The 60948-nt window shown below is 53.6% G+C and overlaps 5 protein-coding genes, 1 long non-coding RNA gene and 1 other non-coding gene across 17 annotated transcripts in view; 3 read left to right on the top strand and 4 right to left on the bottom strand.

Moving 5' to 3' along the window:
* Nucleotides 1-2763: 2763 nt before the first annotated feature.
* On the top strand, nt 2764-10551 carry LOC101272684 (optic atrophy 3 protein homolog). Its single transcript, XM_004271354.3, has 2 exons — nt 2764-5856; nt 6229-10551. Exon 2 carries the CDS (start codon nt 6246-6248, stop codon nt 6627-6629), a length of 384 nt encoding a protein of 127 aa, XP_004271402.1. The 5' UTR covers nt 2764-5856; nt 6229-6245; the 3' UTR covers nt 6630-10551.
* VASP (vasodilator stimulated phosphoprotein) lies at nt 8052-21139 on the bottom strand. 7 transcript variants are annotated; one of them, XM_033430709.2, is made up of 14 exons: nt 20818-21137; nt 17221-17307; nt 13845-14016; nt 13606-13771; nt 12438-12534; nt 11895-11944; nt 11534-11775; nt 11287-11387; nt 10710-10761; nt 10123-10159; nt 9860-9905; nt 9619-9706; nt 9026-9083; nt 8052-8901 (listed from the first exon to the last, which is right to left on the bottom strand). In XM_033430709.2, the coding sequence occupies exons 3-14, from the start codon at nt 13980-13982 to the stop codon at nt 8864-8866; spliced, it is 1113 nt and encodes a 370-aa protein (XP_033286600.1). In that variant the 5' UTR covers nt 13983-14016; nt 17221-17307; nt 20818-21137; the 3' UTR covers nt 8052-8863. The 7 variants fall into 7 exon arrangements, with proteins under 7 accessions (XP_033286600.1, XP_033286599.1, XP_033286597.1 ...); XM_033430708.2 differs by lacking the exon at nt 17221-17307 and having other exon boundaries at nt 8052-8912; nt 20818-21139; XM_033430706.2 differs by lacking the exon at nt 17221-17307 and having other exon boundaries at nt 11287-11384.
* Nucleotides 21140-23860: 2721 nt separating this feature from the next.
* Nucleotides 23861-27478, bottom strand: PPM1N (protein phosphatase, Mg2+/Mn2+ dependent 1N (putative)). 3 transcript variants are annotated; one of them, XM_004271355.4, is made up of 5 exons: nt 26545-27478; nt 25825-25942; nt 25643-25748; nt 25498-25558; nt 23861-24327 (listed from the first exon to the last, which is right to left on the bottom strand). In XM_004271355.4, the coding sequence occupies exons 1-5, from the start codon at nt 27457-27459 to the stop codon at nt 24259-24261; spliced, it is 1269 nt and encodes a 422-aa protein (XP_004271403.2). In that variant the 5' UTR covers nt 27460-27478; the 3' UTR covers nt 23861-24258. The 3 variants fall into 3 exon arrangements, with proteins under 3 accessions (XP_004271403.2, XP_033286592.2, XP_033286593.2); XM_033430701.2 differs by lacking the exon at nt 25498-25558; XM_033430702.2 differs by lacking the exon at nt 25498-25558 and having other exon boundaries at nt 23861-24241.
* A 1069-nt stretch (nt 27479-28547) lies between these two features.
* Nucleotides 28548-36802, top strand: RTN2 (reticulon 2). 2 transcript variants are annotated; one of them, XM_004271162.4, is made up of 10 exons: nt 28548-28828; nt 30493-30537; nt 30661-31131; nt 31237-31497; nt 33707-33914; nt 34286-34424; nt 34571-34640; nt 34767-34813; nt 35973-36031; nt 36304-36802. In XM_004271162.4, exons 1-10 carry the CDS (start codon nt 28795-28797, stop codon nt 36383-36385), a joined length of 1416 nt encoding a protein of 471 aa, XP_004271210.1. In that variant the 5' UTR covers nt 28548-28794; the 3' UTR covers nt 36386-36802. The 2 variants fall into 2 exon arrangements, with proteins under 2 accessions (XP_004271210.1, XP_049559554.1); XM_049703597.1 differs by lacking the exons at nt 28548-28828; nt 30493-30537; nt 30661-31131; nt 31237-31497 and adding an exon at nt 32078-32200.
* A 3195-nt stretch (nt 36803-39997) lies between these two features.
* Nucleotides 39998-40084, top strand: TRNASTOP-UCA (transfer RNA opal suppressor (anticodon UCA)). The gene has a single exon. It is a non-coding gene; the product is annotated as a tRNA-Sec (tRNA).
* A 2995-nt stretch (nt 40085-43079) lies between these two features.
* Nucleotides 43080-50061, bottom strand: FOSB (FosB proto-oncogene, AP-1 transcription factor subunit). Of its 2 annotated transcripts, XM_033430710.2 has the most exons (5): nt 49324-50059; nt 47073-47402; nt 46698-46805; nt 45544-45699; nt 43080-45403 (listed from the first exon to the last, which is right to left on the bottom strand). In XM_033430710.2, the coding sequence occupies exons 1-5, from the start codon at nt 49447-49449 to the stop codon at nt 45401-45403; spliced, it is 723 nt and encodes a 240-aa protein (XP_033286601.1). In that variant the 5' UTR covers nt 49450-50059; the 3' UTR covers nt 43080-45400. The 2 variants fall into 2 exon arrangements, with proteins under 2 accessions (XP_033286601.1, XP_004271211.1); XM_004271163.4 differs by having other exon boundaries at nt 43080-45699; nt 49324-50061.
* A 9602-nt stretch (nt 50062-59663) lies between these two features.
* Nucleotides 59664-60948, bottom strand: part of LOC117201793 (uncharacterized) — a 5024-nt gene continuing 3739 nt past the window's right edge. Inside the window, exon 3 of the long non-coding RNA XR_004483911.2 lies at nt 59664-60948. This exon is cut by the window's right edge and continues 128 nt beyond it. This is a non-coding gene — a long non-coding RNA (uncharacterized LOC117201793).

Genomic DNA, 60948 nt, shown 5'->3' with positions numbered 1-60948 from the left:
CTATTGTGAATAGTGCTATGTGAAAATGGGTGTAACTGGCAGTCATGTCTAGGCTTAGAGCATCTGTCTGGAGGGCCGTGGAGCATCGTGGAGGAGAGTGTGAGCTCTGACACTGAAATTCCTGGACTCAAGCCCTAGATCCACCTCATACTATCTGGACGAGCTGGAGTTCACCGGATGTCTTCGTGCTTGACAACAGAACTTCCTCTGTGGGATTATTACGACATCGAAACAGTTAATACATGTAAAACACTTAGGGAGGTGCCTAGCTCAGAGGAAATACTAGCAAAGCATTGAATTTTTGTCGTCATCAGTGAACACTCTGCATTGCCAGCAACAGAAACCATCCTGGGCCAACGGAAGCAGAAAAAGAATATACTGGAAGGATATATTGGAGACCAAGGCTAGGAAAATCAGCAGGAATCTTGGAGGTCTATAGTTCAGGACACCAGTGTTGTCACCAAGAGACCCAAAATGTGTAATGGCACCTAGAACAGGGGTTTATTTCTTGCTTGTATAGCAGTTCTTGCAGGGGAGTCATGTGGAAGGACAGCCCTCTTCCTCTGCTCAGTCATTCAAGGACCCAGGCTGATGCAGTCCCACCATCTTCAGCTTGCGCCTTTCAAGGTCACCCTGGGGGTCACGTCCACTCCAGCCAGAGGTCAGTAAAGAGCATGAAGGAAGAGAGCGCAGGTTTTATGGACCAGGTCTGGAAGTGGCACTCTATTCACTTCACCTCAATTCCCCTTGCCGGGACTTAATGCCCTGGCCACACCTAACCCCAAGGGGCACTGGGAAATGTAGTCCCTGGCTGGACCAACACCTGGCAGCAAGGCATCTACCCCAGGTTGCCATGAGCACGAGACACTGGTGGACTCCTGAGGTCAGAGGACTGACAGCGCCGTGGGTACCACCCCACATCCGCCCTTCACCTGCCATCCTCCCTCCTGCATGACTCCTAGGCACTTCTGGCATCCTTGATACCTTGCTCAAGATTTCAGGTCCAGGGACTTCCCTCGTGGCACAGTGGTTAAGAAGCCGCCTGCCAATTCAGGGGACACGGGTTCGAGCCCTGGTCTGGGAAGATCCCGCAGGCCGTGGAGCAACTAAGCCCTTGCGCCACAGCTACTGAGCAGGTGCTCTAGGGCCCATGTGCCACAACTACTGAAGCCCACATGCCTAGAGCCTGTGCTCTGCAACAAGAGAAGCCACCACAATGAGAAGCCCGCGCATCTGCACAGCAGCATTTGCTAATTTCAGCGGGAGAGGCTCTACTTTTGCTTGCTTGTTTGTTTGTTTAAACAGCTTTATTGAGGTATAATCTACATGCCATAAAATTCACCTGTCTTGAGTGGACAATTTATTTTTAGTAAATTTACATAGTCGTGCAATTGTTACCACAGTCACTTTAGAACATTTCCATCACTGGAAAGATCCCTCAAGTCCATTAGCAGTTCTCTCCCCACTCTCCCCTCCCCCAGCCCCTGGCAAACACTAACCTGCTTTCTGTCTCTGTGAATTTACCTATTCTGGACATTTCATAGAAAAGAATCATACACTACGTGGCCTTCTGTGTCTGGCTTCCTTCACTGCGCATAATGTTTTCAAGATTCGTCCCTGTCGTAACATGTATCAGTACTTGATTCCTTTTTATGTATTAATAATACTCCATTGTATAAATATACCAGATTTTGTTATCCATTCACAAATTGATGGACTTTGGGGTTGTTCCCCCTTTTTGGCTGTTGTGGACGTGTGTGCAACTGGCCGTTGTTTTGAATACAGTTATTCCAGTGGGTGTGAAATGGAATCTCATTGTGGTTTTGACTGGTATTTCTCTGCTGACTTTTTTTTTTTTTTGGTCTGCGCCATGTGGCTTGTGGGGATCTTAGTTCCCCGACCAAGGATTGAACCGGGTCCCCCTGCAGTGGAAGCACTGAGTCCTAACTACTGGACTGCCAGGGAATTCCCAGCTATTGTTGAGGTTTTTTTTGTTGTTGTTTGTTTTTGCGATACGCTGGCCTCTCACTGTCGTGGCCTCTCCCGTTGCGGAGCACAGGCTCCGGACGCGCAGGCTCAGCGGCCATGGCTCACGGGCCCAGCCGCTCCGCAGCATGTGGGATCTTCCCAGACCGGGGCACAAACCCGTGTCCCCTGCATCGGCAGGCAGACTCTCAACCACTGCACCACGAGGGAAGCCCCTATTGTTGAGTTTTAAGAGCTCTTTATATGTTCTGCAACAAGTCCTTTATCAGATATATGATTTGCAAATATTTTCTCCTAGTCTGTGGCTTCTCACTTTCTTAATCTTATAAAATTCCTTTTTATTTAACAACTTTTTTTGAGGTATGACTTACATGCAATAAACTGTACTTATTTTAAGGGTTCACTTTGATGGGTTTTATCACAGGTATTTGCCATGAAACCACCACCATAGTTAAAAATATTTCCTTGGGCTTCCCTGGTGGCGCAGTGGTTGAGAGTCCGCCTGCCGATGCAGGGGACACGGGTTCGTGCCCTGGTCCGGGAAGATCCCACATGCCGCAGAGTAGCTGGGCCCGTGAGCCATGGCTGCTGAGCCTGTGCATCCGGAGCCTGTGCTCCGCAACGGGAGAGGCCACAACAGTGAGAGGCCCGCGTACAGCAAAAAAAAAAAAAAAAATATTTCCTTCACCCCCCAAATTTCCTTGTGTTCGTTTGCAGTCCATCTCTCCCGCCATACCTGACCTCAGGGAAGCACTGACCTGATTTCTATCACTGTGCATTCATCAAAATCCTTTTTTCTCCAAATGGCCAAAAAATATAATTGTTATTCTTTTTGAACTAATTTTTTCCTTTTAATTGTGAAATATTGCAGACATAGAGGAAATACTATAACCAACACCCGTGGACCTACCACTTAGAATTAATAGATATTAACACTTTGCCCTATTTGCTTTGAGTTTTATTCCCTTGTTTAGGGACTAAAGCTAAAAAGCCTCACCCTGTTCTCACTCCTTCCTCCTTCATCTGTCCTGAAGTTGCTGAGTATTAGTCCCTGTGAGACTTTATACTTTTCCTGAATATATATGTGTGTCCATAGTGCACGTTCTTGTTCACGCTGTTTGTATCTTTTGGACCTAGTATTTCTTCTCGTTATGTTTGGGAGATTTTTCTGTGTTGAAGTATATAAAGCTCATTCGTTCTTTTAATTTTTTCCGTTGCAAATCGTGAGATTGATTAGTAGCGAAATATTTCAGAAGCGTTGGTAAGTTGGCAAAAGCATGCCTGGGGATGTAAGACACTGCTAGGGAAGCAAACGAGTAATTTCACCATTTTTGCTTTGTTTTGTTTTAACTACTGTGCTCGGCAAGCATAGCTTCATTTCTAGGTTGTGACAAAATCCTCCTCGATTTCAGGCTGAGATTCCCTTTTGAGCCTTTGCCTTTAAGAAACTGTCTGGATTTACGGAGGTCATTGACAGATGGATTCAAATTTTGGTTTTTAAACAAAAAGGAATGTGAGGAATTCCCTGACCGTCCATTGGTTTAGACTCCACGCTTCCACTGCAGGTGGCGTGGGTTCAATCCCTGGTTGGGGAACCAAGAGCTCGCAGGCCCCGCAGCGCAGCCAAAATATATATATATACATTTTAAAAAATTTAAAAAAAGAAAGGAATGTGCTGTCATCCTGTCTTTGAGTCCCTTTAACACAGGCCATAGTCGTGCCCGTCCCCCTCCCATTTTGAGTGGGGGCCTGGACTTTCTCAGTCCTGGATTCTGAATCCATTTTGCCTTTTAACAGACCCTCAGGGAGAATAGAGAGTTCAAGGTTCCATCACAACCCTGCTTCCTGCACCCAGGCAGGAGCCTGGGGGACATCATAAGACTGGGGCTCCTTTTGGGAGGGGCCAGTGTACTTTCCCAACAGGAAGAGTGTTAAATAGGCAGTCAGGACACCTTGAAGTTAGATGTCTCAGGCTCATCTGACAGGTGGCCAAGGCCAAGTCTGGCTGCCCATGGGCAACAGGGAGGAAACAGACTGACCAAGGGCGTGGCACCAGACAGTGGCATTTCTCTGGGCCTCACCAGAGGCTGCAAGTGAAAGTCACTTGGAAGAGATCAGGAAGGTGGCTGGACAACTCCCGTTCATTTGGGTCATGAAAACTTTTTTTTTTTTTTTGGCTGCGTTGGGTCTTTGTTGCTGCGCGCGGGCTTTCTCTAGTTGAGGCGAGCAGGGGGTATTCTTCGTTGAGGTGCGTGGGCTTCTCATTGTGGTGGCTTCTTTTGTTGCAGAGCATGTGCTCTAGGGCACAGGCTCAGTAGTTGTGGCGCTCGGGCTTAGTTGCTGTGCGGCATGTGGGATCTTCCCGGACCAGGGCTCGAACCCGTGTCCGCTGCATTGGCAGGCGGATGCTTAACCACTGCACCACCAGGGAGGCCCTGGGTTATGAAAACTTTTAACTTCTTTACAGTATACCTAAAGCAAAGTGTACAAATCCTAAGTATATAGTTTGATAAACTCACAGAAAGAACAGGAAACAGAATATAACCAGACCCCCAGAAACCCTACCATGCCCCCCTTCTAGTCACTATGCCTCCCAAGGGTAACCACCATCCTGACTTGTAACCCTGTGGATTGAATTTGCCTCTTTGGGGACTTTATATAAATGGAATCACACAGCATGTATGCTTGTGTGGCCTCTTTCACTCAACATTGTCTGTGAGATTTATTCAGCTTTTTGTGTGTCGCTGTGGTTCATTTGTTCTCATTGCTGTTGAGTGTTTCACTGTGTGCATCCTTTTTTACCAATCCTTCTATGGTGGGCATTTGGGTGGTCTAGAGTCTTTTTTTTCATAGCACTGAGGTGAACATGCAGGGACATGTCTTTCAGAGAACATGTGACAGGTTTCTGTGGGTGTCCACCCAGGAGCGGAATTGCTGGCTCATAGAGCACTGAATGCTAAATTTAGGAGTCACTGCCAACCAGCTGCCAGAGTGGGTGTCCTCAATTACCTCCTCCGAGTCTGAGTGTGATACATCTTTGGCAGCACTTAGGATGTGTGGGTGTTTCATTTCAGCCATTCTGGGGTGTGTAGAGTGCTTTCTCTTTGTGATTTTAATTAATATTTTCCTGACATGTAATGAAAAGACTGCATCTTTTCACATGTCTCGTGGCCATTTAGATTTTATCCTCTTAGGTGATTCAAGTCCTTCTCTATTGGCTGGTCTGCCAATAGAAGTGGTTAACCTCTTAGCGGTTAGGATTCCAGGCTTTCCATGCTGTGGCCGGGGTTCAATCCCTGGTGTGGGAATTGAGATCCCACAAGCCACGCTGTGCAGCCCCCAAAAAATAGTCCTCCTATTCCTTTGAGGAATAGGAGAACTAAAGTTGGAGGTGGAAAGATGGACTTCTGTCTTGCAATTTACCCCCTTCTATGTAGTCTAAATGATTCCCCCCATGTGCATGTTATTCTTCTAACTTAAAGGAAGAAAACCTAATTAGGTCAGCCTGGTTGCTGTGGAGGATGGTTGGAAGGGGTCAAGTATAAATGTTTTCAGAAATTCATCCCTTAATGAGCCCAAGGAACCTTATTTTTCCCATCAATTCACGTATCAGTGGATGAATATTAATTCTTACTGCAGTGAATCAGGTTTCAACATCAACTCTAGGCTTACGTTGCATTTACAAGTGACCACAATGCTGATAATCCTTGTTCACATGAGTAAGTGATTAGAGAAGGAAGGAGTTGGCGTTGGAGCAGGCGCTGCAGCCCTGAGCTCCGTCCAAAGCCCCAAACCCCACAGTGAACACACGTCAGGACGGAGCGCAGCACCGTCGGCCCCACCTTCGGGGAGAGGGAAGGAGCCTGGCAGGTGGGTTGTGGGAGGGGCAGAAGGAGCGAGCTTTACACCCGCCCTGGACTTCTGACCGCTCCCACCCCCTCCCAGAGATTGCGGCCTCCACTCTGGACCTCCCCTCCAGGGCAGCAATTCTCATCCCCAGCCGATCACCAGAATCTTCTGGACGTTTCCAAAAGATGCCGTCAGGGCCACCCCTGGCCAGATAACTAACTGGGCATTCCGCGTGCGAGGCCCGGCGCGGGTCTTGGTTAAGGGGCCCATTCCCCGCTGGCGCCCGCGGTTCTGGCTGCCGTGTCGCCATTGCTCCGACCCGGACACCGAGGCGACGAGGGGCGGGGTTTTGCATTCCCAGCAAAGATCCCTGACCCCTGTCTTCCCCCGCAGTGTACCACTGGGCCGAGATGCGAGCCAAGATGCGCCTCATGGGCTTCAATGCTGAAGCCGTCAAGCCGCTGAACGAGGCGGCGGCCGCCGAGCTGGGCGCCGAGCTGCTGGGCGAGGCCACCGTCTTCATCGTGGGCGGCGGCTGCCTGGTGCTGGAGTACTGGCGCCACCAGGCGTATCAGCGTCGCAAGGAGGGGGAGCAGCGCGCCGCCTGGGACGCGATGCGGGACGAGGGGGGCCGCCTGGCGCTGGCGTTGGAGGCCCTGCAGGCGCAGGTACAGGCGGCGCCGCCGCGGGGCGCCCTGGAGGAGCTGCAGGCACAGATGCAAGAGTTGCGCGCCCAGCTCTGCGCCCTGGACCCGCCGCCCGCGCCCCAGGCAGAGCCCACGCCCGAGGAGTAGGGGGCCGCAGGGCCCTGGTCTCAGACGTGACTGATGCCTGGGCTGCCATGTCTGTCCCCACTGTCCCTTCCTGAACCGGCCCAGCTAATAGCACCAGGTCCCTTTAGAGTCAGAAGGGATCTTGGACTGGGGCTGATCCAACCAGGCTTCTGGTCACCTCCCTACTAACCTGCCCAGTGAGGGGTACCTTCCACTGGGACACCCCCATCCACCGGTGGAACGTTCCAGCCCGACCCCCATCGCCCCACCGCATCCACTGGTTTAGCACTTTGGAATGGAAAAGCAGTGTCTTCCACTGGAGCCCACCCACGCACCAACAGGAGGGCCAGCAGGGCACATGGACCATTTAATTTTGTCACTCATACCTCCAACTTACCTGAGGAGTGGTCCTTTCCCTGGGATCCTCATCCATTACACCAGGACACCTCATCCCACTTCTTCACTGGTACCGACCATTGTAGTGAAAATATAGAAACCTCTGATGGACTTCCCTACCCCTTGACCTTCCATCTACCTCACTCTTCTGGGGGGGCAGGGAATAGGATGGATCTTGGTGGGCATTAGCTCCAGTGGGTCTCCCTGTGGCTCTTCTAGTCCACCACTGGTGCCTTGACTGGGGTCCTCCCCTCTTTAAGTGGATCATTCCAACAGATCCCTCCACCCTTTCCTCCATCCAAATCTCCTCTTCAGAGTACTCAGGGATTCCCCCTTACTTCTTGCCTTTGAACTGGACACCCAGTGTCCACCCCCGTCCTTCATGCAAAGGCTTCCTCCACCTGCCCCCTCAGCCCTGAAGTTCACCACCTCCAACCAAATGGAATAATTCCACCAGGTAGTGTTAAGTGTTACCTACCTCACCTATCCCCTGCCAACCCATTGAACCATTAAAGGGGATGTGTTATGAGCTCTGTTATTTCTGAATTCTATTTTTTTTTAGACTGTAAATGTTGTATAATTTAAGGAGCTCTGGGGGAAAGTCATCTTGAGAATGTGTCTGAGAACCACGATGTACGTCTGCAAAATGGGTGGCCAGGCTCACTAAAATTAGAGGCTGGGAGGGATCTGGTGGGAAGGGGCCAGTGTCATCCTTTGAGCCCTTTCCCAGATGGGGAAACTGAGGCCCAGGGGAAGCAAAGGGTCTTGTCCAAGGGCACGCGGTCAATGAGGGACTGCCCCTGGCTTTCTCTAGGGTGGTGAAGTGGTTGGGGCAGGGTGGGAAGGAGTGAGGAAGCTGCCTGGTGAGGGGCACAGAGAGGAAGGGAGGCAGGAAGGCCGAGAGGGGCCAGAGGCCACCCTAGCTGCAGGAGTCTGAGGGCAGGTTCGGGTGGGAAGAAGGAAGGTGAGGGGAAGGCAGATTACTGGGGGAGGAAGGGACACGCCCCCATCCTCATGAGAGCAGCCCTTCAAATCACTCCAGAAATCTTAGCATTTATAAAAACTGGCAGATTTATTCCACAGGGGCCCATTTTCAAGAAGCTAAAGGTGAAGGTGGGAGAGGGGAGGTTTCCTCCCCTTTTCCTTTCCCCCTCATCTTTTTTTCCCCAGGGGGTAAAAATGGCCTGGACCCCAAAACCTACCAAAATAAAAAACCAAAAAACTGAGGTTCTAAAAAGTTACAGCATCTTAATTCCTCATAGAAAAGGGGAAGGAGCCAGAGGGAAGGGAGGTCCCTGGGGTGGGGGGAGCTGCCCCCAGCCTGATGGGACAACCCCCCTTAAATAGCTGTCCCAAGTGGGACAAGCCAGGGGCACAGCATTTAAAAACTCCCCACATCCCATTTTATCAAAACCAAAGAGAAAAAACATTTCCTCCCCCCCAAACCTAAATATATATATATACTTTTTTTTCTTAAAAAACAAAACTTCAAAGGCATTAAGCGTTAAAGTGAATCTAGAACAAGGGAATGTGAAATTCCCTCCTTCCTTCCCCCTTACTGTGGGGTTAATTGGTACATCCCCAGCAGAGGAACCAGCCCCAAGAGGATGGCAGAGGGGAAGGACCAAAGGGAGCAAAGGGTGGGGGCCTCCCCAGCCAATCAGCAGCCAGTATGGGTGTGGGCATGGTGCCAGGGAAGCCACACCCCCTTGGAATTTTCCAAGTGAGATAGGGAGTGGGGAAGACGCATTCCTGTGTAGTCTTCAGCCAATTCCAAGTCAAGTTGAGGCAGGGAAAGCAGGGTGACAGGCGGAGGGCGTGTGCGGAAAGGAGAAACTGGATCTTCTGGGGCCCTGTGGTCAGGGGGAGCCCCGCTTCCTCAGCTCCTGGACAAAGGCTGGAAGGAAACTGGGCAGAGGTCAGGGGCACAGCTTCTTCCCCCTTCCCTTCCAAAACAGGGCTTTCCAAGGGACATGATGCCTCCAAAATAAATAAATGTTTAAAATAAAAAACCACCTCACCTTCAATTATTTCCTCTTTCATTTTCTGCAGTTCCTTCCTCACCTCTTCCAGAAGCTCCTGAAAATGATGGGGTACCAATCAGGAAGGGTACTTGGACTTGCAAAAGTGAATCCCCCCTTTCTTAATGACTGAGGGGCCAGAAGGAGGAGGTTCAAGACCCCTATTACACACACACCATGACATCACTGGCAAGGCCACAAAGTGAGAATTCTAGGGGAGAATTCTGGATCCTTGGAGCCAGAAGGAAAGTACTGGAGAACATCCAGTACCAAGGCTGGCAAATACATTGCAGTCTCCTGCCACCTCCAGTTGGTGATAAATGTCTGGGGCCAGTGTACTGAGAAGGATTCTGGGTACTCAACAGAAGTGAGTCCAGTGATAAGATTAGTAAGGTCTGTCATGGGCACTGGATAAGGTGGTTATGGTGTCTGTGTCATCCCTGACATGATCCAATCTCTCTCCATTTCTCAGACTGGAAAACTGAGGTTCCCAAGGCCTTTTCTAGAATCACATGGCAGGTCAGTGGCAGAGTCTGGACCCAGATCTCCTTTCTATCCCCCGGACCTCACTCCCAGTCCTTTCCCCAAGCTACCTGTTTCACCCTCTCCAGGTCTGACTCATCACTGGAGCTGGGCGTAGAGGGTTGGGCCTCGGAAGTGGTCACTGAAGATGACTTCATCCTGGGAGAGTTGGTGTGGTTTGGGGCGGAAATGAGGTTAGAGAGAGGGTCTGCCTCCCCTGCCTCCCATTCCAGGGGTCACACAGTGTTCCTCCCTACAAATTTGGCAAATTCAACTATTTTGGGGGGTGGGGCCCCAGTATTGATGGCCCACCTTGGCAAGGTTGTGCTGTTCTTCTCCCAGGGTCTCCGCACAGATTCTAGGGGACAGGCAATAAATCAAAAACATCAGGGACAAGGAATGCCCTGCCTCAATCTTTCTCCCCGAGCCTCATCAGCCCCTGTTCAAAGAACCATCTCAGGAGACTACAATCCCCAGCACTGTTTGTACAGACTCTCCCATCGAGGTGCGTTATATGTGAGAAGCGGGCATCCTGGGACTTGTAGTTCCTGTGACTAGACTGGGCTCTCACTCACCACTGTGGGCTGGGACTCTGGCCTCTGGCTCCTCCTGCTGGTGGGAAATAAAACTGTCATGAGCCAAGGGCTTCCCTGGTGGCGCAGTGGTTAAGAATCCACCTGCCAATGCAGGGGACACGGGTTTGAGCCCTGGTCCGGGAAGATCCCACGTGCCACGGAGCAACTAGGCCAGTGTGCCCCAACTACTGAGCCTGCACTCTAGAGCCCGCGAGCCACAGCTACTGAGCCCATGACCCACAACTACTGAAGCCCGCGCGCCTAGAGCCCGTTCTCCACAACAAGAGAAGCCACGGCAATGAGAAGCCTGCACACCGCAACCAAGAGTAGCCCCCGCTCGGCACAACTAGAGAAAGCCCGCGCGCAGCAACGAAGACCCAATGCAGCCAAACATAAATAAATTTAATAAATTAAAAAAAAAAAAAGAAACTGTCATGAGCCAGCCCCCCACCCCCGACGCCGCACCTCTGCTCATTTTCCTCCTCCACCTTCAAACCTAGCCCATCCCTGTCACAGCCCCCTCCCCGATATTCCTACACAAACGGTACATCCTAAGGGGTATATGGCAGGAAGAGCCCCTGACCCACATTGGCAGATTCATCCTTGGCGGTTTTCTCCCCAACTTGTGTGGCTTTCCTTCTGTAAGAGAGAAAGGCAAAAACAGATGGCTTCAGCCCTCCCTCAGCCACTCAACAATTCCCTTCCCCGGAGCTCTAGAAAGGTGGATTCTAGCGTGCAGACTTCTGGAATTTGTCAGGGCTAAGAAGATTTTAGTTTTAGAAGTTAAAGAGAGTACTGCTCTCGAACTGGGGTGGGGCTCTCCGATTCCCACGTTTGGGAGTAACACAATTCTAAGGGCGGAGTTCCCAGGTTCTGAGGCAGGATCTCCTAAGGTCGTGGAATTCTGGGGTTTAGAACATTCCAGAGGCTACCTGGGTGGTTGCAAACCTCAGCCATCTCAGGAGAATGCAATCCCCATCATTATATCCCAAACCTGGCTATCAAAGGGCGAACTTTCACCCAAAGAAACCAACTAACTGGGAATCTGAGCCCTGCCCCCCACCCGGCCCTACTGAACAGGAATCTCCAGGTGATAACTGCTGGTCTGAGGGGTGTGCTGCAAGGGCTTTCTGCGGCTCTTGAGGGCTCCAGGCTCAGGCTCACCTCCGGGCCAGCATGGCATTCATCTCTTCCATGAGCCCCCCGCCCGTGCTTCGACTGCTCTCAACTTTGGGGGCCAAGGGCCCCCCTGAGGCCTCCTCCTGCTGGAGAAATTACAAAGAGGTGGGGGCTTTATAGGCGGGCCTCCTGGCCTTCCAGCCCTCCTGTGAGGCTCCCAGGAAACTCTGGCCTCAACCCATTATAATATCAGGCCCCGTCAACCCACACCCGCCTTGCCTGCCCCCCTCACCTTGCTGACTTTCCTGAGTTTGGCTCCGGCAATGGCTGCGGCCAGGCCGGGGGCCCCAGTCCCTCCACCACTGGGGCCTTGTGCTGTGGGGAGAGGGGGCGCAGGGGGTGGGCCTCCCCCTGCTCCATGCCCCCCAGCCGAGATCCCCGAGGAGGAGAGACCAGGGGGTGGGGGGGGACCCGGAGGAGGGGGAGGTCCTGGAGGCGGGGGTGGTCCCCCAGCTGTGGGAGCAGCTGGGCCTCCTGTAAGAAACACGAAAAAGGAGGGGTGCTGAGAGAGAAGCCTTATTCTCTGTTGTCCGGCTGGCCCACCCCCTCCTCTGGGGTGGTCACCCGAGCCCCGAGGCCATTCGAGCAATCACCTGCGTTGGAGACCCTGCGTTCCCGTTCCATGAGCTCCGACTGCTGCTGCCTGGGGAGGGAAGGCGAGCTGCCATCACTCAGAGCCCCAGGCTGGCCAGCAACTTCCCGGATCGCCCCTCAGAGGTCTCCAGCAAGGCTGGCTCCTAAGCCCCACTCATGTCCTCCATTCCCCAGGGGCCAGGAAAGGGTTGCAGGGGGAGGACAGGGACAGAGCGAGAGCAAGAGGCGAGCAATCTAGTCATCAGACTGTCAAGAACACCAGAATACAGAACACCCAGGATCCTCTAGACAACCAAATTCTGGACTCTGGGAATCTGGGGGACCAGGATTTGAAGGGTCAGAAGGTTCTGCAACTCTGGGTGTCAGGAGTTTTTCAAACTCCAGGAGGTGGGTTTCTGAAAGAGGTCCGTTTCTAGTCCCCTGGGAGTTGGAACATTCTGAAAACTGCAAGTTGGAGAGGCCTGAACTCTAGGAGTCAGGGGTTCTGGAACAATCTACAACTCGGGCAGCAGTAAGGTTCCCCACCCAGGGACTGGCCCCACCTTTTCTGTTGCTCCATCTCCTCTGGGGAGGGGCCGTTCTGGACAGACCAAGTGGGCGGTGCCATAGGCGGTGTCGGCGGGGGCGGAGGCCCACCTCCTGGAAGGTGAGAGTAAAGGCTGCTGAGTCACCCAGGAAGCGGGCGCCACCCCTCAGCACGTTCCCTCGGCTCTCCCGGGCCTCCCAGGGACTCTGCGATGAGGGGTCGGCACAAGCTTCCCCTGACTGAGCTGATGTAAGGTGGGTGCTGGGAGGATGCCCAGGTCACAGGCGGAACAGCAAAGGCCCAGAGAGGGGAGCCGCTTGCCCCAAGTCCTGCAGACCCGAATTTGCAGGAACAAGGCTTGAAATCAGGCCCACTCTGGCATCCAGGCTCTTAGGGCACCTGTCACAGCCGCTCAGACTGCCCTACCTGAAGATCCAGGCTCTTAGGGCACCTGTCACAGCCGCTCAGACCGCCCCACCCGAAGACCCAGGAAAGGCTGACAGCCTCTTCCTCACCCCCCCTCAGGCCTCTGGCTCCCATGTATTTTTCTGTGCCTCGGACAAGCAGGCCCCTCCCCACTAGCCCTGAAGCCGCTCCAGGAAGCAAACACCTCCGCCATTTGGTGATTTGTGACCCCACATGCATAGCCGTCACTTTGCTCCTCAAAGTGTACTGTTTATGGACCGGTAGCCTTGGCGTCACCAGGGAGCTTGTTAGAAGTACAGAGGCTCAGGCCCCGGCCAACCCAACTGAATCGGAATCTGCGTTTCTCCTAGATGATTCGTGGGCACATTCCAGTTTAAGAAATACCAACTGAAGGTTTTTTCTTAATACTGTTGCCTGAAAACTAACCGATGATGACATAAGTCAGTATAATGGTTACCTGGGGAAAGGGCACAAGGAACTTTCTGGAGGCTGGAAATATCTATATCTTGATCTGGGAGGTCACACAGGAGTGTGCATGTGTAAAAATTCCTGGAGCAAAATGTACTCTTAGGAACCATGCGTTTTATACGTGGGTGCACTCGGGGCACACAGGAACCCACAAAACCCTCATAATAATTCTCCACAGAAGTTGTCAATTGGCCTCATTTTCAGATGAGTAAACTGAGGCCAAGTGGTGAAGTGGCGGCCCCAGGCCACACGGCAGGGCTCGGTGGTCCCCTCTGCCCGCTCTCTCTAACCTTCCAATGCCTCTAGGGCGCTGGCCATGCCGGCGGCAAACTGTGTTGCATCCTCCTTGCTGCCGAAGTTGAGGCCCCAGACCTGGCGGGCGTCACGCCACTGGTGGAAGTTGGGGGTGGCCTGGTTATACTTGACACCCCGGACGATGGCGCAGTTGATGACCACCTGGCGGGGGGGGGAAAGTGGGTGAGGAGTGGTGGGGCGCAGCGGTTAGAGGGGGCGGGGAGGGAAGCCTCACCTGCTGGTCTGGCTGCATCTTCCGGCCGACCACCCGGAAGGAGTTGGCAGTGGGGTTATGATAGATCTGGACGCGGCTGAAGGCCTGGGGGCCCGTGCCAGCAGGCAGCCATCGCTTGTTGCTGTCATCATAGAGCATCACAGTGGCCCGGCTGGAGCAGACAACCGTCTCACTGCCCGGAGGGAGGAAAGGGGAGAGAGGCCAGTTAGCTGAGGGGAGCCCGGCACCCTCCCTCCAGGGGCCGGTCACCTTCTCCATCTGGGCCCCCCTGGGAGAGTAGGAGACACAAAGACAGTGTGAGAGGAAGAGGGACCCATGGAGAGGCAGAGGAAGACAGGCAGACGGGGAGAGAGGGCTGGGGACAGACCCTCGAAGAGACCCAGACAGGGAGACTGGGAGAGAAAAGACAGACGGGATAGAGAGACAGACAGACTGGGAGAGTCAGACAAAGAGACAAACAGGGGATGGGAGACAGACAAGGAAAGAGACAGACAGTCAGATGGGGGGAAAGAAGACAGGAAGAGGAAGAGTCAGACAGACTGGAAGAGACAAACATACAGACTGATGCAGAGAGAGCGCTGAGAAAGGAATCAGACTGACATAGCGGAGACAGACTGAAAGACAGACAGACAGAGGAGTAGTGGGGGAAAACAGATGGAAAGGCAGGGAGCAGAGAAAGATACAGAAATGGAGAGACAGGCAGATGGAGAAAGACAGAGAGATGGACAGAGAGACTGAGGCAGTCTGAGAGATGCAGAGTGAGCTGGAGGAGGGGGCCCGGGAGAAGCGGATGGCAGGGGCGGGGCAGGAGCTCTGGGCAGTGCTGGGAACCAGCCCCTGCCTGGTGCCCTTGGAGCCTCAGTTTCCCCATCTCTGCTGGGGTGCTCGGAGCCCCCCCTTCCCCCAACCACCTCTCCCCACTCAGGAGGAGGAAGCTGAGGCTCAGGGAGGGGAAGGGTGAGGCTTGCAGCAAGTTGGGGACCAAGGCTAGATTCCTGCTGCCAACCCCGTCCCTCCGGCCCCCCTGGCGCCAACGGCCATCAGTGGACACTCACTGCTCCGTGTCAGGCAGGGACCCAGACAGACCCGGCCCCACCCTCCAGGGCAGGAGAGCATTACAGTGGTCTGTCCTGTCCGCAGATCCAAGACCAGGCCTGGGGTGCCCAGAAGGAGTGCCTGCCCCAGCCCGGGGATCAGAGACTTCCTGGAGGAGGTGACATCTGACTTAGCCTTGTGGGGAGGGGGTCAGTAAACTGGTTCAGGGTTCAGGATCTGATATCCACAGATGTAGGTTCAAATCCCCGTTGGGCCACCTACTCCGTATGACTCAGGCAAGCAGCCTTCCCACATGAGAGAAGGCATCTTCCTTGCCTGCAGACTGGGGAAATGACAGACCCCACCTCCCCCAGGGCAGTGGGAGAAGTAGATGAGTCTGGACATGTAAAGTGCTTGGCACAGTGCCTGGCATGTACTGAGTGCTGAGTAACTGTCAGCATCCTTTCCACGGGCACCCTGAACAGGTACCACTGGGTCCCTGGACAGCCACATCCCTCCCACCCCCTACCAGTCCTTCTGGGGAGGTTCAATGCCCTCCTCCCCCAGTGGGGAAACTCAGGCTCCCAGACAGGAAGTGACTTGCCCAAGGTCACACACAAACCAGGGGGAAGCAATGGTCCCCACCCCCACCGGACTTTTTCCTGAAAAGAAGAAGTTGGTGGTCAGAGGTTTCCGGGGAGAGAAATTATACCCCACAATGGCTCTGTCTCTACCAGGGCTGGGGGCTGGTGCATAACACTGACGCTGTAAAAGACAAGGCAGGGAAAGCCCCTCAGCAGACCCAGATCCGGGTTCCTAGGCCAGGAAGCTGAGGCCCCAGACCCTCCCCCCAGGTTTACATAATTGGGGCACCTCCCTCTTATCAGGCACTTCAGCTGCTCAGATGCCCTAAGCCCTTTCCTCAGAGTCTCTCGTTTTATTCTCACTGCAGCCCTTCTAGATGGGCTATTTCATCCTCATTCTGCAAGGACTACAAACAGAGGCCCAGAAAGGTTGCGTGACTTGCCTGTGGTCACACAGCTAGTAAGTAGCACAGCAAGGGTTTGAACCCAAGCCACCTGGCTCCCAAGTCCACAATCTTAACCACCGGGGACTGTGTGGGCCCTACCCAAACACCAGGTGCTGTTTCCAGACAAGTGCAGCCTCAGGGGCTCTTTCTGGCTTCCACTGCCCCTGGCAGGGCAGGGTTAAGGCCTCGCCCACACCTGCCACCCACACCCAGGGCAGACTCTGCCCAGGTGCCCGGGGCCTTCGTTGCTACCCAACCCTGGCTGCACTTTGCTCTCCCAAGCGACCCTGCCCTGCTGAGTCTCTGGACTGGCCAGAGAGCTGGATGTCTGCAGAATGACCCCAGACTGGTCTTGTCCCTCTCCAGGCTGTGGTGTCCCCATTACAGCAAAAGGATCCTGTTAAAACACAAGTCAGATCGTGCCCCTCCTCTTCTTGGAAGCTCCCGTGGCAGCTCCCACAGAATTTTTATTCTGGCCAAGTTCTCTCCAGGGCCTTCGTGATCTGTGTGATCTCTGATCTCATCCCTTCCTTTCCCCCAGCTTGCTGTTCCAGCCCCACTGGCCTCCGCGCTGCTCCTTCAACGTGCCAGACACATTCCTACCGCAGGCTGGTGCTCTTGTTCTCCCTCATCCTGGATTTTCACCTCCTTCGGGTCGCCACTTAGCCGACACCTCTTCCAAGAAGCCCTCCCTGACTACACTATCTGGAAAAGCTCCTCTCCCTCTCATTGCACGTCCCACGTTTCATAGCACCTGATCCCTGCCTGACAGATCCCTGTCTCCCCTACCAAAAGGTCAGGACCATGAGGGCAGGGATTTTTGTCCTTTCTGTTTTGTCCTTTCTGCCGTGTCCTCGGAACCTAGAATCACGCCTAGGACATAGTAGGTACCCAAGAGTTGTTAAATTAGCCATGTATAAAAAAGGAAAAGTTTTTAACAATGGCAGCTGGTATTTATTGGTTAGCCTGTGTACCAGACATTGTTCTAGGTACTGAGCTGCAAGTTCCACAGTGAACCTTGCAATGACCTCATGAGATGGACTCTGGTGCTCACCCTTTTTACAGATGAGGAACTGTGGCCACAGAGAGGTGAAGACAGTTATCCCAGGTCGCGCAGCAAACAAGCAGAGGGGCTCATATCTGAACCCAAGTTCCCCACCACCACCACCCCCCCCGGCAATGTTCTTAACCTCATTTAAAGATGAGAAAACAGCTAAGCTGATTTTTTTTTTTTTTAAGGCAAGGTATAAAGTGGTGTGTATCAGAAGTATTTTTTTTTAAAAAAAGAAAAGGTGGGGAGGATATAAATACCTCTGCACACAGAGTGGTGATATATGCAGAAGCTGCTTCTCAGGTGACTAACCGTGGCTGCCTCTGAGGCACTGGGGACCTGGGGGCCTGAGGAGGCAGGAAGTGGACATTTTGTACCGTTTACCTTCTTGAATTGCTTGATTATGACTTTTCTTTTCATTTTGTTTTAGCATGGGCTGGTATTACCTATAAAAAATGAATTCATTACTTAAGTTCAAAAAATAAAACTATAAACTAGGCAAAAAGCTAGAATGGAAAAATCCCACAGCCAGGAAGCAGGGAGTGAGATAGAAATGGGGTCTGCCTAATTCCAGTGGTCTCTGGGGTCTCATACCCTCAATTTGACATGAGAGCCTTAATCCCCAACCAGCCCAGAACTCTCCCACAAGTCCTCCCATTCTGGTAAACTCTAGCATGTGGTAGATAAAAGAAGGTTCAAGTCACCCCCTCGCTGTATGTCTTCCCGTCTCTGAACCTCAGTTTCCAGCCCTGGAAACCATAACTCACTGGGGTTTGGTAAGGATTGAAAGAGATTAAAAAAAGCCCTAAGCACAGGACTTGGAATTTGGCAAGGATTCATATGAGGGAGCTGAGAGGCAATATAGGAGGGAGAGAGCTTCTCATCACGGGAGGCAATCAAACATAGTCACTCTAGTTTACTCAAACCTTCCATATTAGAGGCTTGCCCTTCCTTTCACCCCTTCATCCTATAGCCCCTTAAACCGCAAAACTTGTGATCTACCCCCCAAAGCCCCAGGCACACACAACCTTTCCAAACTACAAATCTTTGAAGAAACCCTGGATAGAAACTCAGATGTAGGGTCTGCAGGGCTTGTATGGGTTCACTCTAGTCCTTCCTCCCTGACAGGCCTCAGTTCCCCATAAGTGATTAGGAAGGTAACTGGGTTCCTTTTTGTTTATCAGCATTATCTTAAGTGTTGGTACAGTGAAAGCACATTACTTGTATTATTATTTTTTTTTGAAAGGCCACTAAAGGTTTGATTTTCCTTTTTCTCTAATAGTATAATACTCTGGAAAGAGGCCTGGGTTCAAATTCAGGCTTGCCCACTTCCAATCTGACTTTAATAGGCAATTTGCTTAATTTCTCTGTGCCTCAGTTTTCCCATCTGGGGAAGGGGGACGGTTCTAATAGTATCAATCTCTTAGAATTGTTGTGAGGATTAAATTGAATCAGGCACCTAGTACAGTGCCTGGCACAAAGTAGATGCTTGATCAGATGGTCTCTCATTATTTAAAAAAAAAAACAACAACAATAATAATTACTATTATTGGAAGAGGAAAGAAATGAACCAAACACTTCTTGAGTCCCTTCTGCCCTGAGATTCTCAGACCTCTGCCCCACTTCCCAGAATTCCAGCTCAGAGTCCCGGACACAGCAGACACTCAACAAATATTTGTCAAACTGGGAGAAAAGGAACTGTATCTTGTAATTTTCCATCTTAACATCCTCTCTTCCAACTGCCCCCAAGACTGTCCCCAGCCAAATCAGCCAGAAATCTGAGGATCCCAGCCCCCTCCCCTCCCTCAATACTGCTTAGGAATTTCTGAGGGATCTTGGGCCAGGCCTTTCTCTCTTTGAGCCTCAGTTTCCCCAGCTGCCCCCAGACAAGGCCATGGGTCTTTCTGAATCCTTCCTAGCTGTCCCGGGAGAAGGGGCACAGCCCAGTAAGTCGGGTGTGGCCATCAGAAGGGAAGACCCCTCAGGAGGTGGGAGTAACTCTCTGGTGAGACAGGCATCAGCTCGACTTCTGCCCACCTCCCAGGAGGTGGGAGGTTTGGTCGTGGCCAGCAGTAGGGGGGCCTTGCGGGAGGGCCTGGGCCTCGGGGACTGGGGGCGGGGAGGCTGGCCCAGACATTGCTCCTGCCCTTTTACGGTCTCAGTGAGTGAGGCAGCACTAACTCGGACATCCGCCATCCGCCTTCCACCGTGCCTGGGACCGGAAACGCGGCGGGGTGGGGGGGTGGGGGGGAGGCAAGGGGCGGGGCTGGGGGGCAGTGGGAGAGGAGAGCCCCCCAGGAAGAAGGTGAAGGAAGAGAGCCTGACTCCCGAAAACCGCCCCCTCTCCCGGGCCAGACCTTGAAGGGATGTTGCTATAATGGGGGAAAGGGTAGGCAGGAAGTCTTGTGGGTGTCTGTGGGTGCCCCCTTGCTCCAAATTTTCCAGCAATCCCTTTACAGCAGAAGGAACAAGTGTACGAGGGGGATTCTCTACTGACCGTAAAAACGAATGCCACCCTATGTCAGAGGGCAGGGGTATGGGGAATGTGGGAGGATGTGGGCGCCAGGGGGTTAATCCCCAGCCGCCCCCAGGGGCCTCCCCCTCGAGCTGGGGGCTTTGGGGCAGGAAGTCCCTGACAGCGTAGAGGAAGGGAGATAGTATTGTCAGGCTCAGGCCTCAAGGGAGAGATTATGGGGGGCCAGGGGAAAGGAAGAATAAGGGGGGGCTAGTCGGGTCCCCCAGCCGCACGGGCCCCGCCCTCAGGTAAGCCCAGGAGTTTTGAGGGAGGCCCGGGAAAGACAAAATCCCTGGGTCCCTTCGGCCCCCAGCCCCCAGGATTAAATTCCTGGGAAGATTGCTGGAACTCTCTGGGAAGCCTGGGTCCCTTGGGGAGAGGGCTATGACCTTGACGCTTTGCAACGCCCCCTCCTCCAACCGCACAACTCGGGACTGCTGGGGAAGGGGGGGCGGTGTTGAGAGAAGGGGGAGGCGCCGTGGTGGGGAAAGCAGCCGGCCCACGGCGCTCTTTGCCGGCCCCTCCCCACACCAGCTGTCTCGACAGGTGAGTCAGGAAGACAAAGGCCCCCCTTCCCCCAGCTGCCGCGCCCCCTCCCTCCCCAGGGCCGTGCAGGTTGGGGAGAGGGGCCGCCCTTCTGGCCCGGGGCCGGGGAGCCGCCCTCGGCCCAGAGCGCTCGCTCGGTCCTAGGCACAGCCTGTTTTAAGCAAATTGTGGGTGGGGAGCGGCGGGGGAGGGGAGTCCCAGCCAGACTCTGGAGGCTGCGTCTGGGTCCGTGGATCCGTCCACACCAACCTCCTCCACAGGAGGATAAGCCCCCCAAATTTAGGGGGTTAAGTACCCCCGAAGTTAAGGAGCAAGGTCGCTCTTGAGAAGACTTTTTCCAGCGCCACGTAAAAGGGGACCCCCGAAAACCAAAGTCTACGTCTCAATCTCTCTTCCAGGTCCCAGGGACCCCCAAACCGGCCCCCCACAATCCCTCTAGGGGCCGGGTTGAGATGTGGGGGGAGTCTGAGCCCTGCCTAAATCCTAGCCTCCCTGCGGGGAGTATTTGCCAACTTCAAGGTCCTCTGAAAAAGTCTTTTAAAAATTCGGGAGTCCTTGGAGCGCCCCCAAATCTAAGGGCTCCCGGGAGAACCTCACCGGCACCACGCGGAGCCTTGAGAGTCAAGGGGAAGTGGTCAGTATTTGGAGCTCGTCAAAGGGGGCTCGGCCTCAAATCCGAGGTTCCCAGTGCCCGGTCCCCAAATACCAGCCCGGAGCAAGCTGGGGGGAGGGGGACAAAGGCGGGGCGGGAGCTCGCGCCGGGCGGGGAAGGGTCTGAAGGCAGTTCGAGGCTCACCTCATGGCTGCTCGGCGGGCGGCGGAGCGCCCACGGGGTAGGTGCTCCCGGGGCGCCCCTGGCTTGAGGTTCAGGGGTTCAGGGCTGGCTCCAGGTTCTGCTCAGTCTCCCCCAGGGTCCCGCCCCATAGAGTCCGGCTTCCTGGGGGGAACGTGGACAGGGCCGGGGCGGGTCCTCGGGCGCCTCCTCTCTCAGGGGCTCTGATCGGGGGTCCCGGCAGCAGAAAGGGGGTGCGGCGTCCCCTCCCCGGCGCGCCCCCTCGGCCGGCGGCGGCTACAATGTTACTCTTACTACTGTACTTCTCTTCGCTACATTTCGTTCCAAAATTCCACTCCCCGCACCCATAATGCCCTGCGCCTTAAAGGGGCCGCGGACACCTCAAGGCGGTGAGGTTGAGGGGGGTGGAGGGCGCTTAAAAGGGCAACGCGGAACCTTAGACTTCCGCTATTTCCCTCTTCCCCAACGTTACTGCATAGCGATACACTCTGGGGGTCACCCCCCCAAATTAGAGGGGAAGTTTGATGGAGGGGAAGGGATCCTTCCTTGATCCTTCGTTCTCTCCCACGATGGAAATTCTTAGGGGAATATCAATGGGGGCACAATTTCTTCTCACCCTCCCCATCGACTTCTCCATTTCTTTACATTCTACTCAGTTTGGGGGGGCGAAGAGGACCTTCTGGTCAAGCATAGATTCTCTCAAATTTTGTCCCTTAAATCCTGCCTTCGGAGCCCTCAACGGTCTCTCTCCACCAATTTATTATGAGGGATTACTAAGGGGCGAACCCCCTCCCCCGCCGAAGAGCGGAATGGGTGGGGAGGGGGCCCCACCCCTCTCACTGCCCCCCCCCCCCCGCTCCGCCCGCCCTGGGAAGGTGAGGAGGAAGTGGGCCGAGGGGGCGCGGCTGGCCGCTGACTCACAGCCGCAGGGTGTGTGTGGGGCGAGGCGGGGGTGGGGGTGGGGGTTATGGGGTGTGTGTGTGCGGCGCTGGACCTCGGTGGGAATGGGACTCCCAGTCCCTGTGTGAATAAGGCCCCTTGTCCCCTCTCCACGCACGCCCCGCCGTGACTCAGTTTCGTCTGCGGAGGATGGTGGGATCATCCAGCAATCTGAGGGAACGGAGGTGGGGGAGCCTCCCTAAGCCGGCTCCCGGGAGCCCCCTCCCCCCACGCGCCAGATTCGGGCTGAGTCCCAACACCCTCCCAGGCTTCCGCCACTGGTCCTGCAGACTCCGCCTTACGTGACGTCACCAATATGTTCACGCCCCTCTCGTAGAGCGCCACCTGGCCTGGGTAAGGTGCCTTAGGCTGGGGCAGGAAACTGGGGAATCAGTTCGACATTTAGAAATGGATAAATTGAGGCCTGGAGGCAGGAAGTAAATCTGGGGTATAGCCCTCTTGCCTGAGCCACCAGGACTCCAGTGGTGCAAGGTATGAGTGTAAAACAACTCTTGGGGCCCAGCTGACTAGGTGAGGGAATCAAGATTCCCAGGCTTTTTTTTTCCAAGAGGAATCTGCTGCTGGGTGCCGTCCTGATCTCCTTCACCTCATTCTTCTAGGCCATGCTCTGACATTAATTCTTCTCTAAAGAATGGAGTAATCCTCTCCCTTTATCCACCCCACTCTGGGAAACCTTGAACCCTGATCTATGGTAGGTTATAATTGTTTCTCTGTGTGTCTCCTCAGACTGAGTTCTTTGGGGACAGAGGTAGACTTAATCAGTTTCTGAGCCTTACTAACCCAGCCAGGCCCAGAACAGCAGCTCAACACACATTTACATTTATCCAACTGCATGAAAACCCCAGTTCTGTGTGACCATGGGCAAGTCCTTTCTCCTCTCTGGGTCTCAGCTTTCCCATCTGTGAAATGGGAGGGGTGGTGCTTCTGTGTGCCACCTACACTATAGTCAGCAAACTTTTTCTATAAATGTCCAAATAGTAAATACTTTAGGCATATTAAACATAGGGCCTCTTTTGCATATTTTTTTACAGCCCTTTAAAAATGTAAAAACCATTCTTAGCTCAAGTGCTGTACACAACAGGTAGCAAGACCCCTGCACTAGAGAAACTCCTGCATATGTACACAGGAGCCTGATCAAGGATCTTTACGGCAGCAGTGACGTAAGGGCAAGAAATTGGAAACAACCTAAATACCCATCAAGAGGATGACGGATGGTGAAACCATTGCACGTCTCTTGTCTGAAGTGCTGAGTAGCAGCTAAAAAGAGTGAGGTGTGTGAGTGGCATGAAAGAAGTTTCCAACACATTATTGAGTAAAAGGAAACAAATTGCCAAATGATACATAGGGTATGAAAAAAATCAAGGAGACACCTAAGGTACCATATACCTGTGTGTACATGCCCAATAAAAGGTCTTGAAAAATCCACTCCAAACTCACTGCAGGCGTTACCAGTAGGACACAGAATGGGATCGTGGAGAGTCTGATGGTCATAATCTCAAGCCTCATCTTGAAAATGCTGAGTTCAATCCTGCCTCTAGGCTTTCACACTGGCTGTTCCTTCTGCCTTGGGACCCTCTTCCCTGGGGTTTTTGCATGGCTGGCGAGTTCTCTGTTAGGTTCCTGCTCAATTGTCCCTTCCTCAGAGGTCTTCACTGACCCCGGTCTAAAGCAACCATCCCCAGGTGGAAAGTGGAGTGGCAGTGGGTGAGGGATGGAGAGAGACTTCATTGTATACCGTTTTGTGCCCTTTGAATTTCAAACCAAGTGAACTTACCACCCATTCAAAAAATAACAATGTAAAAAACCCAGCATAGCTCCCCTAAGACATTTTCTTATCACGTCCCCCAGTTTCATTTTCCTTGAGACACTTGTCAGTGTCTGAGATGACCTTATTTATGGGTTCCCTTGTTTGCTGTCCCTCCCCCACTCCACCCCACACACTAGGTGGTTCCAGGGGCTGAAACCTCAGTGGGTCTGCCAGGTTGATGGCCTGAGCAGGGCCTTGCACATAGCAGATGCCCCATACGTATTTGCCAAATGACTGGGCAAATCGTGTGTGCAGGGTTTTTTCCACAAGAAAAATGTATTTTGAATTATGTAATTAAAATTTAATTGTAAAAAGTTTCCCCTACCTCCCCTCCAAACAGATGAAAAATAGGAAGGGAAGAGAAGGTTATTGAACTGGGTGATTTTCAGGGTCCATTCAGCTCGAAATATTTCAAAGACATTTAGTTTTGGGGTTTTGAGGTTTGGGGTTTTTTTGGGTTTTTTTTTTTGGGTCTAGCTGGTGGGCGGAATTTCCCCTCTCTCATAAGACCTTCTGTCTTATGAGAGGGAAGTAGGAGAAAGGGAAATAAACATTCTGGGGTTCCTCCATTGGTTTCTCTTCCTTCCGCTAGTCTGCATAGCTGGGGAAGGGGAGTTTTCTTCCTTAATTCCATTGAGGCCCCAGCTGGGCAGAGGGTCCCTAAAGGATGACAGCTGTCAGGCCTCCAAGTCCAAGGCAGAGCTTGAATGGGTGCCAGTGGGCTTCTCAGCCCCATTCTGCCCCATCTGTAACACAAAATGTGGAAGATGGTGAATAGGAACCCCTTCTTGCCCCTCAGCATTTACTCCCCTGTATTCTGGAAGCATTCTATCTTTCCTTTGAGGAATCAGCATTCCCTATCTCTCATTTCCTCAGTTTTTGGTGGAGTGGACCCCAAGGCCAAGCGCTAGAGGATGGGCCTGTGACCCCAGCCTGGCCAATCAGAGACACAGAGACTGGTCAGGCACATGACCCAGTGTGGCCAATGAGAACCAGCTCTGGAAGCAGGGCTGCAACTACTGGGAAACTGGCATGCTCTCCCCACTGGGGATGGAGCAGCAACTCTCTGCTACCTCACGTGGAGACGCTGCCTGGGAATGAAGACAACTCAGAGAAAGGAAAACTAAGACAGTTCCTGATGACATCATCTGACAACCGGATGCAGTCATGCCTCAAGTCCCTGTACTCTTCAATTACATGGCCCAGTAAACTCCCTGGTTTGTCTTCCCAGGTTGAAGGGGGTTTCTGTCACTCACAACTCAAAAGAATCCTGACAAAGACCTCCTTTCTGCTGCTGAGAAACCATCACCAACCACCCCCATCCCCACCCCCACCCCCACCCCCCCACCCCGATTGGTGATAACCCAACTCCCTTCTCTGCCCTGCAAAGGCCTTCTGGTTTCCTCCCTCACATTTCCTCCCAGTCCCCCACCCCATACCTTAGTTTACGTGGCTCCACTCACCACCTCCTTGGACACCTCTAAATAGGCTATCTGGGCCTAATTCACAACCTCTCTCCTCTAAGACCTGGGCCACCCTCAGAGATGTCCTGGTGGTCTCTGCAGTGCAGTTAGCCCTTGGTATCGGTCATCAACATCCCTTGAGTTTTTCTGCCTTATTTCTGGATGGAAGGGGTGGTGCTTGGGATGGTGGGGCTTCACAAAGCAATGTAGGGGGCACATTTCTTGGAGGAGACGCACAGTCCCTTCTCCTCTGCTTCTGCATCACCACCGCCCGCTCCCCCCGCCGCACCAACCATCATGCCTAGCACAGGACCAGGTGTGAGAATTTATTACTATATCAGGTAAATTCCTGTCCCCTCTGGCCTCAATTTCCCCATCACTTAAAGATGTGGCATGGGGGGGGGCTGAATTACATGCTTCTAAGAGAAACATTCAAGAACACAGGGTCCTTACCACCCAGCGCTCTCCTGAGGCCTGGCAGAACTGAGAGTAAGCGTCCGCGATGACTGTGGCCCTGGAGAGCAAAGGAAGTCCCTCAGGAGGGGACCCTCCTCCTACCACCCATCCTCCCATTCCACCCCACCCCACCCCAACTCACTTGCAGTGGAGCCCTCCCCCAGGAGGTAAATCCGGGATGTCCTCAGAGGCCAAAGTCCTGAAAACTGTGTTCAAGCTGGGGGGCTCCCGGCCAAAGGCACACAGCTCTGAAAAGGAGGCAAGGATTGTGAGTTACCCTGCTTGCTGACCACCCCTTCCGCCGGGCTCCTGGCACCTGCTCACCTGCAACCCTGCGTCCCAGGGCTGCGTCCAGCACTAGCTCCTTCCCGATGGCCTCCTCACAAGGCCTGGGGGCCCCCGGGAAGCAGACCAGGATGCAGGTCATGTTGTCCAGGCTTCCCTGGAGAAGGCAGAGAAAAGAGAGCCTGGTGGAACACGGTTGAATGCCCAGCACAGGGCTCCATGCCCTAGGAAACAGAGTTTCCCAACACTCCCCTTGCTCTAGTGCCCCCTTCCCAATCTGGTTATGCCCATATCTCTAAAGTCCCACTCTTCTGTCAGTCTAAACCAGGCCTCTCACAAGGACCAATTCCTTAGACCACGCCCTCTCACTGTCCTAGCACCACCCTATTAAACAGAGCCACTTCCCTTTTCCAAAGCTCCTCCCACTCTGCTGTTGAGCTGTTCTTCCTTCTGCCACTAGTCACACCTCAGAACCCATCTTTAGGTCTAAGGGCTGTCCCATTCCAAAAGACCACGCCCTTTCTCGTAAATCCCTCCCACTTATCTATCGAGAACTACAACTCTTCCGTCTTGTCTCAAGGCTTCCCTCAGTCTCCGCTCCCTGCACAGTTTGGCCCTGCCCCGTTCCAGCAGGCCCCGTCCCCTATTTGGAGTCCCACCTCTCCTTTTCTAGTTTTACTCCCGCCTCTGCATCAAAGCTCCTCCCCACTAAATCCCTTAGGTTCTTCCCTCTAAGATCTCAAGCCCCGCCCCCAGGACCTTGCAAAGACACGTGTCCAACAGCTGCGCGCAGAGAAGCTGTGGGGCCAAGCCCAAGCAGAGGCGAGACGCCACCAGTCCCGCCAGGGCAGAACCAGACATGGCGTCCCACACACCATCAGAGGCCAGGAGCATGAATTCGTCCTCTGCTCGGCGTGCCAGGGCGGTCACTTCAGGCTCCGCGGAAACGAGCTGCAGTTCAGGGGGCCTTCCCGGAGCCTCTTTGTAGGCAAAGTCTCCCAGTGCTCGGGACACTGCCAGAGAGCCCTCGAGGCGCCGGCGGCTGATGGTGCCGCCCGCGTCATGGATGCGCTCGCGTTCCCGGGGATGGAGGGGCCGATGGTCTTCGGTGATGAAGGCCACGGCGCCGGCGCGACTCAGCACCGCGCGGGAGTCACCGCAGTGCGCCAGGTACAGAAAGTGCGGGGAAACCAGCAACGCCAAGGCGGTGGAGCCTCCCGGCTCGCCGCGGGGCCAGAGCGCGCGCAGGCGTGCGTCTGCGCTCAGAAAGGCGCGGCGCAGTGCTTCGCACACGCCCTCGGGCTCACCGGGCGCTGGGCCCAGCGCCTCGAGCACGTAGCCCGGCAGGTGGCGCGCACCGAAGAGGGCGGCTCTCGCCCCACCGTGGCCGTCGAGGATCGCGAAGAAAGCCCAGCCCGGGCCCAGCCCGGGTAGCTCAAGCCAAGCGCAATGCGCGTCCTCCATGTGTGCGCGCCACCCTTGCACTGCGCTCGCCCCGAAGCTCAAGCCCCAAGACGCCGCCGCACCCCCGTGCGGCCGCTGGGCGCATCGCGGCGCGTCCAGGAGGGACTGAGGCCCGTCGGGAGAGCTGCGCCTCTCCTCTGCCTCCTCCACCCTCTCTTGCTTGCGAGCTGGCCAGAGGAGACGTTCCAGCAGGCGGGCAAGGGCCGCCATCCTTCAGCCTGGGGATCAGGAAAGCTCCACCCTCTGCACCTGCTAACAGCCCCGCAACCCCGCAACCCCGCCCCCGTCACCTCCACTAATCCTCTGCACTGTGAAATTTTAAACCACCTAAATCTCCTTCCTATGCCCTTGACTTGCACTCAAGTCGAATCACTAGAAGGGATTGAACTCTTCGTTCTCCTCTCTTCCGCACTTTCAAAGTGAGGATTGGGGTTTGGGTCAGGGAAAAAAGATAATAGTACCAAACTAGCACTTACCATGAGCTACACACTGTTGTTATACATCATCATCTCCAATTTACCGAAGAGGAAACTGAGTCACAGAAGTAAACAGTGTTACAAGGAAACAATCTCTAGAATCCGTTTTCTCAACACAACACTCGGCTTCGGCTGCCCAGCCCGACTCTGTTCAATCTCTGCCCACATCAGTGGTCCCATCCGGGTTCCAAAAGCTTTAAATGCTTAATTTTGTTATTTCGACCCCTCCCCTCTCCTCGCCTCACTCCAGGTTCAGCTCACCTTCTGGGCAGCACCACCACCCTTGATTGTTCTGCCCTATTCCCTCTAGGCCACGCCTCTAGCTCCTCAGTCTCGGACTGACCCCACCCAATTTAGAACAATTCTAAATTGGCTTAAACCTCCCCAAGTCTGAGTTCCTCCCCTTGTCTCAAAACTTTCCGAGTAGTTTCTCCCCGCCCCCTTTCCCACTCCCATTGAGAATCTAGGCTTATACCTCTACCTCTCAGCGGTAAAATCTTTATATCCTCCCCTCAATGCCACCTCTAGCTCCACCCCAACCCACTCTGAGATCCACGCCCCCATCCTCTCCGCCTAGGCTCCTTCATCATCATTTCCCGGAGCCCCTCACGCTACCCTCGGTCCCGCTTCTCTCCCCATAAAGGCCCCGCCCTCTTCTGCCTAGACCCCGCCCTTCAGACCGCCTTCCAGGCCTTCTCGACAGGTAGCCTACGGTCCTAGCTCCGCCCCTCTATTAGGAAGGCCACGCCCACCTCCATCCTCCCGGGTGTTTCCCCTCCCCCTCGCCCTCCCTCATGTTCCGCCCCCCGTTCTCTGGCCCCGCCCCCGGGCCCCGCGCTGCAGTCGCCCCACAGCGGCCCCGCCCGCCACCGCTGAGCCGAACCGAGGGCGGCGGCGGCGGCGGTGCTGGCGGCGGCTGTGGCGGCTGCTGGAGCGGCCCGGGAGGAGGAGGCAGCGAGGATGGCGGCGGCGGCGTCCTGGGCGCGGCGGAGATGAGCGCTCGCGGCCCCAGGCCCAGGGCGGCGTGGCCGGAGTGGGCGGGGGTCCCGATGCAGGCCCGAAGGGGGCCATGGGGCAGGTCCTGCCGGTCTTCGCCCACTGCAGTGAGTAGGGGGAGGCTCAGGCCTGGTGTGGGGCCCAGAGGCCCGGGTGGGCTCCTCCCCGGTTTCCCCTCCGACCTGGGCCGCGGGAGAGCCGAGATGGGGAGGAAGCGAAGGAGACAAAGGAAGCTCTCCCTCCCCACCGTGTTCTAGCGGCGATGGGGGCGACTTGACCCGGACAACCTGAGTGAGACTGGGCAGAGGCTGGGGGCACTGAGATAGCCGACGGGGGGCGCTCTGGGCCCTTGAATGTGCCCCGGGGCTCCGCCCGGGGATGAGGAAGCTCTCCGGGAGCTGTCCCCTCGCCCTGGTGCTGGCCACAGCCAGCGGTGAGGGGATTTGAATAGAGGCGTAGAGCCACGATGGAGAAGAGGGTCTGACTCCCCCCTTCCCCCGCATCACCCATCTTCGCATCCCACCTCCGTTTTCTCCCCAGACTCAGAGGCAGCCCCGACCTCGCCCGAATTGTACAATCCCCTGTCCCCGGGATACAGCCATCCCTGGGTTGGGACTAGGACTCCTGGGTCCTTAGGTTTTACCACTCCAGGTCTCTGACTCCTGGCCTCCTATTCCCTAGCTGAAGAAACGAGGTGGGGGCGGGGGGGCATCTGATTTCAATCTCCAAACGGTACTGAGCATCTCCTGTAGGCAAAGCCCCAAGCTAACTCTGAGAGGCTGAATTCCATAATTGAAAACGCCTTGCCTGAGCCTTATGATTTCTGAGCCCAGGGCTCTAACAGTCCTTGTCTAACATGCTCTGTCTCACACCCCTATGGTTCTGACAGCTGGGGATTGCAACGCCGACCTAGCCACTTGCATGTCTTGGGAGTCAACATGCCAAAATTCTGAGAATTTGTTATTTCAACATTTTAGAGTATCATCCTAACATTCTAATATCTTGTCCTTACCTGGGCTTACAAAGGAAAGCCCTACGTGATCTCCCCACCCCCACCCCACCCCGCCTTTCCTCTCTGCCCTCATCTCCCTTCCATCTCCCCATCAGTCACCCTGTTCCAGTCCCATCTGCACACTTCTCAGTTCCTCAGATATGCAAAGCTTAGTGCTTGCCTCAGGGCCTTTGCACTGGCTTTTCCCTCTGCCTGGAAGACGCTTCCCTAGATATCCGCATGGTTTCCTCACATCATTCAGGTTTCTGTTCAAATGGCATCCGGGAAGTCTTCCTCACCAACCTGTCTGAAATAGCACCCCCTTACTTTCTCTTCCCTTACCTTAATTTTTCTCCACACACTTAGCACCCAACATCATAAGTTTAATTGTTACTGTCTATCTCCCCTATAGAGTGTAAGCTCTATGAGACTAGACATTTTGTCTGTTTTGTTCACAGTTGTATCCTCAGGATCTAAAACAGTGCCTGGCATGTATTAAACACTCAACTAATGGTTGTTGAAAGAATTAATTAATTGAAGCCTCCTAAAATCCCTAATTTAAAGACACTAAGATCGAGATTCCTGGATTTGAACTTCTAAGACTGAGCTTCAGACAGCAGGGATACTAAGGTTTTACAGTCTGTATACAGAATATTCTAGAGGTCCTGTAATTAAAACTCTACGGTTCCCTAATTCAGACAGGTGTCCAGGACTAGCAACTACTTCTGTAACTCGGGCAATCTAAGCTTCTAAGAGTCTTTGATTCTTTCCCTCTTGCAGAAGAAGCTCCGTCTACAGCTTCCTCTACTCCTGACTCCACAGAAGGTAAGCAGAGAGGGAGGGTGTGAGAGTGGGACTTGAAGGGGGCTCACAGCTGGGTAAAGGGGTTAAGGGGAGTGGGCTAGGGTCTTGGTCAGAGGAGTTCATGCCCTCCTTTGCTCATGGCAGGAGGGAACGATGACTCGGATTTTCGGGAGCTGCATACAGCCCGGGAATTCTCAGAGGAAGACGAGGAGGAGACCACATCGCAGGACTGGGGCACTCCCCGGGAGCTGACCTTCTCCTACATCGCCTTCGATGGCGTGCTGGGCTCTGGGGCCCGCAGGGATTCAGCTGCTCGCCGCCCACGGCCCCAGGGCCGCTCAGTCTCGGAGCCGCGAGAGCCGCCCCCGCAACCTGGCCTGGGCGACAGCTTGGAGAGCATCCCCAGCCTGAGCCAATCCCCGGAGCCTGGGCGCCGTGGTCACCCCGATTCTGCCCCTCCAGCTGAGCGCCCCCTGGAGGACCTGGGGCTCCAACTGGACCAAGTGGGCTGGGCGGCCCGGGGAGCAGGGTCCGGGGAAGACTCTGCCACCAGTAGCTCCACCCCGCTGGATGACGAAGAGCCCGACGGATCAGAGGTTGGAGAGGCTGGGAAAGGTGAGATGTCCCAGGTGCTGGGACAAAAGCCACCAGGGGTGGGTGGTCTCTCCTTAGGGCACCTCCATGGTGAAAGCTCACAGCCTTCTCTCTCTAACGCACCAGAACTGGACCTACAACTCGGACTCGCTCAGTCCTCGCCGCCCGAAGTCTTGACTCCACAGCCCAGCCCTGGCTCTGGAATCCCTCAGGCCCGTACCCCATCTCCACATCGATCTCGGGATTCGAACTCTTGGCCAGATGAGCCCTCGCTGGACAAGAAGGAGGAGGAAGAGCCGTGGGGAGGGCTGGAGCGGGAGCCAATCACGGGGCAGTGCCTCGATAGCACGGACCAATCAGAATTCACATTGGAACCACACTTTCTAGGTAAAGTGCATGAGGGAACGTGCTCCTTTGGACTACAGCGAGGGTGGAGGATTGATTTTTAAAGGGACCATCCTCTGGAAGGAACGGAGGAGAATGGAGAAGCTAGGAGGTATTGCTACTGGCAAGACATTGTAAACTCCACCCTTTAAAAAAATTTTCCCGTTACCTGAGATTGCTATTGGCTCTTTTTAAATGGTTCCCCCGCCCACTTGAGAAGTTAGCCCTCCCACCTAAGAAGTTGGAAGAAGCATTAGGATTGGCTAATTGCTAAAAAATAATCCCTCTTTTGGAGTGCTCCCCCTAGAGGCTGATTTTGGACAGGCCAAATCCCTGAAAAAATAATGCTCTTTTCTGAATGTGGCCACCGGGCAAGTAAAAGTAAACTCCGTGCGTTTTAAAAACTCTCCTCTTCCCTGACCACATGAATTGGCCAATTGTAAATAGACCCCGCCTTACTTTAAAGTATGCTCAGCCTCCACGAACGGTTCCTATAGGTAGGTTATAGACATCACTGCTTTGGGCTGTTTACAAAGAGAGCCACCCCGTTTTGGAATTGTTCCCACCGCAGTGGAGAGTCATTGGCTGGGTACAAAGGGGCCCCGCCCCCTTACTCCCTCCCTCCGGGTTCCACTGAAGTGGGCAAAATCCCTGAGAAGCAGCAGTGTCTGTAGCCTCTCACTCGGAGCCGAGATGGGGAGTAAAGGTGGGCTTTCGGGGCGGGTTGGGACGCGGGCGCTGGGGGACCGTGGAAAGGGACCCAGATTCACTTTTATCGCCCTCAAATCTGGGGGATGTTTCCTCTTGGTCCCAGATTCCCCAGAGCGGCAGGCTGGGGCTGAGGGGCTGCGGGGGTGTCTAGGGAGGGCGTGGAGGGAGTATGGGGTCCCCTCTCTCTCGAGCCGGAGCTTTGGGGCCCAAGAGCAGCGAGGCCCCCTCCCCCAGCCTCAGGCCCAGGCGGTGCCGTCACTCAGGAGCTGGACAGGCCAGCACAGCTGCCTGAGAGGCACCCTCCCCCCATCGTGCCTAAACTTAGCCCCCGCCTCAGGCGACCCGGCCCCTCCCCCACCACTGGCTCAGGCTTTGGGGAGCCTGCAGGGGAGGGGTTGAGGGGAGGTCTACCCTAGTTAGAGGTAGATGGGAGGATGTGCATAGGGAAGATACAGAAGTGAGGAGAGTCAGACTCTGAGGGGGACTGGTTGGGATGGGTCAGTTTGATTGGAGTTCAGGGTGGGAGGATGGAGACTGTCTGGAAATAGATGGCAGGGTACTGGGCTCTCAGTTCAGGGCTCAAAGCAGAGCCGATTATAGGGACGGCTGTTAAAAGTTAAGATGAGTGAGATGAAACGTTGAGGTCCAAAGGTCACTGATCAGGACAGAGGCTGGGCTTGGGAGGTGAGTTTAGGATCTCTGAAAGGGGTCAGAAGTTTGAGTTAGGGCCTAAGAAGGAGGATGATGTTATTAATACATTTAGGACTTCGATGTATGTGTTGGTAGGGGTATCAAGGAGACGTGACTTTACACCTGTCAGGGTGCAAAAAATAAAAAGAACAATAACACCCATTGCTGGGCAGGATGCTGGGAAAAGATCACTTGCGTGTTGCTCATAGAAATAAGGATTGTTACAGTCTTGCTAGTAAGCAATCTGATAATATTTATGACATTCAAAAATACATACTTAGTCCACCCAGCGATTCGACCCCTGGCACTCTATCTCAGAAATAGAACCTCCCGGAGATAAGAATATCTGCAGGAGGCTGGTCCTTGTAGTACTGTCAGGGAAGAGGATGGGGGAGGAAACAGAGTAAACGACCCAGCAATAGCTGCATGGTTGAATAAAATGAATGATGGTGTAGCCACACCATGGAATATCGTGTAGCCCTTAAAATGAATGAATGAATAGCCATTCCCGTTGACTAGGAGGGAATTCTAGGAGGAAAATAGAGTGAGATATGCATGATGCAGAAGATTGATTTTCACCCAAAATTGTGTTCACACGTTATCTATGGGCAGGAGTAAGCTTGAGGGGCCTTGCTAGACAGTTGACTTGGGTTTTCCAGGAGGCAAGCAATTTCCAGGAGGAAATTGGGTTAAGGCTCTGACAGGTGTGTCGAGAGGTGATGTTTCAGCCCCGAGACAGGAAATAGGAGGTCAGGAGGTCAGCCAGGCCAGCTCCAAACCCCAGCCTGATTGCCGCCCCCTCCCTCCGCAGTGGCAGACCTGCTGTACTGGAAGGACACGAGGACGTCAGGAGTGGTCTTCACAGGCCTCATGGTCTCCCTGCTCAGCCTCCTGCGTTTTAGCATCGTGTCCGTGGCGGCCCATGTGGCCCTGCTGCTGCTCTGCGGCACCATCTCTCTCAGGGTTTACCGAAAAGTGCTGCAGGCCGTGCACCGGGGAGACGGCGCCAACCCCTTCCAGTGAGAGCCTGCAGCCTGGCCCCCAAACCTGACCTCTGTCCAGACCTCAGCGCTGACCCTAAGTCATGACCCATGACCTCAGATCAGGCACTGACTTCTCACCCTGGCCCTGACCCATCCTGTTCCTGTTCCTGACTCCAGCCTGACCCTGACATTAAACCAGACCCTGACCCTTGACTTCCAGCCGTAACCTCAGACCCTAACCTCTTACCCTTAATCCTTGATCCCGTCTCCTGACCCTGGCCTCCACCCTAGCATGCTATACGTGGCCTTACTCCCCAACCCTCACTTCTTGCCCTTGACTCAGCCACGCCCCTCAGCCTGGGTCCCATCTACCCATTGAGTGGCCTCACACACCTCTGTTCTCTCAGGGCCTACCTGGATGTGGACCTGACCCTGACTCGGGAGCAGACAGAACGTATGTCCCAACAGATTGCCTCCTGTGTGGTCTCTGCGGCCATGCAGCTGCGGCATTTCTTTCTGGTAGAAGACTTCGTGGATTCCCTCAAGGTGCCCCGAAGCCCCACACTCCCTCCTGGGTCCCAACATTCAACTCCCTGCCCCTGGGGGGAGGAGGGGAGAAGGGCCATTGCTGGGGAAGTTCCCAGCCCAGGGTGTACCCCATAGACTCTGCTGACCCCGACCCTCACCTTCAGCTGGCCCTTCTCTTCTACATCTTGACCTTCGTGGGTGCCGTCTTCAATGGTTTGACTCTTCTCATTCTGGGTGAGCTGGGAAGGCTGTGAGGGGCGGCACGGGGAGGTGGGTTGCTGGGGTCTGCTGGAGGACAGGGCTCTGCATGGAGCTGTTAATCTCCCTGGAGAGCCCTGACCCCCATCTCTGTGCCCGCAGGAGTGATCGGTTTATTCACAGTCCCTCTGCTGTACCGGCAGCACGAGGTAAGTGCGACAGGCCCTCAGTTGGCAGTACCCCGGCCAAACCACCCCCCACACACACACAGCCGGGGTCCGTGACAGATGTCCCACCAGAGACAGGAGGACAAGCTGGTGTTCCCACCCCTGACAGAATCAGGCTCGACTGACACATGCTAGGCACAGGTGGTCTGCCTGCTGCCCCTCCTCCATGCAGCTAGGGTCTACCTAATACGTTTCCACAGCCAGAGACAGGCATTTCGATAGGTGGCCCGTGACAGAGCCAGGATCTGACACATTCCAACCCAAGGCAGGTAGACTAACTGATGCTTCTCCCCAACAGTGATCCAAGGTCTGCCTTGACACGTCCTACCTCCAGAGAGGCAGCCTGACTGGTGTCTTCTCTCCCTGACATAGCACGAGGCTGAACAACACTCTTTCTAGCCAGAAACAGGCAGACAGATGAATGCCTTCTCCTGATACCCCGATACCCTGTCTCCCCTGATACCACCAGAGACTGACAAACACATATTCCATTTGCAGACAGACAGACAGACTGCCTGACGCCATCTATCCCTACACATAGTCTGGGTCTGACTGACACCCATCCCAGCCCAGAACACTGACAGAACCAGGGCCAACTGACATATATCCTATCCAGAGACAGGCAGATGGACCAACATTCCATTTTTAACATTCTCCGGCACAGCTGAGAGCCAAACGATACATGTTCCTGCCAGGGAGAGAGCCCTAACTCCCTCACATGCCGGAATCACCGAGGCTCACAAAGTCAGTTAACACTGAATTAAACTAATATTTAAATCAATCCACTCAGGGACGCGACAACCAACACTAACACCCTCTATTTTTACGCTGCCCCTAAACACACACACACAAAAAACTCACTCAAAGATTAACAGTAGTTCCCAGGACGCAAAGCCACTGGCAGATTCTTGTGTGTCTACCTGACATCACTTCCCACACAGAGTGTGGTCCAATTGACTTGACACTTCACCTTGGACTTCTGATTTCCAAGGGTATTTTATCAGGTTTAGAGTTGATGGTGGAGTGGTGGGCCACTCCTCCCAACTCCTGATCTGGGGGTGGGGGAGGAAGAAGCTTTCTTAATGAATTAGGGAGAAGAACCCCCTCCAATCTCTCCTTTCACCCCTTCTTGTCTCCCCAGGCCCAGATTGACCAGTATGTGGGATTGGTGACCAATCAGTTGAGCCACATCAAAGCTAAGTAAGGGCATGTGGTAGAGACGGATGGGCTGGGGAATGAGAAAACTTGGGAGTGCTCCTCCGCGCCCCCACCCCCAATATTCCCTGTCCCTAAATCTCCTGGGGCTGAGTGCCTGCTTTTCTTAAAAGGTGAGAGACAGTTCCATCGCAGGCCAGTAGGTGGAGGGCAGGGGCTGGCTTGGGCACTCAGTTCCTCCATCGAGTTTTTAGTTCCTAGATACTACTTATCCTGTCGCTTGCCCCACCCCTTGACTCCACCTGTTTCTCCCTCAGGATCCGAGCTAAGTTCCCAGGGACCGGAGCCCTTGCCTCGGCAGCAGCCGCAGTCTCCGGATCCAAAGCCAAAGCCGAATGAAAGGGGTGCCTCTGCCTGCGGGACGCCTGCCCCCACCCCCTGTAGCCCTCTGCCCTCCTCCATTTCCCTTCCATCCTCACCCTCTCCCTGCCTCATCCCAAGCCATTTCCCAGTGGGTGTCAGGATCGCTCACACCAGGGAGTTTGCGCAAATTGCCTGAGTGGCCAGGACTACATTTCCCAAGAGGCTCTGCTCTAGGAGTCTTGGAAAGGCGAGGCACCTTGGCCACGGGGCCTGCTGGGACTTGTAGTTGCCTAGATAGGGCACACGCCCTGCACTTCCGGGACCCCACCGCTGGAGGCGCCGTGAGGGGGTGGTGTCTCCTGGATGCCACTGGCCCCAACGCTGGGGCTTTGCATGGGGCCCAGGGGAGGCCTGAGCTTGGATTTACACTGTAATAAAGACTTCTGTGGAAAACCCAAGGCCTCCTGTGCTTCCAGCCCCGTCCAGTTTTCACCTTCCTGTACTGAAAAGCAGGTAAGTGATATTCAAGGAGGAACCTTCCCCATCTCTGCGGAGGAAGAAACTTCCCCTCTGCCATCTCAGAGTTGGCTGATCCCAGGGCTAGCCAAACCTTGACAGCCACTTTCCATGCCTGTGCTCAAGGCAGACATCGCGAGTCGATCCCCACACTCTCCCTGCTGGGCAACCATTTCACCTGAGTCCGAGAACCATGTATCCAACTGCCTGATGGAAGACTCCCCCCTCAAACACATCTAAACCTCTTCCTTGTCCTATCTGATTTCCCACTCAGGGACATCCCCTCCTGCCCAGCCAGAGACCCAGGTATGGCCCTGGACTCCTAATCCCTCACCCCCCACATCTAGTCAGTCAGCAAGCCATGTCTTTTCTCTCTCTCCAACCTCTCCACCCGTTTCTCTCCATTCCAACTGCCTTGGGAATAAGCACAGGGCCTCCTGGCCTCTTTGGGCCTCAGTTTCCAAAACTAAACTGGGGGAGGAGGAGGCAGGAGACTGGAGTCTAAAGACCCACAGACCTGGATTGAATCATCTTCACTTTTTGGCTGCGTAACCTGAGCAAGTGAACTCACCTCTTGAAGGCTCATTTCCTCAAATAGAAAATTGTCGCCATAAACTACCTACATGTAAAGCCCTTGTTACAGGGCCTGGCATAGAATAAATGTCCAGTAAACAGAAGCTGCATTGTTAGCTATGACATTGTTTCCCAAACCTCAGTCAGCCCTCAGGACCTTGATGATCTTTATATCACCTGTTCTGCTATTTGCCTAATTTTTTCTTTAAATTGGTTTATTAAAAAAAATTAAACAAATGTCTTTTAAAAGGAAATGTTACTCCACCACCAAGGAAGTCAGTATCGCTTGCCAGAAATAGAAGATAACAGTTAAACACGAAACTATTACCATTTAAAATGTTTGGGGGCTTCCCTGGTGGCGCAGATGGTTGAGAGTTCGCCTGCTGATGCAGGGGACACGGGTTCGTACCCCGGTCTGGGAAGATCCCACATGCCGCAGAGTGGCTGGGCCTGTGAGCCATGGCCGCTGAGCCTGCGCGTCCAGAGCCTGTGCTCCGCAACGGGAGAGGCCACAACAGTGAGAGGCCCGCGTACAGCAAAAAAAAATAAAAATTATATATAAAAAAAAAAAATGTTTGTGCATCACCTAAAATCTTGCCTCCTGTGATGCATGTCACATTTTAGGAGATAGATAATGATGTTACAGGAGTAGTAGTTACAGCCTCGGGTTTTGTATACAGGGGTTGCCTAGCAGCAGCTAGCTAACTGAAAGAAACAGGACTTAGGGGGGCTTCTCTTAAATCTGAATTTGCCAAGCAGGGGTAGTGTTTTAAACTTCCAGATAAAAGAGCAACCTTTCCTAAAGATACTTTTATTCATACTTTCCATAAGACAAAGTGTCCGTTTGTCCATCTCAAAGAAAGGAGGAAGATGGACTGGTTGCGATTATGGGTTCAGGAATGGCTAAAGCCCCAAGCCCATCCTTGGTACCCCCACTGGAGGCAAGAAACAGGTTGGAGATGGAAACAGCCTTTATTGAGTGACTGCCAGTTGCCTGGTGCCATGTCAGGCTTCTATAGCCAGCTGCTCGTTATGATTCCCCCGAGTTGCACTAGTCTTGTTTTCCAGATGGGGAAACTGAGGCTCAGAAAAGGATAGTGATAATATTCTTGCATTCATCCTACAAACATTTAGTGAGCATCCGGCAAGTGCTCAAGCACGCTTTGGGTACCAGGGACATAGAAATGAACCAAAGTGGTTAGGACTCCGTGCTCTCACTGCCTAGGGCCTGGGTTCAGTTCCTGGCTAGGGAACTAGGATCACATCAGCTTCGCGGCCTGGCCAAATAAACAAACAAACAAAATCCACCGAAACAAAGTCCACGGTTTCATGGAGCTGATATTCTAGCGGGAGCAGCCAGACAATAAGCAAACAGAAGTAGAATATGGCAGGTGGTGATCAGGGTGATGGAGAAAAGTCCGGAAGGGGAAGGGGATAGAGTGACAGGGCTTGCTATTTTAGATTGGGTGGCTCAGGGAAGGCTTCATTAAGTAGTGATATTTAAGCAGAGGCCAGAGTGAAGAGAGGCAGTGAGTCATGGGAACATGCGGAGGAAAGGAGATTCAGTCAGGGGGATCAACAAACGCAATGGCCCTGAGAAGGGAGCATGCCTGATGTGTGCAGCAAGAGATCTGTGAGCCAGAAACCGAGTATATGAGGAGAGAGGAGTAGGAGATCGGGTCCGAGGAGTGCAAAGGTCTAATCATCGGGTTTGTAAGGCTGTGATGAGAACTTTGACTTTTACTCTGAGACGGGAGCCATTGGGAAGGTTTCATGTCGGGGAATGATATTGTCAAAGGATCACTGACTTGGATTTTAAAAGGATCACTTTTTTTGTAATAATATAATTACAATGGCACAAGTTCTGTTCTCCCAAGTGGTTGGGCTGTGTGGATAGGGTAGGGTACTATCCGTTTCTACGCCTCACTTTCCTCGTCCATAAAATGCAGATGCAAAAACTGATGATCTCTAGTGCCTAAGCTCAATGGGGACAGAAATTCTGTCATCCCCAGAACCTAGGACTGCGTCTGGGACTCTAGGTGCTCACTGAACATGTGAAAAAACGTAGGGCTCTGTAGATCGCTGAAGTTCCACAAAAGAACAGCAGGTGTCGCCCCAGCCCTATAGCCGCCAGCTCGGAGCCTCCGGGGCTGGGCTAAATCAGACTCTAGCAGGAACCCACCCACTCGAATTCGGATTTTTCAGGAAAGGGGCCTCTGAATGCCGAATTATGAATCTTTTCTCTTAAAAAATGGACTTCTTACTTGGAAAAAAGGGGCTTCTGGCCCTTTAACAGCAAGAAGGGAGGGCTCCAGGTCCCCTGGCGCCGTTTCCCAGAATGCACGGCGCAATGCAAATGCGACAGTTTCTAAAGCGACAATGATTCAACTCACGAGGCAAACTCAACATTTTGGAAGGATATGCACCGTAATAAATAGCTTGGGAGAATTTATGTATATTGAAGTCAACAGTATCATACTCTCCGAAACTACATCACCATAGGTTAAAAAAGTGGAAATTTATGGGTTTTATATAGCTGTGTGGGGAGAAAAGTTATTCGCCCGGATGATCCTCAGTGGTCTGGGGTGCAGGCTTCAAACCTGTAGCTGTCTAGCGACAGAGTGGTTCAATTCCACCTTTCGGGCGTCGTACTCAGTTCCTTTCTCTAAGCTCTCCGTCATAGAGTGCCAATTGGCCCAGAAAAGGTTGATTTAACTTATGCGCTCAACAATGCGTTTGTTTTTTTCCGCGAATAACAAAGAACTCCAAAAGATTAAGAAAAATTCGTCTACACTCTCTGTTCTAGGATGTTTACAGTTTGAGAGTGATCCTGGATTCCTCCCCTTCACTTGCTTACTCACTTATTCATTTACTCACTCATGTACTTAATCACGCATGCACTTACTAAGCAAATATTTATTCATTTGATCATTCATTCATTCATTCACTCATTCAACAAGTATCTGCGGGGTGGTTGCTCTATGCCCGGCCCTGCACTGAGCGGTCCTGGGGACACACTGGTGACGACAAAACCCTGACCCTGACTTCATGGTGCTCCCAGTCAAGTGGAGGAGACAAACTTTAAACACTAATCAATTACCCATTTAATTAACAACTACAAAAGTGATAAGTACGGGGAAGGCAGGCACAGAACCTATGAGGACATCTTACAAGGAGACCTGAGTTCAGGTAGGGTGTCAGGGTAATAGCTGAATATACACCTGAAGGATGAGAGAGTGGATTAGCCAGCAGAGAGGGGGAATATTCCAGGCGGGGAAACAGGGTGGCCCCAATAACAGCGATGAAGATGGTGATAACTGCATTTTACTCTGCGCTCAGCGCTGGTGTGTACTAGCTCACTGATTCCCCTCAGCCCCATTCTGCAGCTGAGGAAACTGAGGTTCAGAAAGGTGAAGTCTCTTGTCCAAGGTCACCCAGCTAGCTTTGGGAAGCCTCCAGCCCCAGGGCTCTCAGACCTCTGGCCAGTGCTATTTACCACTGCCCTGTGCTGTCTTTCCCAAATCAGCTACTCACCACGTCCTGTCTGTTCTGCCTCCTCAAAGTCTTTTGAATCCTTCCCCTCCTCTCTCTCCCACAGCCCTGGTCCTATTCCAGGCTCCCCCTCACATCTCAGTGTCCTCGCCCTAGCCTCATCTCTGATCTTCTGCCTTATCCTTGCCCCCTTCCTCTCCCAGCTACCCTCAACCTGGCAGCTAGAGGAGTCTTCCTAAAGCACAAACCTGTCCCTGACCTTCTTATGCTCAAAACCTGCCAGAGCTCCCCAGTACCCTCAAGAGAAGATCTAAACTCTTAGACTGGAATTTCAGCCTGCAGAATCTGCTCCCTGGTAACCTTTCTCTTCACACCTTTTGTTCTAGCGCCTGTGAACCTCTAGCTCCCTCAATGTATCAAGCCCTCTCCCCACTCACAGCTGTTTGCACTCACTATTTCATTAGACTCAGCCTTTTTCTATTCCCTTCTATGCTGTCTATTTATCCTCTAAGGCTCAGCTTAGCTATCCTCTCCTCCAGGAAGTCTTTCCTGACTCCCAGTTCAGGTTAGGTGCCTCCACTGGGCCCCTCAAGTCCCATGGACTCCCCCAACCCTGTCCAATTTAGATCATCCCTGACTATGAACAGGTCTGTGTCCCCCACTGGACTGTGAACCTTAGGAGGGGGGAGCCTGGGGCTGTCTCAGTCTCTGCAGTATCCCCAACCCTGCCCAGCACAGGGCTGGGCACACGATAAATGCTTAGCAAATTTTGTGAATTAACTAAGAAATTAAGTAATTCCATCCTGACAAATACCCCTGCTTAGTCATTTACTAAGACATCTGACCTCTGGACCAGTACTTCCATTCCCAGAGTGCTTGCTGCTATGCAAATGAGAGCAGGTTTGGATCTTGCAATGGGGATGGCTCAGCTGTATCTTTGGACAAAGTGGCAATGGTTTTGGTTTAGTCAATCTTGGTTTGTCCCCAATATGTTCCAAACCCAGAAGAAGTGATCATGTGAAAAAGCAAAAGGCAACTGATCTTCACTGTAAAAGTGATCCAAGTTTTGTGAGTCATATAACCCTGAGGAGTTGCCATATGCCTGAGTGGTCTTCAGCAGCATAAACTTCTTCTACCTCTAAATTTTGCTCAGACAATTCCCAGAACATTACAGGGTCAAGTACAATAAGTTCCCTATATATGAACCTTCAAGTTGTGAGTTTTCAAAGATGTGAACATTCATTTGCATGCCTAATCATGTAAGTTAGTCACGTGCAATGATACACGAAGGTTGCAGCAGCCGTTCAGAATGCAATCCAGTGCTACCATGTCATCTATGACGAGAAAAACAGAGAGACTACCTGGACATCAGGATGTCTAGCAAAAAAAGAGCTACTACCCAGACGTCACTGAATCGTTTTTTCAAGAGGGTAGATAGAATTGAAGCCAGCAAGAAACCAGAACCTCTGCCATCAACGTCAGGCATGAGTGAAATTGCAGTTTGCCCTCCGTCTCTTATTGTTGACTATCCTTCAGCTCTACCATCTCCCACCTCCTCTCCCTCCTCCAGTCAGTAACTCTTCTTGCCTCTTCATGCCGGCCCCTGTATGCCAGCTGTTGTACTGTACTACTGTACTTTTCAAGGTACTGTACTGTAAAATTTAAAATGTTTTATTTTTTGTGTTTATGTATTATTTGTGTAAAAGGTATTATAAACCTATTACAGTGCAGTACTATGTAGCCGATTGTGTTAGCTGGGTACCTAGGCTAACTCTGTTGGGCTTATGAACAAATTGGACTTAACGAACGCCACCTCGGAACAGAACTTGTTTGTATGTAGGGGGCTTACTGTATAAATTCTTCCCTCACCAGGAAACCTCCCTGACCTTTAGCATTCTGGTATCAGACACCTCATGGCTTATATTCTGCCTCATTACTTCTTCAAGGAGGAGGTACAGCCTGTGTGTGTGGGAAGTCCTCCTGACTGTCTAGCCTCCCTCCATCCTGCTGTTGGCTGATTCACTAGTAAGAGTTCCAGCGTGTGTGTGTGCGTGTGCAGTCCCATAGCAATCTAACCTCACTCCTTCATGCTGAAAGGAAGGCAGGCGATGGGTGTCAGGAGCAAACAGACCCTGAAGCTTGGTGGATGCACTTTTAAGAGCTTTTTATTGGCGACAGTGCAGAACCACGAAGGGGAGGGTAGCGGCCCAGTGCCAGCCAGCTCCAGCCCCCCAGGGGTCAGGTGCAAAATACAAAAAGAGAATCACAAATACAGCATGGGGTGGGGGTAGTTGGATATTCAATAAATTGTGGTCTGCAGCGGCAGGCCCTGCTCACAGCTTCACACTCACACCCAGAATCCTCAAAGATACAGATTACAAACATCTATAATCCCACAGGCTTACTCACAAAAATAAAATCTCAGGTCCCCAACGAACCCGGAGTCGGAAGACCGCTGGAGGATCAGGGACAATCAGATGGAAACGGTCAAGTAAAAACAGGCAGAGAAAAGACAGAGGGGAAGGGACACTCGGGAAAGAGACAGGCAGAGACGGCCAGAAAACAACCAGAGGGGCCGAGACAATCAGAAAAGAGACAGCTAGAGACAGAGGCAGCCCAAGACAGGCCGCCTCGAAGTTTCCAGAAGCAGTGTTTCCAATTCAACGGCATGGCTTTGAGGGCCAACATGACCTAGAACAAGGTTGCGGAAGCTCTCACATACTCACGCGCACACACACACCCACATATAATATATTTATTTATACATAATAGATATAAGTGCCTTTCGGAAATCAGGAAAGGGATAAATAGCCGGGGGGGGGTCTGGGTTCAGGGCGGGAGCTGCGGGACGGGGCAGTGGAATGTTCTCCATGCAGCACGGAGGGCGGCGTGACCCACCCGATATTAAAAAATATCAATTGGCCTCATGATAAAATTCTCATGAGGTGAAACACAGGGAAAGGCGGGGGGAGGGGGGAGGGAGCCGAAACCAAGAATTGGGGCTGGGGCAGGGGGAGGGGAAGCTGGGACGGCGGGAGCCCAGCCCCTTCGGGTTCAAAGCCTCAGCCTTTAAATCTTCTCCGGAAAAACGTCGGGCCCCCTGGCAATCTCCCCTTGCTCCCTTTCTAGAAAGGATGTGGGGTGCCGAGGGGAGGGAGAAATTGGCGTCCTAGGCTGGGTTAGGGTGACAGGCCTTAAAGGAAAAGGCCAGGGCTTGGTCTGGGGGGAGGGGCGGGGGTCCTGAGGAGAGAGGCCACGCGAATGGGTAAGTGTCAGCCCCTCTCGATTCTGTCACCCCCTTGAGTCAAACTCATTTTGAGGGGAGGAGGGAGGCGGGTGGGGGAGGGGAGACCACGGAAGGGCTTTGGGGAGTGGGCGGCACAGTCCCTCCGGAGGGGTTCTGTCCCACCGGGCTCCTCCCCCCCCCCCGCCCAATCCGGCCAACTCATTTCACAGTATAAAACACTCCCGCGGGACAGGCATCACAGCACCCACTGCTGCCTGAATCAGAGAGGCCCAACAAGGAAGGCCCGGAGGGGAGGCTGACGGGCGGTGGGGGAGGGTAGACTAACACTGGAATCCCAAAAGAGGGCTGGGGGCTGAATGTGCGGGGGATCCTTAGGGTTCAGGAAATTTAAATCAGAGCCAGTCTCGCTGGGAGGGAGCAGCTGGACGGTCAGGGAGGGAGGTTCACATTTCAGACTAAGTCTGGGTCGGGGGGGGGGGAAGGGGATCATCATAGGGGGGCATCAACTTCCCTTGAAAGGGGGGCTCAATTCAGGGGAGGACCTACCCACATGGAAATGTTAGATAAATAAGCTAAGGTCGTGGTGGGGGGCGAGCAGGGAGAACCAGCCTGGTCACCCCTTGAAGGGTGGGCGTGGGAGACTCTTTGGGGGTCCTGTGGCATTTCCTTGTTGGGCCTCTCTGCAGAGGACTACAGCTCACCCCAAAGCCCACCGCCAGCACCCCTCTCCCTCCAGCCCAAAGGTGGGCATCACCCCCGCCCCCACTCCCCCATCCCCAGAGGTTGGGTTGAAGCCAGACAGCCGACAGGCAGCCGGGGGGCGGTGCCATCCCCTCCCCACCCCCTGTCCCCAAAGTCACCAGCTCTCTGGTCTCGCCGGGCCACAGAAACAAGAGGCGGCACAAAACACAAGGAAGTCCTCCTGTCCGACGGCAGTGGCAGCGGAGGGTCAGACAGGAGAGGCAGGGAGGCCACTCGCCCGCTTTGTCTCTTCCCCTCTCTCCTCCTCATCCAAATCTCTCTCTCCCTTGTGTGTTTGTTTGTTTTGTGTCTAAAGAGTTCACAGAGCGAGAAGGGAGGGCGAGTTCAGGGGGTCGGAAGGCTGGTCGCTGCCGCTGGTGCGTTGGGCGCCGGCGAACGCGGAGACCTCCGGGCAGGTGAGGACAAACGAGGAAGTGTACGAAGGGTTAACAACGGGGAAGGGGTCGCCGAGGACTTGAACTTCACTGTGTGTAAAGAGAGAAGCTGTCAGGTTGGGGGGTGCGTCTTGGCTGGTCTGGAAGGGCAGGGGCGGTGGTGGCGGGGGCGGAAGCAGCCAGCTGAAACCATCTTCCTTAGTGGATGCTGACCCCGGCAAATCTCTCACCTCCGCCAGCGGGCCCGGCCCGGGCCCCTCTTCGTAGGGGATCTTGCAGCCCGGTTTGTGGGCCACCAGCACAAACTCCAGACGTTCCTTCTCCTTTTGGAGCTCGGCGATCTCCGACTCCAGCTCCGCCTTTTCTTCCTCCAGTTGGTCTGTCTCCTGAGGCCCGGGCGGCCAAGTCGCAGAGAAGAGCGAGGAAGGAGAAAAAGGCCGTGAGCGACTAGAGAAGGTGAGTCATGGCTGAAGCCATCTCTCCTAGACTGACTGCGGAGGCCCAGGGTTGGAAGGCAGCTCTGGACTGAAAGACCCCCTGAGATGGAGGCCTGGTGTGCTATGGGACTTGGGGCAAGGGTCTTGCTTTTTAGGAGCCTCAGTTTCCCCGTCTGTCCAGTGGATGGTTGGGAAAGGGCCAGGTACACATAGGAAGTCTCTGGTTGCAAGAGGCACTCAGAGGTTTGTTGAGTGAGTGAACGATCGTCATATGTCTAAGGCCACCTATTCCCCTCTGTTACTTTTCCCCCTCTGCCTCCCAGGGAAGAGACCAGGTAGCTCAGGGAAGTAAAGAATTTCCCTGATTTAGCAGGGAAACCCCTGCAAGTATAAAGTAGAAAACTCTCAGACTGAGGTAGGGCATGAAAATAGAGGGGCATCGTGGCAGAGGCCACCAGTCCAAGCTCTGAGAACTACGGGTGGCCGGGGCAGGTGGTGGGGGAATTGATATAGAATCAAAGAATTTCGTTTCACAGACTCTCCAGAATGTTAAATCTAGCAGGAACCTGGGAGATTCACTGAGGAGTTGAAGAGATGGAGAAACTGAGGCAAAAATGGGTTATCACTTGCCCAAGACCAAAAAGGGGAAATGACTGGAGCGCCCCTCTATTAAAGTTCGCTCATATGTCCCCTCAGGATGAAGTGAAGGCCAGGCAAGTGGTGTGTGTGGTGGTGGGGAGCCGGGGTCATAAACCAGGACAGGAAGCAGCCAGGAGTAGGTGAGAGCCTGCGTGTATGAGCTGGGTGACTCCGTCTGTATCTCGTTCCACATGTGGAACCTCTGGTTCTCAGTCCAGGATAAGGGCACAGGTGGTGGTGGGTAACAGAAGATGGGGAGAGAGCCCCCCTTCAGCATACCCTCACCCCACCCCAGGGACCATCCTCACCGCCTGGAGTCGGTCAGTCAGCTCCCTTCGCCGGTTCCTACACTTTGCTGCTGCCAGTTTGTTTCGTTCTCGGCGAACCCTTCTCTTCTCCTCCTCCTCTGGAGTGAGCTGGGTAGGGGAGATAAGAGATAGTGAGATTTGGGGGACATGTGTTCCTCCCCATCCACCCCAAACCTCCTCTTCTTCAAGAATCCCCAGGAGTCAGAAAAGAACCTTCTAGACCTCACTGACTGTGGGGAGGATGATAGGGTTTCTGCAGCATTGAGGCTACAGATGGTGCCTCACCCCAACAGTGGGGAGTTCCTGCCTCTCTTGCTTCCCCTGCCCCCACCCCTGCCCCTGCACCCAGAGCAAGCTCTGATGCCCTTTACTCACCGTCTCCTCTCGGGGTCTCCTAGGCCGGGCTCGGGCTGGGCGGGGCCCAGGTCCAGTCCCAGGTCCACTGGTGGTTCCGCTGGTGGAAGGCCCACCACTGCCACTAGCTCCGCCACTGCTGTAGCCACTTATGCCCGGCGTGGAGTAACTGGTTCCTGGCATGTCATAGGGGTCAACGGCTGTGGGCTGGGAGGCCAGTGGCTGCCCCTGGGACTGGGCCATGGAAGAGATGAGGGTAGGTTGCACGAGCCACTGGAGGTCCTGGCTGGTTGTGATCGCGGTGACCGTGGGCACGAAGGAACCGGGCATTTCCCCAAGACCGGCGCACTCCTACAGGGTGACACATACACACACAGGCGTAGACACACAAACAGAGACACCGACACACACACACCCAACACACATACACACACCGACCCTGTGAGTGAGCACAGGGCCAGCGGGTGTGGATGTGTGTGTCACAGGCAAAAAGCCACAACACCCACCCTTCCACTACACCGTGACGCAGTGGTTAATGAGAGGATTTCTGTGCAACTGGCTTCTACCTCCTCCTTCTTCCTCGGGGAAAGGTTGCACGGTTCCAGCGGGTGGTGAATCACACCCCGGGTTGGTGACTCTTAGGTGTGGGGGGTGGGGAGGAGGCTGGACACAGCCGGGTGACAGAACCCCCGGGATGGAGTCACAGCCACACACACAGCCACAACACCCCACCCCCACCCCAGAGGCAAGGGGAGGGAGAGGGAGAGGCCTTAGGCTAAGCCTCCCTCTACACTCACACACATATACACACCCCTCTGAGCGAGGGGATGAGAGACTGGAGGGTCCATGAGACCCCTGTGCAGGGGCGGGGGTCCCAGTTAAAAGGGTGTTGGGGGACGGGCCTAGGAGTTTAGAACAACGTTTCAAGTAATTGTCTCTCCCCAGAGTAAGACTGACAAGCGACAGGTTACGGTGGGCAGACAAGGAGAGAAAGTGAGCAGCCAGGCTCCCTCAGACTGTCGCGGAGGTGGAGTGGTGTAGGTCCCGAGACCCCAAGCCCAAGCACCGTTCATCTCCCCCACCCCCAAAATGTAATCCTAGAACTGCTCGGAAGGCTTAACTACTCTCCCAGGGGGCGTGGTGAGGGACAGGCTGGCTCGCTGGCCAATCAGCATCCTGGAAACCCAGAGGGGGCGGGGCTCCTGGAGACCACCTGGCTGGTTCCCCTAGGGCTGGCGGTTCTAGTCCTGTCTTCGGACAAACCGGAGACACCCGGCGTCGGGAGCATTAGGAGTGGGAATGTATCTGTGTGTGCCTGGAGAAGTGGGTGACGGTCACTATGTCTCCCAAAGAAATTCCGGCACACAGACACCCTCTGACCCTGAGAGCGGAGGGACAGGATCCCGGCAAGGTCCTTGCGGACTCATTGGATCGCAGAAGATCGCTCCTGTGGCGACAGGAATCCCCTCGCTCTTCCTCTAGAGGCCCGTAAAAGAGACCCTAGTGCCGAAGAACCACGGGTTCCGGGGACGAACTGGGGGAAGGAAACTGCACCCTACAAATAGGAAGGGAAAGTTGATTGGCCAAAGCTTGCGCCGCGGCGGCCAATCGGAACGCCGGGCTGCCCCCTCCCTTAGCAACGTGGCCCCGGCGTTCCAAAATAGAACGCTCCCGGGACGTCAGGGGCGGGGCGGACGAAGGGGGCGCCACGCGCCGTGCGTGCCCCGCGTCAGACGGAGGATTCCAGCGCGTCAGCCGTTACGCACGGGTTCCCCGTTACGTCTCCGCGCAGGAGGCGGAGGCAGCGCCACTGAGGGTTCGAGGCCCGCCTTCCCACTGGGTCGAGGGTGACCCGGCGCCGGAGTAGGCGCTCGGATGGAGGAGGAAAAAGGGAGGAGGCTACTGGAAGCTTCCCCGGGATTTCCCCCACCTGCCTAACGGCGCTAGCTTCAGGTTGGTGACCTGAGTGGGGGGCAGTCCCCGAGCCGGCTAAAAGTTCTCAGCCCTGCTACCTCATACACGTTGCACTGAACGGCGTACTCACCCCACCCCCAAAGCTCACCCCTCTGTGCTCCCTCCCTGCGTTCCACGCACACAACCAATTGCAAGCACGTCCGGACTCTGCAGTTTGCAGAGTGCGCCGTGAGCCTATCCCCTCTCAGATCCTGGATTTTGACGCGTCTTTATTTGGGGTGGGGGGACTGCTCGCTCCACCCTTGACTTTAAAAAAATTATAAACCACAAAGCATCACCCCAACCCTCTAGAACTTACCTGGGAGGCGGCGGCGGTGGGTGGACTGCCGAAGGAGTCCACCGAAGACAGATATTGAGACTCGGCGGAGGGTGAGGAGCTGCACCGGGAGCCGGAGTCGTAGTCTCCGGGGAAAGCTTGAAACATTTCCCTGGGCACAGGGGGGCCCCTGTGACCACGCTGAGGTCGCCGGGAAGCCAAGGCTATGGCCGGGTGGGGGAAAGAAAGGTGAGAGTCCGGGGAAACTCGGGATGGGGGCAGCGTCCCGCTCCAACAAAGGCAAAGTTTCTGTGTAATTCTTTTGCGGTGCCCAGGCCCCCACAAGATGCCGCTGTGCCTCCTGAAAGTCCAGGCTCCGTAGGACCCGGGGGCGAGGGGGGATCGCTCCCCCAGAGGCGGAAAGCTCTGTCCTGCTGTACAGAATCTGCTTCGGGTGCGGTCCCCTCCACGCGTCCGGCGGGTCCCACGGGGGGAGGGGAGTAATAAGGAAGACGAAAAAAAGTAAGTCGATCCTCCAAAATAAAATGTAGAATTATCTAGAAGAATCCTTCCAAAAACTTTCCGGAAAAATAATAAACTGAATTTCACAGCCCCCAAGACGAAGAACCACTACAATCAAGTCCCAGCTCCGCGTATCCCAGCCTTGGCCGTAGCTCTGAGTCTTATGAATGAAGCCCAGAGCCGCTGTATTTATATGCCCGGGGCCCGGCCCCCCTGCTTACGTCACCCTTCCCGCGCTCCGCGAACTTCTCAATATCTCCGGCCCTGGTGAACCCAGCCACGCACCGTCCGGCAACAGGCCTGCCCTAGCCTCGATCTGATCACCTGCATCACCCTCGCGGCCCTGAGGGTCTTGGGGGCTGCGTTCTGAAGCACTCGGCGGGAGGGGATCCCGGCCTGGTCTCCCCGGAGTTCCTGTGACGCAATTAGCCATATAAGGAGCTTGGCCGGCGCCGCTGAGTGTTTGTTTGGTATCCTAGCAATTACGTCAGAGGGAATCCCTCGCTCGCTCGTGCGCTCGCCCCGCGCGCCTGCGGAACCCGCCCGCGCCTGCGCAGTGCAGCGCCGCCCCGGGGGCTGATATTAATAGGCTATTAGACTGACCCAGCGGAGGATCCCCGCAGGGAAGACCCCCAGATGGGGATCCCCCTCACCTCTGGCCGCCCCTCCCATGTCCCCTGGTGGTGCAGCGCTCTCTCTCAAGAATAAGGTCAATCTCCAAAAGCAGCTCTGGCTCTGTGGTGTAGTCACATAGGCGGGGAAACTGAGTCCCGAACCGGGTGGGAGGGGCTGTGATGCTCCAGGTGAAAGTGGAAGTGGGGGTGGAGTCCCGAGGCTCATACCAGCTTCTGCCCTGACTGGCTGTGCGACCTTGAAAAATGTCTTTTCTCTCTGAGCTTCACCTTCACTTTTCCCGGATGGACAAAGGATGTGTGTCTTGGACCCTGCTGCCCCCAGAGATCCGGCGGCGTTTGGGAGGTACGCGGGTTTGGTGGGGATGGGGAATAAAACAGGGTGAAGTGTCCCTCCTGCTGATGGTGTTGTTAACCTCTCCTTTCTACTTTATAATTCTATCCGTAGTCAGAAATAATGTATGTGTGGGGGGGCATAATTAATAATAATAGTAATAATAATGATGATGAAATAATAATAATAAATGCCATGTATTTAGCACTTACCAAATACCGGCTCTTGTACTAAGCCTTTCAATACAAGATTTACAATCGTTAAAACAGCTTTGGAAGGTTAAGGGAGGAGAAATCTTCATTTTATAAAAGAGGAAAATGATAGAGAGTTTGTGACTTGCCCAAGATCCCATCCCATCAAGAAATTCAAACCCAGGATTCCTATTCTCTTCCTGACTTCTGAGAGCTGCCTCGTTCAGTGAAACTCCCTGAAAAACCTGGGTGTTGGGATTGTTTAAATGACAGTTCCATTGGTGGGGAGTTATAAGCCTTGCAGACCTATCCTGTCTGCTCACAGTGTACACCGTTGTAACCCAGGCTCAGAGGGGAAAGCTGCTTACCTAGCCACCCAGTTAGGAAATGTAGTTCAAGAGTCTAATTAGGGTATTTCAGACACCACAGCCTCCAACTCTTAGGCATCCACTGGTAAGGATCTCACTAGCTGCTTCAGAAACCTGACTTCCTGGCCCTTGCCTCCCAGTGCAGAGCCTGGCCCAGCCAGGGCACAGAGGGTGAAGCACTTTAAAATTGTTGAATCCCACAGGCCCAGAGAGGGGGACGGCCTGGCTCATGGTCACACAGCAGGTATGAAGCCAAGCTGGAGGGGTTGGGTGGTTCCTAATTCCCAGGAGAGTCTTGATTCTCTGTCCCAATAGTGGGGAAGGGGTAGGGAGACCTGGAAGGCTGAGGGGACGGGGGACAATACAGGGAGACTGAGGTTTCCAGACAAAAGCCCAGCCTCAAACACCTCTTCCCCCACGCCCCCTCTGTCTGCAACCAGTCTGGGAGGAGGGATAGGGACTAGGAGATGACACGGCAACCACCAGCAGGTAGTGACTCGGCCCCAGCATCAGACAGGGAGTGACCCCTCATTCCTGTCCTGTCCAAGCCCCTCATCTCCTCTCCCACGGAATAAAGGAGACACACAAATACCTACCCTAGCTGCCCAAAGACCTTCACACCCCGCCCCAGGTGGCCCATACATCCACACATATTCTCACAGGGGCACACAGGCATTCAGACATCCACCCACAAGCAGCAACACACACCGCCACACAGAGAAACAGCTTCACGCGCACACACACCTGCAGATAGAAACACACACCTTCACACGGTTACCAACACACATGACACGCACATCCTCACTATAGATGCACGTGGTGTTCCTCACACACAATAACAAGAGTAATTCTTCTGAGCACTCATATTAACTTATTTAATTCTCACAACACTCCTATGAGGTAGGAACTATCATGTTACAGGCAAGGAAATGGAGGCCCAGAGAGGTGAAGTCACTTGCCTAGAGTCACACAGCAAATTAGTGGCAGAGCTGGGATAAGAATGTAGCCTGCGGGGCTTCAGAGCCTTTGCTTTTAATTATTATTAAATGAGTTATATATGTCGATATATTCACACGCAGATGGTCACACTCATGCAGACATTGGACATTCAACCCCAGACAGGCAGACCCAGAATCTAGGTGGTCTGGGCTTACAGTCTGGCCCCACCACTTAGTAGTTGGGTGAACTTGAGCTAGTGATGTCTGGAGCCTCAGTTTCCTCGCTGGGGAAAGGAGGGCAGGAATAGTGCCCAGCTCATGGGGCTGGTGAGGGGATTATGTGAAATGAATATCAGTAAAGCTTCGGGAACATGCCTGGCACATTGTAGGCACTTGTTTTGTTTTGTTTTTTAATTTTATATTTATTTTGTTTTTGGCTGCATTGGGTCTTCGTTGCTGCGTGCGGGCTTTCTCTAGTTGCGGCAAGTGGGGGCTACTCTTCCTTGCATTGCGCAGGCTTCTCATTGTGGTGGCTTCTCTTGTTGCAGAGCACGAGCTCTAAGCGCGCTGGCTTCAGTAGTTGTGGCTTAAGGGCTTTGTTGCTCTGCCGCATGTGGGATCTTCTGGGACGAGGGCTCAAACCTGTGTCCCCTGCATTGGCAGGCGGATTCTTAACCACTGCGCCACCAGGGAAGGCCTTATTTTGTTTTTGAAACAAAGCTATGCAGACCTTTGCAGACCCTCATAGAACCGTGACCTTTGCAGACCCTCATAGAGACGTGACCAGAAGCAGAGACACACAAGATCCCATCATAGCTTTCATGGGTCCAGGCACTCTTGCCTTTGTGGGCCTCTTTCTCCATAAAGATATCTTTAAAATTATTTATCATGACTACATTGGTATAAAGACAAATATTAAATATTAAAACATTTCATTTGACCTAGAAGTTTAGTTCTTCCTTGATTTTAAAAGAAATTAAACACTTTCATGGGCCTCTAAAATTATCATGGGCCCTAGGGCCTAAGGTAAAAATTGGCCCTGGAGACACACACACACACACACACACACACACACACTCTCACTCTCACACACACACAGAGTCTTACTCAAACATACACATGGACGTGAACACCTTGCCCCCAGAGCATGGCATGGGCAAGGCAAGTCTCTTGCCATGAGGCTGAATCCCAGGGAACTTCCAGGAGGAGGAGGACTTGAGTGTAGGGGAGAGGGCAGGACCCCTGCTCTGGCTCCTGAGGGCTTGGATCTGTGTGTGTGGGAGCAGGCAGAGCCCTCAGCCTTCTGCCCCTGTTGGGGGTGGGGTGGCAGTGCCAGCTCTGTTTGCTCAGAGCATCCTGTAAATAGCCCCGGGGACCCAACTCTGCCAAAGGGAGCCCTCAGCATATTCTTCCATTCTTCTTTTGGCAAAACCCTTGCTACTCTGTTCCTCAGTTTCCCCATCCATAAAGCAAGAAGGTTGGATGACCATGGGCTCTGAAAGTCCTTTCCAGTTCTGAAATTTCATAATAAAAATGAGGAGGAAGATACGGAAAGTAAACACTTAGCTCTGCTCACATGCATTATCTCGGTTAATCCTCATAGCACATCAGCCCCATGAGTAAGTTATTGTCCCCATTGTACAGAGAAGCAAACCGAGGCACAGGGAGGTTAAACCTGAGAACAGTGCTTCTCAGCTGTTATGTGAAATCAAGTAAGCTGGGGAATCTGGTTACAACTCACATCTGGTATAGTCTTTTGTGTTTCCATGCAGCCCCTGGGTGATGCCAAGGCTCTGGCTCCAAAAGAAATGTCTGTGAGAATTTCTGAAGCACGAGAGGAGTGGGGTGTGCATGTTTGGGTGTGTGTCCTGCTGTGACCTCCGTGAGGGTAGAGCCCAGGTGGTTAGTAACTGCTGGCTTCTCCATGTCCAGCATTGAGTAGTGAGTGTTACTGGCTGGCTGGGCCCATTCCCCACTGAGCAATCCTGGTTGCCTCCTGGAGGGGGTGTCTGTGGTGTTTCAGGGAAGCAGAGTGGTCCAGATTGGAAACTCTTAGCTTGACCCTCCCAATACCCCTGCATCCTGCATTCAAACTCCTCACTCACCACAGCCCACAAGGTCCGGCATGACCTGGCCTAGGCCGACCGCTGCAGCCTCACCTCCCCCTCCTCTTTGCCATGTTCTACATGCCGTGGTCTCTCTCCCTAGTCTTCAGGGACTTTGTATGTGCTCTTCCCTCTGCCTGGAGCATGCCCCTTTTTCCTCCCTCTAGCTCATACTCTCTTCCTCCAGTTCTCAGCTCCTGTATCCCCTCCTCCAGGAAGCCCTCCCTGGGTCAGTACCCCACCCCCTGAGAGCCCCCCTCTCCTCTCTGCCTCTCTGGGTTCATTACTGTCTGGGGACAGTCTGGTCTTCTTCACTGGTCTATATTATTATTCAGGCCCGGGCCAAGGCTGTCCAGGTCACGGCCAAGTCCCCAGCACAGTGCCAGGCACTCAGCAGGTGTTCAGTAAATATTTGTTGATTAAATGAATCTTCACCATCCACTCATTTATTCATTCATAAACTCTGACAGACTGCCTTGGACAGAAGCATATCTGTCTTGCTCAGATCTGCATAAATGCCTACAGGACAAGGCACACAGATACACAGCGTCACACACTCAGATCCCATTATTGTGTACACTCTTTCCCATGTATGCTCACAATTATACACACGCACAGTTTCACATGTGCGGGCATGCAGACACAGCTAAGTAGAGGCCACCCTCAGATGCTGGCTTGTCTCAGGCCCTGGTCCAGGTGCGCTGTGGACCCCCTCACTGTAGGGGCCAACCTCTCACCCACCCCAACCCAGACCCTCACAGTGTGGTGGTGTATCACTGACTATAACCACTCCAGGCATTGGGTGGCAGGAGTGCTCAGGGAGGCCTGAGCAAACCAGGAGGACTTCCTGGTGGAGGCGTTTGGACTACTGTCAAGTCCTGAAAAGATTCAGATAAGGAGGGAGTCCCGGAAAGTCCCTCTCTCCCTACTGTAGACATGTAAGACCAAAGAAGAGGAAGCAGGAGACTGTGGGAAGCTAAAAGGAAGGACTGGACCAGGGTGGTGTGGATAACGGTTTTGGAGACCTTTCCAGCTGCACTCTGAGTGAAAATAATATGAGTAGAATTAATAATAGAGCTGGCAGTCACTTAAGAAAACTAACCAGGTGCCAGGTGCTACATACAGATCCCCTGTATTTTCTTGTTTAACTCTTCCAATACCATTATAAGGAGGGCACTAGCTGTGTGACAGCAGGCAAGTAACTTAAGTTCTCTGGACCTCAATTTCCTCATCTGTAAAGCGGGGTTAATAATAGCACCTCCCTCCCAGCATTTTGAGGAGTAAATGAGGTTGTATGTAAAAATGCCTAGAACAGTGCCTGGCAGAAAGTATATTCCCTGTAAGTATAAGCTACAATGGCAATTATTATTATCCCCACTCAACAGATGAGTAAACTGAGGCCAGGAGCCCTTAGGGAACTTGCCTGACCTGTGGATTTCTGCGGAGTGAGGGCCGGTTACAACCCAGGTGGTGAGGCTTCACAGTTGTGGGTGGAAGGAGGCAGGGCCTCCCCGCTCTGGGGTGTTTGCATGCGTGAGCGCACGTATGGTGATTCCATTGTTCTCTGCGCAAACACCCAGACCCCATCCCACCCCCAGCAGGTCAACCAGCTGCTGGCCACAACCCACAGCCTCCCAGTCATACCCGAGCGGGCTTCCTCTTCACGGCCCAGGGGCCTCCCCACCGGCTCTCCCCCGCCTCCCCTTCCTGCACCTTGAGGACGCCTGTGGCTGGACTGGGTGGTCTCAGGCTGGAGCTGCCCCGTCCCTGACTCAGGCCCCACGCCCCCTCACTGACCCGAATGCGGCCTGCCCGGCCCCCGCAGCCAGACGGACACGGGGGGGGGTGTCATGGGGGGGTTCACAGCGGGCCACGTGCCCGCGCCGCCCCGGGTGGCTGAATTCCACCTGTGATTCAGTCGGCTTGTCTGGGCCACTGGGGGGTGCCCTGGCTGGTGATGTCAGCGGCCAGGTATGCGGCCGGGGTTTCTCCGAGGTGACTCAGGCGCCTGAGCTACCCTCTCCCTCCTGCAGACACTCTGGGCAGCTCTCCAGGGCCGGCAGCCAGCAGCCTGACCCTCCCTTCCCGGCCTCCTCCACGCCCTCCACACCCTCCACACCCGTGAGCTGTGGGAACAGCGGGCTTGGGGACAGGCACCAGGCAGATCTCAGAGACTAGGGGCCCACCTGGTGGCAGCCCACCAGGACCTCCCCTGGAGACCAGAACTCACAGGTTATTGTAGGATGAAATTCATTCATTCATTTATTCATTCAATCAGCCATTCAAACACATGTTCTCAGCACCTCCCCTGTGTCAGGCTCTCTAGGCAACAGAGACAGAGCTGAGAACAAGACAGAAATTCCTCACAAAGGCCCATCAGAGCCTGAACACTGTACAACATTATTATTGCTATCGTTACCCCCTCCCGAAATTCCACCAGCCTGCAAGACTCAGGCTGGTTTCTGTTCCTCCAGGCAGCTCTCCAAACAGTTCCAGTTACTTTTAATCCTTAGCCCCCAAACCGTCCCTTGAGGGAAGTCCTTTCAGGATTCTGACCTTCAGCCAGCCTGCTGCAGCCTTTTCTTCCCTCATGGACTTTACTCATTCCCAGTCCCATTGAATGATTTGAACCTCTACTTTCCCCATCCCCAAACTCTGTCCCTCCACTGCCTTCCCCAGAACCTGAGCTTCACAGTGATGATCATGATTGGCCTTGCAGACACTGAGCGCTCCCTAGGTCCTTACACCAGGGTCAAGACTTAGAGACACAGCTTCATTTGGTCACAGCCACCCCTGGAGGAGGCCTGTTGCCATTTTGTAGGAAGGAAACTGACACACAGAGGTATTTTGGTACCCACTAGCTCAGAACCACGCCTGAGTCTGTAGCTCGGATTCTGGACACATGCATACAGGGGCACACAGAGAGGAAGTAGTAATACTGCTGACAGTCAAGTGTGGTATTTTGTAAACATTTATTCTGTGCCGAGCACTTTCCAAATGTTCTCTACATGAACTCATTTACTCCCCACAGCAGTCCCATGAGTGAGTACAATTATTATTCCCATTTTACAGATGAGAAACCTGAGGTACACAGAGGTCCTAATGCTAATACAGTTCAAGTCCACAAATCTTGACTGAAGCTCTGCTATATTTCACAGTGTGGTGGGTGCTGAAAATTAGAGCTACACAGCCAGATGCAGCTACAAAGCTGGAAGGCACACACAGGAGACTGCCACCCAGAAGCACAGAACCATTCACACAGTTACACAAATGTGTGCACTTGACATGGACACACATGAGTCACTGATTCATTTGCTCAACAAATAATTACTGAGCACCTACTGTGTGCAGGGCAGTGCTGGGGACCCAGTGGTGACCACAACAGCCCTGGGCACTGCCCTCATGGGGCACGCAGCCCAGTTGGGGAGACAGTAAACAAATATATAATGAAAAATTGTGATAAACACTGTGGAAAGAACTGTGAGAGACAACTGGCTGACAAACAGTTACCTGCATAGTTACACACAGATGACCGTACATTGAGATCCAGAACTACACACATACACACACAGCCAGAAATGCAAGCTAGAGGCAAAACCGTACACATCCATAGGTACCTACACACACATTGTTTCATGTATGACCACACAAAAAGACTCTCACAAGTACACACACGCGAACACATACATGAACACAAGTCAGCAGGGCTCAAATACCCATACATCCAGATACACAAATGCAAACTGGGGAAACCACTCACTCAGTCCAGCAGTTGCTCTCACACACGAAGGAAGCCTTCCTGAGCATGCTCTCACACAGGAAATCCCAGGTAGACACATTGTCACAGACAGAATCACTCACCAACAGTCACAGCCATTCACAGTCACACACCCAATTTCTTCTCTCTCCTTGGACATTCGCCCCAGCCCTGGTCACATGAAGCTACTGAATGGGGGGTGTCGGGGGTGTGTGTTGGGGATGAGCTATTAAAACCTTCCAGCTGTGGACAGCTTCCTGGACACAGGATGGAAGGACCTCGGGCTGCTTGTCGGATGAAAGAGCCTCCAGAAAGACACGCAAGAAAAGAAAACCCGAGGGGAGCGGGGAAAGGAACGGGAGGGAGCTCTCGCGCTGTGGCTCTGAGTATGTATGGGCGCGCACAGGTTGTTCACTGTGCCTGTCTCCACTGGTTGGGACCCCAAACGGAACAGTGCACCCAGAAACCCAGGAGTCGGAGGCAAAAGCAGCAGGCCAGAGAAGAGTGCTTGGATCTATTTCAGTTGTTATTGTTTGGGGGAATATGAGACAGCCACGGCGCAGGAGATGCTGGACAGACAGACATGCCTGGGACGAGGGGGCGCAGACGGACAGATACCCAGCGGAGGCGGTCCCAGGTCAGACAGGAGGAGCGGGTGACAAGCAGACGGCGGCTGTCTAAAGGGAAACCGGCAATTTGGGGACCTGGTTCTCCCCCGCTCCCATCACCGCAGCGCCCCCCCACCCCCCACCACCAGGCTCCCGGCCGGCCAGTCTGTCCGCCCTGGCTGGTGCTGGTTGCGCCCTGTGCGGCCGCGCGGCCAGGCCCGGGACAAACAGCCTTCACGTTGCTAAGCGACGGCGTTCCACAGCCCGTCGCGTCACCGCGTCTGCGCGGGCGGGGGGAGGGGGGTGTGCGGAGACAGTGGCCGTGTCGTTTGTTGACGTTGCCTGGCAACCGCCGTGGCGCTGCCGGGCAACGCCGGCCGACTGTTCCTTCTCTTAAAGGGCCAGGAACACTTTACTGGATCCAGCTCGGACCGCGTCGCGGGACTGAGGCGCTGCTGGGAGAGGGGAGGGTTGCCCCCCAGGTGTCGGGTAGGTTTAGGGGATTGGAGACCGGGTTATGCCCTCTTGGAGTAGAGGAAGAATACGAGGCAGGAGCTGTTGATATTTGGACTAAAGTTTTTGAGATGTTAGTGTAAGATGTTAGGTTGATTGCACATGTGCATAGGCGCACTTGTGGGCACGCACGTCCACGGGGCAGTAGGTGGCAGAAACAAACGGAGAGAGAGACCTGGGTTCAAATACCCACTCTGTGACCTTGACCTGTAACTTCCTTTTTCTGAGCCTCTTTCCTTCCTGAATTGGGAGTGAAAACATCACCCGCCTCCAGAATTGTGACTGTATGAAATCCTGTTAAGCACTTAGTATATAGTAAGTGCTCCGTACATAACAAGTATAATTATGTTATTTAACAACTGGGTTCTGTCCCTTCTTCACTGGGATTTGGAATAAATGATATGGTGTTTGTAAAGTACTTATTGCAGCACAGCGTGCTTAATACACGGGGGCTGTCATATTATCACTGATATTTTTATTATTTCCTCCAGTCTGTAAAGGAGCACATCACAGGGCATTGGCAGTCATTGCCTTTCTTGGTGTCTTGGGGTGCAAAGGCAATGGAATCAGGCAGATGAGGTTGGAATTCTTGCCCTACTGGACCCTGGCTGTGTGACCCCAGAGCAAGTGCCTTGCCCTCTCTGACCCTCTACGTCCTCCTCAGTGCAACCTATGATCTCTCACTTCTCACAGAGTCACTTCCAGGTAACAGTCCTGGGTGAGGGGTCCCCTCTCATTGGGCGTGTCAGGTCACTGCCCCACGTCTGCAGCATGACTCATGGGGCTATGTTATGTAAAGCTCCTAGATTCTGCACAGAGGGCAGGTTATATAAACGTGTTTAACGTGCATCCTACATGTAGGGCCTAGGGAGGGAACCTGGCTTGGTAAGCCTGCAATTGTCAAACTACGGCACTGGTGGCTTCTAGGAAGTAGAGCCTATAAAATGTGGGCCACATGTATACTGTTGAAAATGTGCCCCTCTCGGGGTCTCTCTATCCCCCGAAATGACTGTCTGTCTCTCAGTCTCTGTCTCTTAATATGCCTCCAATTTCTCTCTGCATCTTTCTGACCCCTGTCTCTCTGTCTCTGTGGCACCATCTCTGTGCATTTCTGTCATTCTGTGTCTCTGTTCCCCTGAGCCCCTTTCTGGATTTCTGCCCCCCTCCCACTCCCCTTTCTCTGAGTCTTTATCCATTTCTGGGTCTGCCTCTGTGTCTTTGTGATTCTCTTTTATTATTTAATTTAACTCCCAAACTTGTTCCCATCGATTCTGGACAGCTCCAAGCCCCTCACAGCTGAGTGCTGTGGGGTGCTGGGATGGCTCCTCTGCTCTCTGGACCTCTGCTCTTCCCTTTGTGCAAAATTAGATGGAGTAGCTAGTGCAAGTCCCCATCACCTGGGGAGCTTGATAAAAGTGGATTGCCCCAGTCCCACACCCAAAAGCTGTGGGTCGGAATCTCAGAGAAAGAAGTGGCAGAGATTATGACGTGTGAGATCCTGCCTGAGTAATTCTGAGCAGCTGACCTGAGGCCTCCACACATGTGTCCCAATGCCAGTTTTTTTAAAAATTTTTTTTAATTGAAGTATAGTTGATTTACAAGTTTGTGTTAGTTTCAGGTGTACAGCAAAGTGATTCAGTTTATATATATATATTTTTTTCAGATTCTTTTCTCTTATAGATTATCACAAAATATTGAG

Source organism: Orcinus orca, chromosome 20 (assembly GCF_937001465.1).
Source record: "Orcinus orca chromosome 20, mOrcOrc1.1, whole genome shotgun sequence".
NCBI lineage: Eukaryota > Metazoa > Chordata > Mammalia > Artiodactyla > Delphinidae > Orcinus > Orcinus orca.
This window is presented reverse-complemented; position numbering and strand designations above follow the sequence as displayed.

What these genes read in the sequence shown, in the direction of transcription:
- RTN2 (XM_004271162.4), top strand. Translation starts at nt 28,795, where the DNA reads ATGGGGCAGGTCCTGCCGGTCTTCGCCCACTGCA. An exon ending in GCCGGTCTTCGCCCACTGCA is followed by an intron (nt 28,829 to 30,492) that starts GTGAGTAGGGGG and finishes TCCCTCTTGCAG; the next exon opens with AAGAAGCTCCGTCTACAGCT. An exon ending in ACTTCGTGGATTCCCTCAAG is followed by an intron (nt 34,425 to 34,570) that starts GTGCCCCGAAGC and finishes CCTCACCTTCAG; the next exon opens with CTGGCCCTTCTCTTCTACAT.
- LOC101272684 (XM_004271354.3), top strand. Translation starts at nt 6,246, where the DNA reads ATGCGAGCCAAGATGCGCCTCATGGGCTTCAATGCTGAAGCCGTCAAG.
- FOSB (XM_004271163.4), bottom strand. Translation starts at nt 49,449, where the DNA reads ATGTTTCAAGCTTTCCCCGGAGACTACGACTCCGGCTCCCGGTGCAGC. An exon ending in GGAGACCCCGAGAGGAGACG is followed by an intron (nt 46,806 to 47,072) that starts GTGAGTAAAGGG and finishes TCCCCTACCCAG; the next exon opens with CTCACTCCAGAGGAGGAGGA. An exon ending in TGACTGACCGACTCCAGGCG is followed by an intron (nt 45,700 to 46,697) that starts GTGAGGATGGTC and finishes CCCGGGCCTCAG; the next exon opens with GAGACAGACCAACTGGAGGA.
- PPM1N (XM_033430701.2), bottom strand. Translation starts at nt 27,459, where the DNA reads ATGGCGGCCCTTGCCCGCCTGCTGGAACGTCTCCTCTGGCCAGCTCGC. An exon ending in CCTGGGACGCAGGGTTGCAG is followed by an intron (nt 25,749 to 25,824) that starts GTGAGCAGGTGC and finishes CCTCCTTTTCAG; the next exon opens with AGCTGTGTGCCTTTGGCCGG. An exon ending in GGGGGAGGGCTCCACTGCAA is followed by an intron (nt 24,328 to 25,642) that starts GTGAGTTGGGGT and finishes TTTGTGTTACAG; the next exon opens with ATGGGGCAGAATGGGGCTGA.
- VASP (XM_004271161.4), bottom strand. An exon ending in AACTCAGGAAAGTCAGCAAG is followed by an intron (nt 11,388 to 11,533) that starts GTGAGGGGGGCA and finishes TAATTTCTCCAG; the next exon opens with CAGGAGGAGGCCTCAGGGGG. An exon ending in AATGCCATGCTGGCCCGGAG is followed by an intron (nt 10,762 to 11,286) that starts GTGAGCCTGAGC and finishes TCTCTCTTACAG; the next exon opens with AAGGAAAGCCACACAAGTTG.